The sequence below is a fragment of the Pteronotus mesoamericanus genome, unplaced genomic scaffold, assembly GCF_021234165.1.
Source record: "Pteronotus mesoamericanus isolate MK-2021 breed Mesoamerican mustached bat unplaced genomic scaffold, CSHL_Meso_final contig_20, whole genome shotgun sequence".
NCBI lineage: Eukaryota > Metazoa > Chordata > Mammalia > Chiroptera > Mormoopidae > Pteronotus > Pteronotus mesoamericanus.
This window is the reverse complement of record NW_026555085.1, coordinates 73,820,376-73,892,464: the sequence shown is the minus strand read 5'-3', so window position 1 is coordinate 73,892,464 and position 72,089 is coordinate 73,820,376. Positions and strand designations below refer to the sequence as shown.

At 37.7% G+C, this 72,089-nt stretch overlaps 1 protein-coding gene and 1 pseudogene across 1 annotated transcript; one reads left to right on the top strand and one right to left on the bottom strand.

Annotated features, from left to right (window-relative positions):
- Nucleotides 1-39,996: 39,996 nt before the first annotated feature.
- LOC129067196 (40S ribosomal protein SA-like) lies at nt 39,997-40,871 on the top strand (annotated as a pseudogene).
- Nucleotides 40,872-56,669: 15,798 nt separating this feature from the next.
- SMPDL3A (sphingomyelin phosphodiesterase acid like 3A) lies at nt 56,670-71,621 on the bottom strand. Its single transcript, XM_054569892.1, has 8 exons — nt 71,431-71,621; nt 66,991-67,204; nt 66,245-66,389; nt 61,967-62,063; nt 61,042-61,211; nt 60,393-60,573; nt 58,911-59,035; nt 56,670-57,251 (listed from the first exon to the last, which is right to left on the bottom strand). The coding sequence occupies exons 1-8, from the start codon at nt 71,540-71,542 to the stop codon at nt 56,931-56,933; spliced, it is 1,365 nt and encodes a 454-aa protein (XP_054425867.1). The 5' UTR covers nt 71,543-71,621; the 3' UTR covers nt 56,670-56,930.
- Nucleotides 71,622-72,089: the final 468 nt, after the last annotated feature.

Below are 72,089 nucleotides of genomic sequence, written 5' to 3'. Positions count from 1 at the left end.
GATCAAGATGGCAGCATAGGTAAACATGACTCATTTCCTTGCACAACCATATCAAAATTTAAAATATAGAACAACCGTCACTCAGAACAATCAGAAATTGAGTTGAATGGAAGTCTGACAACTGCAGAGTTAAAGAAACCACATCCATTCAGATTGGTAGAAGGAGTGGAGATTCAGAAAGGGCTGGTTCCATATCAGTGTGTAATGGATAGAAATTCAGGAGAGGTATCTGGGGAACGAGGAGTCCTAGCCCCATATAAGGCCTCCAAGCCCAGGGTTCCAGTGCAAGAAAGATAAGTCCCCATAACATCTGGCTACAAAAACCAGCAAGGGTTGAGTTGGTGGAAGAAATTTCTGGAGTCCCAAGAAGTTCCTCTTAAAGAACCCACACATGGGCTTACTTGGACTCACTTGATATGAACTCCAGCACAGGGGTAGCATCTTGAAAGACACCGGTGGCATACAGGGGGAAACTGAAGTGTTTGGCATCATGGTGAGAGCTGAAGTAAGCTTTCTCCTAGACAGAAATCAGGCTGAGACCATTGTCTCTTTTCAGAACCATCCCCCCACAGACCCACAGACCCAGCAAACTACTGCCATATCTGAGACTCCATCAACCTGGCTAACAATGTTTGCCTCACCATGAGATCCCCAGAGACTCCATCCAACCCAACTTAACAGCCTACCCATGCTGCATTTCCATAGGAATGGATGGTCTTGGCACATGCACAACTTCTTAAATCCTTTCAAACAAGCTGTAGCCAGCCACAGAGCCTCTAGCCCCTGCACCACTTGATAAGTAACCTCAGGCCTGGCACTAAAAGCAACCAGCCTAGGTTCACAGCATTGCTTCATCTGGAAATCTCCAAATCCAGAAAAATAGCAGCCATCTCAGATTGCTTTATATATCAGACAAGGTGGCGCTGGGAAGAACACAGGTGGGGCCTGACCTTGGTATGCACCACCAGGAAACCTCAGAGCCTGCACGTCCAGTGGACATCTACAGAACAAATCAAACTACTACCATCCAGCCCCAACACAGCTGATCCTTCACAAAGGACTGAGGTTCATTGCCAGTGGTCACAGCCAGTCCTCGCAGCTGACTGGCTTGGGTAAATTTCTTCCATTGACCTTCAAACAATAATCAAGCCCCAACTTCAAGAAGAGGGTGCACTCAGCCCACATGAAGAGCGCAAATTGGGTACCCAGTTTAGGTAATAGGGGAAGCTGTGCCACTGGACCCTACAGGACACTTACAACATTAGGCCATGCTACCAAGACAGGAAGTCATAGTTGTTCTATCTAACACATAGAAACAAACACAAGGAGATGGCCAAAATGAGGAGACAAATAAAATGGCACAAATGAAAGAACAGATCAAAACTCCAGAAAAACACCTAAACAAAGTGGAGATAAGCAATCCTTCAGATGTAATATTCAAAACACTGTTTTTAGCACTGTTTTAAACACTGTCAACAGCATATTAAAAGTCCAGTCAGAAATGAAGGATTCACAATTAAAATAAAGAACAATTTGCAGGCAAACAACAGTAGAGTGGATGAAGCTGAGAGTCAAATTAGTGATTTGGAACATAAGAAAGAAAAAACAACCAATCAGAACAACAAGAAGAAAAAAGAATCCAAAAAAAAAGAGGGTAGTATAAGCAGCCTCTGGAACAATTTCAATGGGTCCAACATTCATATCATATGGTGTCAGAAGAAGAGAAAGAGCAAGAAATTGGAAATCTGTTTGAAAAAAATAATGAAAGAAAATTTTCCTAACTTGGTGAAGGAAATATACACGCAAGTCCAGGAAGCACAGAGTCCCAAACAAGGTGGATACAAAGAGGCCAACTCCAAGACACATCATAATTAAAATGCCAAAGATTAAAGATAAATAGAGAATCTTAAAAGCAGAAAATAAAAACAATTTGTTACCTACGGAGGAATTCCATAAGACTGTCAGCTGATTTCTCAAAAGAAGCTTTGCAGGCTAGAAGGCATTGGCAAGAAATATTCAAAGTCATGAAAAACAGGGACCTACAGCCAAGATTGCTCTACCCAGCAAAGATATCATTTAGAATTGAAGGGCAGATAAAGAGCTTCTCAGACAAGAAAAAAACTAATGGAGTTCATCGTGACCAAACCATTAATATATGAAATGTTAAAGGGACTTATTTAAGAAAAGGAAGATCAAAACTATGAACAATAAAATGTCAATAAATGTATACCTACCAATAATTAAATATAAAAAACAAACTAAACAAACAAGAACAGAGACAGAATTATGGATAAGAGTGTTTTGATGGTTGCAAGATTGGAGGAAGGTGTGGAGGAATAGGCGAAGAGGTGAGAAGATTAAGAAGTATAATAAAGTAGTTACAGAATAGCTATGGGGATATAAAGCACAGTATAGGAAATTGTATAACCAAATAATCTACACATGACCCAAGGACGTAAGCAATGGTGTGGGGATTGCCTGAGGGAATGGGGGTGCTGGGTGGAGTGGGGTGAAAGGGGAAAATGAGGACAACTGTAATAGCATAATCAATAAAATACAATTTTGAAGAAATCAGAAAAAATTATCTAGGAAATAAGAAACAATTTAAAGAAACATATTTTAAATACATATAGAGCTCTAAACATAGAATTGTTCCTGAAAATGATAGATTTTCTGGAGAATACAGGGCTACCTTCCAGATGTATCACCAGCTCAGAGAGAGCTCTCTGCATTCCTCAAGGGGGATCAGGAGAACCCACCCCATTCTCCAGAGACCTAACACCAAATTTTCTCTGTTTTTCTGGAATGTAAATCCCTTTTTAATAAAAAATAGTTGACATATAACATTATATTAGTTTCAGGTGTACAACAGTGATTTGTCATTTATATACCTTATGAAGTGATCACCATGAATGGTCTAGTAACCATCTGTCACTGTACAAAAATATTAGAATATTATCATGTGTTCTTTGGATACTCTATTTCACATGCTGTTTTTTACATCCTCATGACTACTCTGTAACTACCAGTTTGTGCTTTTTAAATTCACTATTTATTTTTATGTATTTGTTTAATTTTTATTGAATTTATTGAGGTGACATTAGTTAATAAAATTATGCAGTTTTTAGGTGTGCAATTGCATCATCTGTATACTTTATTATGTGTTCACCACCTCAAGTCAAGTCTCCTTCCATCACCATTTATTCCCCCATACCCTCCTTCACCCTAGATAATTTTTAAAAATAATGATTGTCATTCAAATAGTCACCTTATGACTTCGTTCTGACTTTTAATAAATTATAAACAACTAATGGTCTCTCATACTCAAAAATCTAAAGAACCAAGCTAAAAACAAGTGAGATATAAAATATGCCAATAACATTTTTCCGTGATTAAACTCAACATCAATAATTCAGTTTTGGCCAAATATCATTCAGTATACAATATTAATGTTATTTGAATTCTCTGGCTTTGTATTTGATTTATACATGTTTTATTATTTTAGTTTATAGTTGTGTTAAAAGCAATAAGTATAAGAAATGTTTACCTGGTAATACACTTATATGTTTTTAAGTAATATTGTGATAAAGATTATAAAATAAACATGGGTAAATCAATTTTTAAAAAATATATGTATTCATTATGTGTGAAAATTCTGGATTTGTGCTTATAATTAATTAGAACATCAGCTTGATTTTTGATTGCTAGGTAAAGAAAACCAAGAGAATTCTTAGGGAACAGAGTACTTATGAGAACTTAAGGCTCATCTGAGCATGCTGCTCTGGAGAGAGATTCAGACCAGTTCACAGTCCTGAGCAGAGGAGCCCAGGGACCCAGTTAAATGATTAGGAAGAAGAAGAAAATATGAGAAAACATGAAATTTCCCATAGACTCAATCCCATATCTTTAAAGTTTTTTCTATTCCCTCTTCTTATAACGATGACAAGATTCCTAAATCCAGGAATCAGAAAAATAATAACAGGGCTTCTGTTAAAGATAGCAGTGTATGTAAACATGGCTCACCTCCTCATATATCCACATCAAAATTACAGCTAAGCTAGAGTAAAACCATCAGAACCATCAGAAATTGAGATGAATAGAAGTTCACAAATACAGAATTAAAGAAGAAACCAGACTGGTAGGAGGGGTGGAGCCATGGAATGCATTGGTCCCACACCCATGCATTGTAGATAAATATTGGAAAGGATATTTCAAGAGTGAAGAGTCCAAGTTGTACACCAAGCCCCCCAACCCAGGGTTCTGAAGAAGGAAGAAAAGTTACCCTAACTTCTAGCTGTAAAAACCAGCAGGGGACTTATCAAGATGGAGGCATAGGTAGACACACTTCACCTCTTTGTGCAACCACAGAGAGAATTATAACTAAACTTCAAAACAAGTAACACCCAGAACTGTCAGAAAATCGAACTGTAGGGACGTCTGACAACCAAGGATTTAAAGAAGCCACAATCATCCAGATGGGTAGGAGAGGCAGTGATGGGTGGAGAGACAAGGAGACATAGCATGGTGAGGAGAGGCAGCAGCGGCAGAATGGGTGGTCCTGCATTCCAGTGTGGTGGAAAAAAATTGGGAGGGCTACCTTGGGGGTGAATAATCCCAGCACTAGGCCAGACCACACAGTCCAGGGTTCCAGTGCCAAGAAGATAAATCCCCATTACTCCTGGCTGTAAAAACCAGTGGGGTTGGGACAGCAGAAGAAACTGCCAGATTTTAGAAGATTCCCTTTAAAGGGCCCACAGGGTCTTAGAATGTATGCAAACTCATCTACTCTGGGATTCAGCATGAGGGCAACAGCTGGAAGGGAGCCAGCCACATACAGGGAGTGGGTAAAGTGACCAGAAAAAGGGCAAGTGCTGGGCAAACCTCCAGAAGCCCTCTCCACACACAGAACCACAACACAGTGAAAGTGAAATGGGTTATCCCTCCTTGGCAATCAGGTAAGGCTCCACCCCAAACCATTTAAGATGCCTTTTCTATAATAAACCATGCTACTAAGGGAGTCAAAGCAGCTTTCCCTAATCTGTTTGTCTCCTGTACAAGGAGGCTACAAAATTGAGGCAACAAAGAAATATGACCTTAATAAAAGAACAGAACAAAACTCCAGAAAAAGAACTAAACAAAACAGAGGTAATCAACTAATTAGACACAGAGTTCAAAACATAGGTGATCAGGATATTCAATGAATTGATTGAGTATGGCAACAACATAAAAGGAAAAATGATGGTTACACTAAGTGAAATAAAGAAAAATCTACAGGGAAACAACAGTGAAGGGGAGGAAACATGGATTCAAGTTAATAATTTGGAACATAAGGAAGAAAAGCAAGAACAGCAAGAAGAAACAAGAATTCAAAAAAAAAAAAAAGAAAACAAAGATAGCATAAGAAGCCGCTGGGATATTTCCAAATGTACCATCTGAATCATAGCAAAGCCAAAAGGAGAAAAGAAGGAGCAAGAAATTGCAAACTTATTTGAAAAAATAATGAAAGAAAATTTCCTTAATTTGGTGAAGAAAATAGACATACAAGTCCAGGAAGCCCAGAGAGTCCCAAACAAATTGGACCCAAAGAGGACCACACCAAGACACATCATAATTAAAATGCCAAAGGTTAAAGATAAAGAGAGAATCTTGAAAAAAGCAGAGAGTAACCTACAAAGGAGTTCCCATAAGACTGTCAGGGAATTTCTCACAAGAAACTTTGCAGGCTAGAAGGGACTGGCAAGAAGTATTCAAATGATGAAAAGCAAGGACCTACAACCTAGATTACTCTATGCAGCAAAGCTATCACTTAGAATAGGAAGGCAGACAAAATGCTTCCCAGACAATGTAAAACTAAAGAAAGTCATCATCGCCAAGCCATTATTACATGAAATGTTAAAGAGATTTATTTAAGAAACAGGAAAAGATCAAAACTATGAACACTAAAATAGCAACAAATTTACAACTATTAATTACTGAATCTAAAAAAAACCCAAAAAAACAAACAAACAAAAAAAAAACAACAAGCAAACAACCAGACCAGGAACAGAATCAGAGTTATGGAGGTCATTTGGAGGGTTATCTGCTGGGTGGGGGAAGAGGGAGAATAGGGCAAAAGGTGTAGGGATTAAGAAGCTTAATTGGTAGGTACAAAATAGACAAGGGGATGTTAAGAATATAACAGTGTAGGAAATGGAGAAGCCAAAGAACTTCTATGCATGACCCATGTACATGAACTAAGAGAGGGGGATTGTTGGAGGGAATAGGGGTACTGGGTGGAGGGGGAAAAAGAGGAAAAATTGGGACAACTGTAATAGCATAATCAATAAAGTATATTTAAAAAAAAAACAAACAGTGGGGATTTAGACAGAAACTGCTAGAGTCTTAGGCAGTTCCTCTTGAAGGTCCTGCACCCAGTCTTACTTGGACTCTGAGCTCCAGCATGGGAGAAGCAACTTAAAAGGCTTCAGAGACATATTGGGGAGAACTGAATTGTCTGGCATCAGGGCAAGAAGTGGGGAACAGCTTTCTCTTAGACAAAAGTGCTGGCAGAGGACATTGTCCTTTTCTGAGTCCTCCACTGACAGAGCCAGCAGGCAGGCACTATATCTGAGACTCCAATCAACCTAGCTCACACTGCTTGCCCCACCATGGTGATTGTACAAGGCTCCATCCCACCCAACTTTCCAATCCACCCTGAATGTTTCCAGGTGCTTTTCCATACAAATGGCTTGTCTTGGCTCATGCTTCATATTTTTCTAAATTCTCTCAAACAAACAACACTTTGCCTCAGTGTGCCACGTCCTTATTGCTAAGTGGCTCCAGGCTGGGCACTAGCAACAAAGCACATGACCTTGGTTCACAGATTGGACTTGCTTGGGCACCTCAAAGCCCAGCACAGGTAACAGCCAAATGCAGATTGCTTTGTAGCTTATTTGGGTAGCCCCAGACAGAACACAGGAGTGGCTAACCTTGGCCTGCACCTCTCAGGAAGCCTCAGAGCCTATGCACCCAGTCGACGGTCACAGACCACATTGGAGCACCACCACCCAACCACCTCTACAAGAAACACAGTCGAGGGGTGGACTCAGCAGGCACCAGAGACCTGCTGAAGTAAGTCCTGCTCTGTGGAGTGGACCCCTGTACAGCTGCTCCTTCTAGTGGTTGGAGGCTGGAGGCAGGTGGTCAGTGGGCACTGCCAGTCCTTGTAGCTGATCAGCCTAGGTAAATCCCTCCCATAGGAGACTGTCCCACTGGACCTATAAGACTCTTACTACATTAGGCTGCTCTACCAAGCCAGGGAGTAATCACAGTTCTACCTAATACATGGGAAAAAATCATAAAATGAGGAGATAGAGAGCCATGGTCCAAATGAAGGAATGGAGCAAAACTCCAGAGAGAAAACTAAACAAAATGGAGACAAACAGTTTCTTAGAAGCATAATTCAAAACACTGGTTATAAGGATGCTCAGTGAACTTAGAACTTCATTAAAAAGGAAGCCATAGAAAAGAACCAGTCAAAAATGTAGGATACACTAACCAAAATGAACAATTTACAGAGAATCAACAATAGAAGGGATGGAGTCAATAATCAAATTGGTGATTTAGAATATAAGGAAGCACAGAACAAGAAGAAAAAGAACCCCCAAAATGAGGAGAGCATAAGGAGCCTCTGGGACAACTTGAAGTGTACCAACATTCACATCGTGGGTGTGCTGCAAGAAGAGAGCAAAAAATTGGAAACCTATTTGAAAAAATGACCAAAAATTTCCCTAACATGGTGAAGAAAGTAGACATACAAGTCTAAGAAGTGTAGAGATTCCCAAACAAGATGAACCCAAAGAGACCCACATTAAGACACATCATAATTAAAATGCAAAGATTAAAGACAGAGAGAATCTTAAAAGCAGCACGAGAAAAGCAGTTAATTAACTATAAGGGACCTCCCATAAGCCTGTCAGTTGATTTCTCAACATAAACTTTGCAGGCTAGAAGAGACTGACAAGAAATATTCAAAGTGATGAAAAGCAAGGACCTATACCAAGAGTACTCCACCCTGCAAAGTTATCATTTAGAATCAAAGGACAGATAGTTTCCCAGACAAGAAAAAGCAAAGGAGTTCATCATCACCAAACAATTATTATATGAAAGGTTAAAGGGTCTTCTTTAAGAAGATTGAAATTATGAACAATAAAATGATAATAAATACATATCTATCAATAATTGAATCTAAAAAACAAAACAGAAAAACATGAAACAATCACAGATACAGGAAATGTTTTGATGATTGCCAGATGGGAGGGGGCTTATGGGGGATGGGTGGAAAAGGTGTAGGGATTAAGAAGTACAAATTGGTTGTTACAGAATACTCCTGGCAGGTGAGGTAGAACATAGGGCCTATAGTAGCAGAGAGCATATACGCATGACCCATGAACATGGACGGTAATATGGGAATGGCCTGAGGGAGTGGGAGGGGTGTGGGTAGAGGGAGACAAAGGGGAGAAATTGGGACAACTGTACTAGCATAAACAATAAAATATAATTTAAATTTTTAAAATAAATAAATAAATAAACCAGAAGAGGAAAGAGAGAAAAGAAAAAAAAAATCATGACATACTTAAATGCTAAATATGTTTTCACAACATAAAAGTGAAAAAAAGAAATTATCCAGACTGTGATTTTTTTATAGAAAAATGTTTTATGGGTTCCTAAACTACTAATTTATACATAAACTTGTGGAAAGTACCACATTAGTGAGTTGGAGACTAACTACAATGCTTCACTTTTGTCCTTTTATGTCTCAGTTGTCTTAATAGTTAATATATATGTGCATATATTATATAACATATATAATTAATGCATACTAAATAATATGTACAATCCTGTAGGTACTATTGAAAAGGCAAAATTCTCAAAAATTTCTGCAGAGTTCGTTTGTACATAAAAGGATAGCACTATCTATCTCCTGCTAATCCACACACTCCAAGAGGCATAAAAGCAACATGTTATCCAGGCAATGGGAATGAATAAAAATTGTTACCCAGATAATTCCTGGGGAATGGAGGGAGCCACCTTTGCTCCACATTGTGACAATTATCTAAATTATTGTTCCATTCAGTATTTTACCTTGGGAGTAAGGTTTTGGACTCAGAAACCTCTAAGGTTACCCGAGCTCTACCTTCAGACTCAGAAACCATGGCAACCACCCACCAGAGTAAAGACAACTTCCTATGCCACTGTGTATTTTCTAGGTCTTTATAGCTGAAACTTGAATCACTGCTGTACAATCAGCCAATCCCACACAGGCTGCAGTGAGCTCGTGGCCCTTTATTGATATGACTGGCATCATTAGTTTTTGGATAAATGTGCACATAAGGAAACATTGTGGAGAGAGGAGATTAACTTTATGCTGTTCTGTTTTGCTATCATCATTATGTGACAAACTTTGGTAGCTCTCTCTATTTTATTATTTTAATTAAATTCTCAGGAGGCAGAGAAAAATGAGAAAATGTAACGTCCTGAACATAAAAACAGATGCTCTTATTTTTTCTCAATATGATGTTTATATTTTTCTCATAAAGGAATATCCCAAAGATCATCTGTCTCATGGGCAGTAAGTAAAATAAAGAATATGCTTCAGGATGTGCTGTGTGTATAGGTGGTGGAGGAGTGTGGTAAAAAGCTAGAATTTTATTAAATCAAATACCATTGAAATGTGGAAATCAGCTTTATTATTTTGTTTGTCCACATCCTTTAAAGTGTTATTAAATAAACTATACTAATTAGCATCTAAGTCTTTCATGTAAAGCACCTAAAAATATTGAAAGACTAGAATGCAATAATTTAAAGAACAGATTCAGGAGTCAGCCTACCTCAGTCTTCTGCCCCATACCAGCTGTGCAACCTCGGACAGGCTGCTTATTGTCTCTACTGTGCCTCAGTTTCACCATCTCTAAAACAGGGGTAAAAATAGTTTCTATTTCTTTGGACACTGATGATAAGTAAATGATTCAATATATACTCATAAATACCTAGAATTTCGTGTTTCATTAATGTTAGCTATTATCATAATTATCATGATCATTCTTTCACTATTATTGAACTATTTGACATAAAATTGGATTTCAAATATAAAACAAATAACAAAAATGTAAATAAATACTAGAGGAAAAGAAATAGATACCCAATTGCTTCAAGGGATCAAAAAATAAAATTGCCTTTGTAACTAGAAAGTGCCTTAGAGATCATTCCGTGCAAATGCTGTATTCATCGTACAGCTGCAGGCACCAGATGCAGCAGGAGCAGTCGCTAACCCAGGGTCCTGGAGCTGGTTTGGGTTATAGAGGCATGTTGGAAGAAGTCACTGACTCAAATTCCCAAATTCCTGGTTCATTTCTACCCCATTACACTAAATCTCTTTATAATTCTTAGACTATCGGTGAACTGTAATTAAACACAGCTTTTAGAAGACATAACTTGCAAAATTAAGAAATCTAATGAAAAAGGCCTTCCAGTTATTAAATTTGTTTGTGTGCATGCCTAAGTGTAAGTGTGCACATGTGTGTATCTTATGTGCTTTAATAGCTGATAATGACAAAATACCTTCTTATCTTGATAATGGTGTATTATATGTTTCAAAGTTATCAGTAGGTACTTTCCAGACACTAAGAGATTGGCTTTGAAATCAGATTGACCAATACTCAAGTCTCAAATCTTGACTTTTCATTTTAATGGTTGTGATCCAGTTTTTTTTATTTGTAAAATCAGGGTAATAATAATAACTCCCTCATGGCTTTGCTTTGAGGGTAAAATGAGGTAAAAGAGATGTAGTCCTTAAAGCACCTGACAGCAAACAGTAAATATTAGCTATAATCATTATTGATGCAGAAGACTTTTCTGCAACACAAATCTGTTACTAAATGATTTCTTACTGCTTTGCCATTATTTCTATGCTCAGAGTTTTTCATTACTCTGAGTACAGTGGGGCCACGTTAAGAAATACTGGACCTCCTAGAGACCTGTTCAGTCCTAAACTTCTCCACACCCACAAAGTCTGCATCAATAGCAGAGTGTCTTTGTTGGTTGCATAAAGAATCATCCAGGGAACTTTTAATTTCCAAGCCCTCCTGCCAATTAAATTGGAATCTCTGAGGTGGGACCCAGGCATCAGTAGTTTGTAAAGCTCTCTGGGTTTCCAATGTGCAGTCAAGGATGAAAACTGCTATATGATATTAAGTATTATTACAGGTTGTTTGCATAGCAGGACAGAACATAAATGTACTCAGATAGATGAAAAGCAAAACTCTTTCTCACTTACTGCTCCAAATGAGAGAAGGCTGCCAAGCAGAGCCACAAGGGGGTTGTCCTGGATGACAGGGTAATAGCAAGCTGGGACTGTATAAAGTTTATATATGGCAAGTGAGAGAAAATAATTCCTCACTTTGACATTTTTGAGGGATCAAGATTGATAACTTGATATATTTTAAAAATAAAGTTGATTTGTGTTGGGAACCATCTTTCTTGGTTTCAGGGACTGTAGCCTCGCCAACAGGTAAAAGGATCCCAAGGCCAGGGCTGAGAAAGGAGGCCTTGGGAAAATAGGCCACTGAGGAGACAAAACCTGTCCCCCTGGCAAGGGCACAGCCCCTGCCTGCTTCACATCACCCTATTTGGCCCTGCAGGATGGCTGGTTATTCAATGATGGGTAAGACCCCTTGACGGCAGAGGCAACCTAAGACAGGCACAGTTGTATAGGGGCCATCAGGGGGACACAGAGAAAGAGCAAAAGACCCTCACCCCTCAGCTTTGTCATGGCCAGAGTCCTCATTCTATATGAAAGAAATCTCCTTATCTCTTGGCTGCTCTGCTCCACCTGTCTGACAGGGTCAGTGAAACAATACTAAAGGCAGGTACAGCCCTAAACTGGATCAAGCAGTTCCCTGGGGGCAATTAGGCCTGGAAAAGGAATGCATTAAATCCTATGAAACTTACTTTGCTAAGAATGCCCTCGAGTTAACAAGTACTGATGTTTGGGGTCTGAGCAGAGAATGAGATCAGTTTCCCAGGTTTCAGGGTTGAATGGGCACCATCCTTCCTACCAGACCCTGACCTGAGGCAAATCTCTGTGTTCCTTCAACTGTTATCTATGATCTCCGTCTGTTTTCTGTAAACAAATGCTTTTGACATTGATTGATAAAATTTGCATGCCTGCTGTATAACCCCTGCCCATATTGTTCTCAATAAAAGCCACTTCCAAGAGAAGGTCTCTGGGCATTCTCCACTAGAGGGAATTGCCACCCCCTTTTCCTGGCAGACCGAGAGTGCCTGGAACAACTTATTTACTCATCCACAGTGGCTGGGGGGACTCTGCAGCATGGGGTACGCCCCTCAGATTGACTGTTTGGTTAGTTTATTTTATTAAATAGATTTGCTCTATATTCAGCATATCATAAAAGCCTTTTAAAAATACCATGATGCTGCTCTCAGAATTAAGGGTGGAATATGAAATAAAAAGCTTTCAAATCAAATATAAATGTTGAGTAGGCACAGTAGATAGAATTTCAAGATGGCCCTAAGATTCCGAGCCCCTGGTACATACTTCTCCCAGTTATTCAATCAAACATTAATCTAAATACTGCTATGAAAGGATTTTATAGATATAATTAAGATGACAAGTCAGTCAACGTTGAGATCAGGACATTATCAGATGGGCCTGATCTAATAACATGAATCCTTCAAAAACAGAGCATTTTCTTTGGCAAGTGGCAGAGGAAGAAGTCAAAGATTCAAACACAACAGAAATTGACCAGCATACCATCCTGGGCTAGAAGATAGGACCATACAGTGAGGAAAGCAGGTGACATTTGGGAGCTCAGAGCAGTCTCTGGCTGACAGCCAGCATGAAAATGGGGATCTCAATCCTATAGCTAAAAAAACCTGAATTTTGAAAATGTTTAAAAACAAGTTTGGAATAAGATTTCTCCTCAGGGCCTTCAGGTGAGTCAGCATCTTGGTCTCATCTTGCTCTACCCTGAGTAGAGAGTTAGCCATGCCACACCAGCCTTCTAACCTGCACAACCATGAGTTAATACAGGTGCTGCTTTAAGCCACTGAGTTTAGAAATTCATTACACAACACTCGAAAACTAATACAAGGGGCTGTTCTGTCCTGTATTATTCTTTCATTCAATTTCTTCTCTTTTCTCTGTACACCTGTCTCAGAGAGGCCTTCTTTTTGTCATATTAATTGAAAGTACAAAATTTTATTTATTAGTAAATTTATTTTCAAGATGCCAGGAGTGATCTCTAAAAAGGCAGTAGGACTTCCATAAGTGAACACATATCTCCTTGGTAACCACCATGCCAGCTCCCACCACTTCCCAACTTGGAAGCCAGAGAGATTACAAGAGGTACGCATATGATTCCAAATCATTAAAAACTTATCCAAAGTAACCCAGTAAACAATAGAACTTGGACTTAAATATCAAACTAAATTTAAAGCCAACTCTCTCCCTAAATAATTGTTTAACTTTGTATAGATTTCTTTTTCTAGATCTATAACAGTGATTCTCAACTTGGCTGCACATTAGAATCACCTGTGAACTTAAAAAAAAGTTCTGTTGGTCAAATAACTCCCAAACACATTAATCAGAACAGCTGGGGGTATGCTCAGACATTAGTAATTTTAATATTCCCAGGTGATTCCAATGTGCAACCAAGTTGAAAACTACCAGTGATAAAAGAAAACTCAGGTTATATGACATTAAAAGCCTCTTTTAGTTCTAACAGCCTATGAATTTATGTTTAATAAACATAAATATAAATTAACAAGCAAATAATTTAATGATGCTGAAAAAAGGGGTCAATTAAGGCTACAGTTTACTATAGCTGCTTCTGTACTTAGTGAGTTGGCATCATTTCAATCCAGAGGATACACCCACTTTATGATTTTAGCAACCATCTTAATAGGACATGTTGGATGTAAATATTAATCTTCTGTGTATATGATTTTGAGGAGGATAGAATACGTAACAATAAGGAGAAGAAGTAACTGTGCTAGTTGTGTACTGGGAATGGGATAGGGGGAGAGAAAAGAGAAGGTAAAAAAATTATGTATGTATTTTAAAATAGAGACAGAGAGAAAAAGAGAGAGAGACAGAGAGGCTGGAAAGGAAAAAAATGGCTAGTCACATGTCCCTGATAGTGAACCAAAGGACGTTACAATGCTAATTGTAGTAATAGCTTCTCAACTTTACAAACCTTTCATAAATTTGACTGTTATGTAAAAAGCTTTGTGGGTCCTGATAAGTGGCTCCCTTGTTTGGAGTGTTGTCCTGTATACTAAAAGCTGTGAGTTCAATTCCCAGTCAAGGCACATACCTAAATTGCAGATTTAATCCCCAGTTAGGGCACACATGGAAGCAAAGAGTCTAAGTTTCTCTCTCATTTCAATGCTTTTTTTCTCTCTTTCTCTCCCACGCCCCCTCTTTAAAATCAATAAATATGTTCTCGGGTGAGGATTAAAACTAAAACTCTTGTGGGAATAGGAGTGTTTTAGGGAAATCAAGAAAAAATAGGGGGAATGCAGAATGGTGCCCACACTGTGGAAAACAGTATGGAATTTCCTCAAAAAATTAAAAATGGAACTACCTTTTGACCCAGTGATTCCACTGCTGGAAATATACCCTAAGAATCCTGAAACACCAATTCAAAAGAATTTATGCACCCCTATATTCACAGTGGCACTATTTATGATAGCCAAGATCTGGAAATAACCTAAGTGCCCATCAACAAGTGAGTGGATCAAAAACTGTGGTACATTTACACAATGGAATACTACACAGCAGAAAGAAAGAAGGAATTCCTGCATTTTGCAACAACATGGATGGAACTGGAGACTATTTTGTTAAGTGAAATAAGCCAGTCAGTGAAAGCCAAATACCATATGATCCCATTTATAAGAGGAATCTAGTGAACAAAATGAACTAATGAGCAAAGTGAGAGGCGTAGAATCATGGAATAGGTTGACAGCAGTACGAGGTGAGGAGGAAGGTGGGGACTGTTTGAAAGAAGGTGAAGGGATTAGTCCAAGAACATATATGAAGGACCCATGGGCATAGATAACAGGGTGAGGATCGACTATGGAAATGGGGGATGGGCTGGAGGGAGAGGGGCAAAGGGGGAAAATTGGGACAGCTGTAGCAGTATGAATAAGAAACGTTTTTTAAATGGTGGTTTTCCTTAGCTTAGTAGGCACAAGGCAAAGAGCAATAAACAGCTCTCTGAAAGGAAGTGCTATTGAAATTAAGGTTTTTGCAGAAAACAAAATTGGACCAAAAAGTCACCATGAAAAGTTACATTCCTTGGAATTTCTGGAATTCTTGAGGGGGTCATTAGCACTGCCACTGAATATGGGTTCAGGGGCTTAGAATTGATGCCAACCCTCTTGGTACTTTCGTTTCCTAATCTGTAAAATGGATTCAATGATGGGATCCACTTCATAGGGTTTTTGAAGAGGAAATGATTAAATAGTTATAGATGACTGAAAATAATGTTTGGCACATGGTATTGTTATATGAATGTTTATTAAACAAAAAATAAACAAGCACAACAGCTCCCTTCTGATTTTTCTTCCCATTTCTTGGTGCAATAAAGCTGTGAAAAGAAGATATTGAGCTGAGATTGACCTCACTTTTCTTTCTCTCAAGCACTGATCTAGCTAAATAATTTATAGATATGTATCATTCAATGTATGGATTGTGACCTCTAAACCCCAAAGCTACCGTTTTCAACTTTATTAAAGACTTCAGCTCTTTTCATTGCATTGTCTTGTATAGTTACCTTTAACTCTGTCTTTAGAAGTGGAAAGCTGCATTAGACATAACTAATATTAAGACAAATAGCTCTACATGATATATCCCTGGCCTAGATGTTTTCAGTCTATTTAGTGTTCAGATGTTTTAGTGTGAGCAGTAACCACTCTTTCTCATACAGCCAGGCTTTTTCTAGTGTGGGGTAGATTAAGCTGTTAACGGAGAAGTTTAAACTGGTCCCACATTTCTGGAGCTATAGGCACTCAGTTAAGCAGAATCTGCCCCAAGTCCAAAAGACCCTGTACATTTCTCAGCTGTGACACTCAGTAGTAACGGAGGAGTGAGAAAGACAAGTCCAGTTAATACACTAGTGTGTCTATGAGTGACTCCTGAGGCTGCTGCACTGCATTTAGAAGGAGACTATTTACATATATTCGTTGCCAAAAACAACACTATTGATGTCCCTTTTGGTCATAACCGATCCCAGGAAGAAAGATAAGTTATGTCACTTTTGAAATGGTCATATCCTTTCATGTACATGATGAAATAAAGTAAAAGCATAACTATTTCCATGAGCTCTGGAACATATTGTGTCTTGTATGCACCAGGCCCCATATTGTAAAGAATAAAATTACTATAGTAGCTAGTTTTAGGAACAAAGGCTGTGCATTTTTGCAGGGTTTCTTTCTGTCTTGGTACAAAGGTTAAATTCTAAATTGCATCATTTAAAAATTTTCCAGAAATTCTTGAATGGTGTTTGGCCTGCTTGCTATCTCTTAAATTCTCCTATCCCAATATCCTCCTGTTCTCATCCATGTTGTTCTGCTTTAAAAGTCACAACAAACTTACTATTAATGCCTTTCATTCAGTTCATGTGAGGTTGCACCGGCCCTAGGCGCGCGCCCTTCTCCTGGCCTCTTAGTGCGCCCTGCTGGGCTCCCTAGGGAATGCGACCTGCTCTTAGACCCGCTTCTTGCGTACACTCACAGGTGAGACACAGCATCTAATGCTATGATCCCCAAAATATTTTCCTCCTTTTCCTTGGTTCACAGACTGAACCAAGATCCAGCTAATAACAGTTTAGACATCACCATTTTCTGCAAAAGCTTGCTCTCTCTCAATGCAATAGACTGAACATTTGTGTCCCCGCCTCCAAATTCAAATGTCAAAGGCTAACTCCTAGTGTGATTGTGTTTGCAAGTGGAGCCTTTGTAAAGGGAAATGGAGTCCTTCTGAAAGAACATCTGTAGGAAAGACAGGAAAAGAGAGGAAAAGTCTATCTTTCTTGGCCATGTGAGCACACAGTGAGAAGCTGGCTATTTACAAATCAAGATGTGGGTCTTCAGCAGGGGCAGATCTGCTGGCACTTGGATCTTGGACTTCCAGCTCCAGAATCATGAGAAATAAATGTTCATTGTTTAAGCCACCCAGTCTATGGTAATTCTGCAATAGCAGCCTGAATTAAGACACTAGTTTAGTTAAATGGGTATCAAGGGGTTGAAAACAATTTCTGAATGTTAAAGTCATTCTTGTTTATCTGGTAGTGCACAAACATGTATGCTTAAAGTATGCCTGTGGCACTGTAAGAGCAATGACAGGAATTGCAACCCCACCAGTGAACTCCACAGTGACTGGTGGGCGTGAGGCCCTACTCTTTATCTCCTCTAACTCAAGGAGTGGGATGCCCCTACTTGCCCCTTTCACCTGAGACCCCAAAGTAATCTCTTTGAAATTGATAGTCTTCATCATACTCCATCCACTTTTCAGCTGCTATTAAATTTGGTCTTTTGATACCTCTTTCCTACTTCTCCTGCCTCCCCAATTTTTAATCCCCAACCCAGTTCACCGTGAGTTTCCTTTATTTATTGAATAGCTGCTCAGAGAACCTGGAATAATTTATTTTCTCCTTATGTTCATGCTGCAGGTTGGCTAAATTCCTAAAGATCTTCACTATCATTTAATATTAAAATTTGTCATACAGTGAAGAGTTGTAAGACAAGAGTTTACTTAGCACAGATGGTGCCATGTTCTGTGCTAAGTTTTATCAATAAGGCTATATGTGTAGATATATATGTGTATATATATACATATACATATACATATATATAAACCTTACACCATTGTAGATACTGCAGAGGACTCAAGCAAGTGTGTAGCAGTAGGTTCTCAAAAATATATAACTCCAGGGAATGGGCAAAAGAAACTGATATTTATTGAGTTCCTAATACATTATCTTCACAATAAACCTACAAAATAGCTGTTACTCCCATTTTGCAAATAAGAAACCTCAGGTCAAAAAGATTAGAAAACTTGCTCAATATCCCAAGGTGAGAGTAAACAGAATTATGATTTAAAGTACTTAACACCATAGTAATTCTCATACCATACTGGAAGACTAAGAGAAGTACTCAATTCACCATAACATAGCAGGAAACAGATGAGTGACATGTAAATGATTTGTGTATTTAAGAGGGGGAGGAATTCCATCTGGTAAGTGGAAAGACTTCAAAAGAAGGATTCTAGTTAATAAAGTACTTGGAGAAAGGATTTCAACAAGCCTATCTGGTGTGAAACCGGTATGTAAAAGAAGTCTTAGGACAAACAAGTGACTTTAGCATGATCACAAGATAAACACATAAACATCCATGTCATTTCAATATACTAACAATGTATGTTTGAAAAAATTTTTAAACAATACCATTTACAATAGCTCCTCTAAAAATGAAATAGGTATAAATCTAACAATAGTTCCCAGGTTTGTATGCTGAAAACAGCAAAATTCTGATAAAATAAATCATAGGAGAGCTAAATAAATGGAGAGATATGCCATGTTCAAGAATCTGAAGAGTCATCATAGTAAAGATGACAATTCTCCCCAAATTTATCTCTAGATTTAATGTACACCAATAAAAATCCTACTAGGGCTTTTTGTGTAGAGACAAGATAATTCTAAAATTTATATGAAAAGGCTTAAGAACTAGAATAGCTGACATAATTTTGAAAAAGAATAATAAATGTGGTGAAATTACTCAACTAGATTTTAAGACTTACTATAAAATTACAATGACTGGATAATGTGGAAGTGTCAATAGAGAGAAAGACACACAGACCAGTAGAACAGAACAGAGCACCCAGAAGTTGGCCCATACCAATATGTCCAATAAATTTTGGACAAGGGTACAAAGACAATTTGATGAAGGAAGGATGTTCTTCTAATAGTGATGGCACAATTGAACATCTGTACTAAAAAAAAATGACCTAAACCTCAATCTTATACAAAAATTAACCTAAAATGTATCATATATAAATATAAAATACAAAATTTTTAGAAAATAGAAAATCTCTATAATCTAGGATTAGGCATAGAATTCTTAGACATGACACCCAAAAAAAATCTATAAAAGAAAAAAATAAATTGGAGTTCATCAAAATAAAAAAAATGTTTATTCTTTAAAGTCAAAAACACTGTCAAAAAATGAAGAACACAAGCTTCAGACTAGGGAAAATACGTTCAAATTAAATATTCAACAAAGGACCTATATCCAGAATATATAAAAAGTCTCTAAACTCAACAGTAGCCCAGAATCAACCCAATTAGAAGGTGGATAAAAAGAATTGAATAGACACTGCACGCAAAAGGATCTATATGTGGCAAAAAAGAAAAAAAGCCTGTAGGTAGATGTACAAATTATTAGCCTTTAGGAAAATGCAAATTAAAGACATATCAATATAGCACTAAACACCTCTCAAAATAGCTAAAATTAAAAATACTGACAATACCAAGTGCTGGCAAGGATGTGGAACAAGAGAAACGCATTGCAAAAGACACAGAGAAAAAGAAATACATTGTTAGTGAGAATGCAAAATGGTATAGCCACTCTAGAAAAGAGCTTGTCAGTTCCCGTGAAGTTAAACACACACTTACCCCATGACCCAGCAATCCAGTTTATGGGTTGTTATGGACCAAATGTGTCCACAATCATATGTTAAATACTAACCCCCAATGTGGTGGGTAGTAGGAGATGGTGACTTTGGGAAATAATCAGGTGTTGACAGTGGAGCTCTGATGCATGAGATTAATGCTTGCACATAAGAGACCCCAGAAAGCTCCATACCTCTCTCTCTGCCAAGAAGGATACAGTGAAAAGTCATCAGCCTGCCTGCCATCTGGAAAGGTCTTCACCAGGTCCCAGCCATGCTGGCACACTGCCCTCAGACTTCCAGCCTTCAGAACTGTGAAAAATAAATGTCGTTTGTTTATAAGTCACCCTTTCTATGGTGTCTTGTTATAGCAGCCCAGACTAAGATGTTTGTATTCACCTTAGAGGAATGAAAATTTGTTCTCTTAAAAACCTATACCTGAATATTTATAGTGGTTCTCTTCATAATCGCCAAAAACTAGAAATAAGCTAAATGTCCTTCATGGGTGAATAAATAAACAAACCATGGTACATCAGACCATTGAATATTACTCAGCAATAATAAGAAATAAACTATCAAGCAGCAGCTCATATGAATCTCAAAGACATTATGCTGAGTGTAAAAAATAAAAAAAAAAAAAAAAACCCAGGCCCAAATGTAATGTGCATATGATTCCCTTTATATGGTATTTTCAAAATGACAAAACTATACTGATGAAGAATATATTAGAGGTTGCCAGAGGTTATAGGTAAGGTTAGGGTGTGACTTCATAGGGATAGCATTGGGGCATTTTGGGGGTGATAAAATGTCTTTGCATTCTGATTCTGGTGTGATTTTATACATCTAAACACACGTTACCATTCATAGAATTGTATGCCAAAAAAGTCAATTTTTATATGATAATTTCAACGTAAAATTAAATAACAATGGCAATGATGAGGGGAGACTGTGAGTTGTCCTATTTTAGGTGGGGAGTAAGATAAATACAGGAGACGAATGGAATATAGGGTAGGATGAAGCATTAGTGTCAGGTTCAAACTCTCAGAATAGAACACTCTTTCGGCCTTCATTGTTCCAGGGCTGCCTGATTTTCTTCTCTCTGTTAATATTTCTTCCTCCCTTTCTCCCTTCACCCTGGAAACAGATATAGAGCAATCCCTGGGTCCCTTCCTTTCTCTAAAAATGCTGTACTGACAGGAATTTATACTTGGTCTGCCCCTGTACAAGGGAAAGTGAGAAACATGTCCAGCAAAGAAATACTAACTGGTAGCTCAAGGCCTGAATGAACACGGGACATGCTTGGTGACAGAAAGTGCTTTGACAAACGCATGAGAGGAGTGGGAATTAAAACTGAAGTAGGTTGTGGTGAAAGTGGAGGGGGTTGTTTCTGAAGGATGGAGGAGTGCGTAGTTAATTTTGTAGGTATGTTTCTTAGAAATGCTTTAGAAAGATGTGTCTGTTTTATAGGATGTAGTAGAATGTAGAGAAAGAGAACAAGAAAGAGAGAGGAAACAATAGCCTAATTCTGCAGCAGTTGGTTCATAGTCATGGCCATGAATGCAGAAAAAGGAAAATAGCAGATAAGTAGGAATTCATGCACAAAAAGCACAGGACTTAGCAACTTGTTTGAAATACGTTAAGGAAGAGGGAGATGAGGTGAGACTGAGCATCCAAAGATGTCACTTGTAATATGCAAGAAATGATAGCTTAGGGGAATTTTTGGAAAGATGAGGGAAAATCACTTTGTCCTTGCTAAGACCCAAATTGATGCATTTATACACAAGGAACAGAAGGTTCAGAACACCAAGAGACGGATTCACTCTGAAGAGTTTTCCAACAGTGACCATTTATTTTTTTACTGAAGACAACATTAGGTAATGATCGTAATTACCCAGACTTGTTCCCCAGCCCCTTGCTGGGGAAGCCTCTCTCCTGACCCTTTTTATAGGTTCAGCACCAGTGGGAAAGCCCGCCCCTCACCCACCACCACCACAGTCCAGTTATTTTTCTCTGTTTCTCCTTTCTTTAGGGATTTAATTTTTTTTTCATTTATACCCAAGATGATCGACATAGATGATGTCTAATTATACGTTTCCCTTCTCGTTTGGGGCACTGAGCAACAGACATCCTCTACTTTCTAATAGAGACGAATTAACACACAAAGTGCAGAACAATCTGGAAGGGCTAAAGCATGCCTCATTCTTTCCTTCCCTACCCCTGTTGAAACTTACAGAGGAGGCCCAGCCTGCTGGGTATGTCTCCTTAAAAACAGTTTATCAAGTCCTTTCATTCTCAAATGTAGGGAGCTCTCTCATCTAGCACACTGCTCCAATACAATCCTCCCAGCCACTTCTAGAGACTGTCCAAGGGCACACAGCATATAAGTGCTTGGTATTTCTCTATCAATCACAATTCAGCTTGTAAGGGTTTTATAATTTTTTACTGCATTCACATCTTATACCAGAAGAGCAGCTTTATGCTAATTTTAAAGATGGAAAAGCTAGTGTTCAGATGGGTTATGAGCTTAGTCATAGAAGTAGTAAATGGCAGAGACTGGACTCAAACATTCTGGTTTTTAATCTTATTTTGTCTTCCTTTTCCTGATTTAATCAAGATATTTTTAATGTATAAATGCTCCTGGTCTTTGCTTTATTTGAAATGAAGTTAAGGAAGGACCAAGATGTTAACCAGCACTAAGGAACTGATCCAGATTCACCATCACAGTGTTTTCTCTTAGGCCCAGGTGAGCTGTTGTTTCTACAGGTTAAATTAGTATACTCTGAACTTTCCTTTCCATTTGCAAAGTACACTGGTGGTTTACAAACAAGAAGCATTCTTTATAAAGGGATATCTAGTACAACCTCTGCACAATTCAGCAACAGACTACCAGATGTATTGATTGTCTAGGGTTTCTTTTAATTATATTTTATTGTTTATGCTATTACAGTTGTCACAGTTTTTCCTCATTTGCCCCCTTTGACCCAGCCCACTTGACTCCCTCAGGCAATCCCCACACTGTTGTCTATATCGATGGGTCATGCATATACGAGGTCCATCCAGAAAAAGTCCAGCCATTGTTAATGTAACAGGAACAGTTGGTGTGACATCAGTGTAACCTGGCAGCCAAGGAGAGTGGATTGGAATGTGCATGCATGAACAACGATGACTTCAGTGTGCTAGTCAGTGGGGGCAGTAGACGCCATTCAGTGAGCAAGTGTACTGTGCAGCTGTCACAGTCAAAGTGTGACTGAGCAAGTAAAGCAATGAATCTGCATCAAATTTTGCATTAACCTTGAACATTCCTCTGCGGAAACTATTCAGATGATTCAGAAGGCTTTCCGGGTTGATGCAATGAGTGCAGCACAAGTGAAAGTGTGGTACAAATGCTTCAAAGATGGTGAAGAATTTGCTGAAAATGGTCTATGTTCTGGAAAACCTGAAAAAGGCAGAACATCTGAGACTGTTGTACAGGGTGGAATCAACAAAGATAGGTGACTGACTGTGTGAGAACTAGAAGCTGATCTGGGGATTCCAAAAACTATTGGGTCCAAGATTTTGATGCAGGACCTTGGACATGAAATGTGTTGTGGCAAAATTTTTTCCATGGCACCTTCTACCAGAGCAGAAGGAACATCCTGCTGCAGTTGCTAATGACTTGATTCAAATCATTACCAATGAACGAACCCAAAGTAGGTCCCACGGTGCCTACTTTGAAGAGAACTGAGGTGTCATTGTTCTATGTACAATGTTTCTTGTATTTTGTATCTTCTTCAATGTCTCTACTTTTCATGGTACATGGCTAGATATTTTCTGGACAGAACTCGTATGTTCTTTGGCTACTCTATTTACCTATGCTGTGCTTTACATCCCCATGACTATTTTGTAACTACCAATTTGTACTTCTTAATCCCTCATCTTTTTCGCCCTCTCCCCAATACCCCTCCCATCTGGCAACCATCAAAATATTCTTTGTACCTATAATTTTGTTTCTATTCTGCTCATTTATTTTGGTTTTTTGATAGATATCAATTGTTGATAGATACGTATTTATTGCCATTTTATTGTTCATAGAGTTGACCTTCTTTTTCTTTCTTAAAAAAATATCCTTTAACATTTCATATAATGCTGGTTTAGGTGGTGATGAACTCTTTTAGCTTTTTCTTTTCCGGGAAGCTTGTTATCTGTCCTTTGATTCTAAATGACAGATTTGCTAGGTAGAGTAACCTTGGTTATACGTCCTTGCTTTCCATCACATTAAATATTTCTTGCCAATCCCCTCTAGCTTGCAACGTTTCTTTTAAGAAATCAAAAGATAATCTTATAGGAGCTTCTTTGAAGGTAAATAACTGCTTTTCCCTTGCTGCTTTTAAGATTTTCTTTTTGTCTTTAACCTTTAGCATTTTAATTATGATGCATGTTGGTGTGGGCCTCTTTGGGTTCTTTTTGTTTTGGACTCTCTATGTCCTGGACTTGTATGTCTATTTCCTTCACCAAGTTAGGGACATTTCCTGCCATTATTTTTCTAAATAGGTTTCCAATTTCTTGCTTTCTCTTCTCCTTCCAGCAATCCCATGATCTAATGCTGGTACACCTGAATTTGTCCCAGAGACTCTTTACACTGTCCTAATTTTTTTGGATTCTTTTTTCTTCTTACTGTTCTGACTGGTTGTTTTTTGCTTCCTCATATATTCAAATCACTTATTTGATTCTCAGTTTCATGCACTCTACTGTTGATTCCTTACAACTGTTCCTTATTTCAACTGGTGTACCCTTCATTTCTGACTGAATCTTTTTTATGATGTTGAGGCTCTCACTAAGTTCATTGAGCATCCTTATAACCAGTGTTTTAAACACTGCATCTAGTAAATTGCTTGTCTCCATTTTCATTAGTTCTTTCTCTGGAGTTTTGTTCTGTTCTTTCCTTTAGGTCTTGTTTCTTGGTCTCCTCATTTTGGCAGCCTCCTGTTTTTGTTTCTATGTATTAAGTAGAGCTGCTACATCTCCCAGGCTTGGTAACATGACCTAATGTAGTAGATGTCTTGTAGAGTCTAATGGAACTGCCTCCCCTATTACTCAAACTGGGTTTTCAAGATGTGCTCACCATGCCGGCTATGTACACTCTCCTATTGTAATGGAGCATTGATTGCTGTTGCCACATCTAAGGTTAGCCATCACCTGTGTTCTGCCCAGGGCTACCCACCATAAGCTACAATGCAATCTGAAGATGGCTGCTACCTGTGCTAGGCTTGGAGGTGTCCAGGTAAGGCCAACCTGTAAACCAAGGCTGGCTGCTGCTAGCACCAGTCCTGGGGCTACTAGTGAGAGGTACAGGGCTCACTGAAGCCACTGCTGCTTGTTTGAGGGAATTAGGAAAATCTGAATCAGGGCCAAGACAAGACATTTGTATGGAAAAGATACAGGAAACAGCTTGGGTGGACCCAAAAGTTGGATGGCATAGGTCCTCAGGGAATCAGCAAGGAGGACAAACATGTGAGCCAGGTTGATAGAGTCTCAGATTTGGTGCCCATCCGCTGGCTCTGTGACTCTGTTGGGGGAGGGTTCAGAAAAGGAACAATGGCCTCTGCCAGTACTTCTGTCAGGGAGAAAGCTGTCCTCCAGGTCTCATCCTGATGCCAGACAATTCAGTTTCTCCCCGTATGTCTCTGATGTCTTCCAATCTGCTGCCCCTATGCTGAAGCTCAGAGGGAGTGAGTCCATGTAAGTCTGTGTGTGGGCCCTTTAAGAGGAACTGCCTGAGACTCCAGCAGTTTCTGTCTTCCACAGCCTCAATTCCTGCTGGTTTTTAAAGACAGAAGTTATAGGGACTTTTCTTTCTGGCAGTGGCTCCCCAGGCTGGGGGTCCTGGTGTGGAGCTGGGACCCCTTATTCCTGAAATATTCTTCCCAATATTTATCCTCCACACATGGGTGTAGAACTATGTTGTTCCGCAACTTCTCCCCTCCTATCAGTTTCAATGTAGTTACTTCTTTAACTCCATAGTTGTACAACTTCCATTCAGCTAGATTTCTGACATTTCTGAGGTCATTCTGTCGCTCAGTTGTAATTTTGATGTGGTTATGTGAGGTGAGCCATTTTACCTATGCTGCTATCATGACCAGGAGTACCCTAGGTTTTTTCTAAATTATCTTAAGTTCAAAAAATTTTTAAAAATATGTATAACTGTTTTACACATGACAATTTAAAATACAAAAAAGCAGAATTTATTTTCTAAGTCACACTAATCTATTGTACTTTTTTTTATTTAATAAACATTTTTGCTAATGTTTAAAGTACATCAAAAACCCAAATCATAAGTCTATAGCTCAATGAATTTTTACAAAATGAACACATTCATGAAAAAAGCACTGAGATCGAACCCTGACTAGTGTGGCTCAATTTTTGGGGTGTCCTCCCTCAAAGTGAAAGGTCAGAGCACGTGCCTGGGTTGCAGGTTTGGTCTCTCTCCCATTGAGACACATATGAAAGACAAATGATCGATGTTCCTCTCTCACGTTGATGTTTCTCTCCCTCTCTTTATTCTCTTCCTTCTCTAAAAATAAATGAATAAAATCTTAAAAAATAAAAAGAACTGAGGGCGAGAAACATTGTTCCTAGGAACTCAAAAGACTTCTCATGTCCTTTCAAGGGACTAACTACCTCCCAGGTATAACAGGTGCAACTATTCTACTTTCTAATGCCATAGAATAGTTTTGTTAGTGCACCTTTAAATAAAAACAATTCTGCCATTTTATATTAGTCCTGTTATTACCCATTTGGCATTAAATCAAATACACAACAATTAGAGATATTTGGTTTCCCTAAGGTATTCTCCAGAGAATCTGTTTTTCTGAAAGTATTTGATTTTGAATTATCAAGATCTGAAAGTACCAGATTTTAATAGACGGCTTTTCATCATAAGGTCCTAAGATGGAAAAGTATCGATGCTGAAAGAAGTCACTATGTCAGGTGAGCAAGAGCATTGTTACTGCAACATGAAATACAGCACAGCATCAGCATAAATTCAGAATGCACTTTCTTCATGTGCAACACTTTGTTATTTTATTATTACCAAGAAGAAATATAACTTTGCCTTTAGTCATGTTCAAATCTTCTGAGAGAGAAATATTAAATGTATAAACAGATGAGGAATAAACTTTAGCATTGTAATATATTATAAATATCTTTGAGGCATAAAATCTATAATAAATAGGTAGAAGCTTGCATTTTATATTTAAAGAGTGCCTGGTAATACTTCATTCTGGCTGAGCAATGTATAGATTTGGAAGTTGTTTTCCTTACTCTTCATTCAAACACTTCATCAATTTTTATGTTTTTAAAAAATTGGATGATGAGTTCATCAGAGGTTTCATTTAAAGTTTCATTTTCTTTAAAATTTGGATGATGAATTAATCATATTTCCTTATTACCAATTTTTATTTTTTTTCCAAGGCAGAGAATGGGAGAAATAAACTAATTTATAAATCTAGTATTCCCTGCATTATAAACCATCATTATCCCTTGATAGTTTCTTCCATGAACCATGGACCCTGATAAGCGTAGTATGAGAAAAGGAGAAAAGAAATATTATTGTACATATTTATTGAGCAAGTGGGTGGCTAGGTACTTTATTTATAGATTGTCACCTAATAAAATATAGCCCTGCTTCCTATGAACTTAAAGTTCAAAATTAAATTTTATCAATCTTTTCTTCTTTGGGAAATCCATAGGCAACCACATGAACATTTGCGAGAGAAAGGAAGGGAACAGCCACGTGGACAGTTCTGAGTGGTGGGTATTACGAAGGCTTTCATCAATGAACCTGCTTTCTCCTTTGTTTATACGTGGTCCTATCTGCTCCTGAATAATTAAATCATAGTGCTTCTAACAAAATAATAAAACAGTCTTGGAAAGACCTAAATCATCAAGATAGAGAAAGTAACCACCATTTATAGCAGCTCCAACCTCAACTTCTCCCTAAATCCTACTTCAAGCAGATATATGTGCTGGTTTCTCTGACTGGTAAAAAGCATACAGCTTCACTTTCTTTCAAAGCTTTCACTCAAGTAAGGAAAACAAAAGGTGGGGCTTCAAATTGTTAATTTGATACTGTACAGAAATAGGGTTAGTAGAAGAATAAAGAAGAAGGAAAGGATATTATTAAGTAGAGTAATTGCTAATTGTTAAAAAGACCTGAATGCCAAAGTTTTAACATTTTAATTCAGGAAAATAAGAAGATTGTCAGGCCTATTTTTAAAACAAATTTCCTATCTGAAAGGCCTGGGCAGAGAGGAAGAACACAAAGAAAACATCCATAGGATAAAAGTGAAGTTTCATAAGAGTGATAGTCCAAGCTGAGGTAGGGGCAGAATTTGAGATAATCCCTTGAATTTGTAGTGATGGCAGTTTTTGCTTTGATCCAGACTTATTATCCCGAGAGCTTAAATTCACTACTGAAAAGCAGTTGTTCTCAGTGTGTGGTCTCTGGACCAGCAATATCAGCACAACCTGGAAACTTGCTAAAAATGAAAATTCTCAGGCTGCACCCCAAAACCATTGAATTAGAAATTCTGGGGGTACAACCTAGACTTCCCAGGGTTCTGGTGCAAGCTAAACTTTAAGAACCACTGGTCAAAGCAGAGGTCAGCAAACGTTTTCTGTAAAAAGACAGAGATTAAATGTTTTAGATTTCAAAGTCCATACTACCCCTGCTATACCTACTCAAAAAGCAGCTGTAGCCAGTATGTGAAATGACGGGCATAGTGGTTTTCCAAAAAACTTTGTTTGCAGAAACGAGTAATGGCTGGATTTAGCCCAAGGGCCATTGCTGAGTCCTCTACAGAAAACTGGTGGGAGGAGCAGCGGCTTAGCTCACCACTTCCCCCGCCTCACCTTGACTCTTTTGTTGGTCCTGACACCTAGTGATGAGTCCGGATGGCACCAAAGCACCTCTCAATGTGCTTCCACTTGAGAAAGGTGCACAAAAAGTACTCAAGCTTTTTAGCTATTACTGTTAAGGCACAGAAAGGAAAGCAGTAGAAAGGGGTGAACACAAAGACACCAGTTAGTCAGTAAAATTCCAGGGCTAAGAAAGAGTGGCCTTAAGACTAATGTATAAACTCCATAACTGTCATGTATGCAATTCTTTGCATCACTTTTCTAACAGAAATGTTCCCTATGATCCTGTTTGCTATCTTCAGGAAACAGAAAAATAATTTAAAAAGGAGCATGACATCCTCATTCACTTAAAAAAATGCATATGTTAGGCTGACCACAATGAGGTTGAACACAGTCTCCACACATACATCTTACTGGACCATTCAATAAGTCTCAGATGAAAATGAGTACCTTCTCTCCAAAGCAACGACTCTCAAATTCTATCAAATATCAGAATACCTGGAGGGTTTCTTGAAGCAGATTGCTGGGTCCTGCCCCAGAGTTCCTTATTCAGTGGGCTGCCTGAGATGCCCATCGCTAACTAAAACTCCCCAGGTGATGCTGATGATGCTGGTACAAGAACCACATGTTAAGAACCACTGCTCCGAACCATGTTCTCCCTTCTGTGTTCCCAAGCTTAGCTGGCAAAATGATCACTTTACATATCTAGGCTCCTAAGCAAATACATGGGTCATTTTTGACTCATCCCTATCTCTCACCCTCACATGAAATATCTGCCAGGTCTAATCAAGTTTGCTCCTTCAGTATTTTGGAAACCTAGCTCCTCTTTACCATCCTCATTTTCAATGACTTAGTTTAGACCACTGTCCCCATACTTTTCACATATATTCCACATAAAAACTAACAACATCTATAAGGCTACTGAGGTAAGCAGCTATAATTGTAGGTTGCTGGGGACGATAAATAGGCCAGGGGACTTCTCAAACCATCCTCAGGAAGGAAGGATCCATCTCCCTGCACAGCTCTTCCCACTCAGTCAGTGGGGAGACCTTATTTTAGGTCCTTATAATCATGTCTTGAATATTTTTGTAACTGTCTAGGCATTCTACCAAATTGGAGATTTAGCCCTTCAAACACACCTTCTACTAGCCAAAGTGATTTTTTACATTATAAGTTAACCAAATGCTTTAAGACCAAATACTTACTATCTCTCCTTGAAGCTTACAAAATGAACATCAAGCTAATTTAGCTTTGCATACACTGTGTTTCAGTCATAATTCCAAAAGGATATAGATGTCATACTCCAAATAGGATAATTAAAAAAATATTTATAAAGGTGAGGATGTAGAGCAATGATCCTCAATCAGCAGCAATTTTACTCCAGGGAACATTGGATAAAGTATGTTGATGTTATCAAGGTTAGAGGGAAGGGGGTTTGGAAAATACTACTGGCATCTGGTAGGTAGAGGCCAGGGATGTTGCTTAACATCCTACAATGCACAGGACAGGTCTGTACAACAAAGAATTAAATAACCCAAAGCATCAATAGCACTAGGGCTAAGAAACCCTGACACGGAGTAAGTTCTCATTAAATGTTTGCCATGCTGAACTAGACCTAAACTGCAACACAATTCCCTAGTGCGACTAATTGTTTGAATCAACTGAAGAGGTTGACTATCACCTATGGTAGGTGATCTGTGTAGAATAATGGGCCCCCCATCTCATGTTGGGCTCTGATATCTTGTGTAAGTCCACCTTTTGGGAAAGGGCTGATGTGCTCCACTGAGTAGCTCTTACGTGGATGAGGGTTCCCAACTTTCCTGCAATACTTTGAAACCCAGTGTGTCAACATACGGCTCCAAGGAAAATCCTCAAAAGTAGCCTGAGGTATGTATTCAAGGTGGAAAATAAAAAAGTTACATTAAGGCATTCATGAAATACTCACTGAGAGCTTCCTATATTCCCAGCATTATTCAAACCAAGCGGGAAGATACGACTCAATGTAACTGAAAGAAGGTTTAGTTCTGATGTTACAGGTAAATCTTTTCTTAGCTTTTAAGTTAGAGAATGAGATTTGTTTTTTTACAGTGTCCCTTATACAAGAAAGAAGTGAGGTCCCAGTGATAAGCCCTACAAGATAGAAAGGAGAGAGAAACGACTTCCGTAGCCTGTTGACGCCACACTCCATTATGTCAATGAAACCAGCTACAGCTTTGCCTAAGTAAATGTTCTGTTTCCAACCAGGTTTAGAGATATATGCTTATGAATTGTTTCTCAGAAATAATTAACTAATATTTACCTCAATGAAAGAACAATAGTTGGTAATCTGTATTGTATCATTTGTGTTGCACTTGCCCCAAGTATATTGATTTTTTATGCTAAGCAGGTGGAGTAAACACATGGTACAGTGGCCTCTATTCTTTCTCCTGATTGCACAGCAGAGCTAACCAATCAATGAGGGCACTCTTCCCTCCACCCCCAACCCTGGGCATGGTCTCAGATTCCTTTTGCAAATAACACTCCAGGAGTTTACTATTAATAGGAATTGACACTTCAGGTAAAACTCACTTGTGCTTCCTTGGCAAAGATGTTGAACCTGGGTAGGCCGTATTAACATATAATAAGTATGTAGCTGGAAAGAGTAGCTTAATAACACTCTTATCATTTTATTTAGTTTGTATCTTCCTTAGTAGAAACCTGATAAGATAGAATGTGGAACAATTTAGTTCTGAGCCAAAAGTGGGGATAAATTATGCAAGGCAAGAGGTAACAAGTTTATATCATAAATGTTATCTTCAATCGGAATCTCTTTCCTGAACTTTGAACTCATATATCTAATTGCCTACTTGATATCTTCACTTGCATGTTCAACAGACGCATCTCAAAAGTTAAAACGCCCTAGGGACCACTTCTTCCTCTCCAGATGAAATAACAGGGACTGGATATAACCACCCACCACCAGCAGCCCAACATTACACAATTAACAAGCCAGACAAAACATGTGAAACAATAGTTTTCAGACATTGGACAGCAGTGGATATAGACAGTGATTCTCAAGAGAAGAGAAAGGCAAAAGTTGAGCCCTGCAGTGGTTCTGGTCTGCTGCCTGGAAAGAGCTTCCAGGCCATTAGGGCAAGGAAAAGGAACCCAAAGAGAACCCAGTGTCTTGCGGAACTGGGAAGACAAAGATCTGAGTTCAGGGAGTCCAAGGCAGCTAGGATGTGTGAAGCAGATCCCAGAGAGGAGGGAGCTACACAGAGATTTGAATTCTTGTCCGAATAGCTATTTGAGAGTAGGTGAAAGGAAACTACCTGAGACTAGAGAAAGCAACAGGAAAACAATTCTAATTAAAAAAAGGACACATAGAGTTGGGAATACTTAATAGTTCCACCACCTGGTAATACATGAAGCGTTAGATAAAATCCTCAGAAAAGTATATCACCTTAATGTAGGGGATAAATTAGTTTTTGACTATAGGGTGCTCTGGACTCACACTAACAAACTGTAAAGCAGATCTCAAAAGGATCAAACTGACCTAAGGCCACTTAACTGTACACAGAACAATGTCCACACTATTTAAATGAATACAACAAAATCTTGTACCCAATAATATAAAAGTCATAATGTCTGTCTTCAGATTTAAAAAACAGGCATCAACGGAGCAAGCTATATGAACCATCACCAGGAGAAAAGTTAATCAGTAACAACATAATTTACAGAAATGGTGAAATTAGCAAACAATAAATCTCAAACACTATTATGTTTACAGGTCTTATACCCAGGAGGTGAAAGAAAACACGAACATTATGAGGGGAGAAGGGAAAGATACAAGAAGAGTCAAATGTAATTTGTAGAGGAGTATAATATCGAAAATGAAAAGCGTGGAAGGGATTAACCACAGATCAGTGAACTTGAAGGTGTTGAAGTGAACTTAAAGCAATAGAAAATATCCAAAATGAGGAACAGAAAGAAAGAGACTTTTTAAAAAACACACGTCAGTGACCTGTTAGATCTAGCAATCTAACATCGTAGAAATGGAGACCCAGAAAGGGGAAGTGAGAGAAAAAGTAGTTGAAGAAATAATGACCAATAATGCTTTAAATTCTATAAAAACTATAAGCCTACATATTCAGGAAGCTCAAAGAACCCCCAAACAAAGGAAACACTAAGGAAGTCACAAAAAAACACATCAAAATCAAATTGCTGAAAACTGGTGATTAAAAAACAAAGGTGTAAGAGTAGCTAGAAAATAAAGGTATAACAAATTCAGAAAGTAAAGTCCAGGATAACTACAGAATTGTCAGAAACTATGAAAGCCAGAAAACAACGAAGCAACCAAATGAATTAGGAAGAAAGGTAAAGACTGTTAACCTAGGATTCTATATCCACTAAAAATATCTTTTAAGAATGAAAGTGAAACAGTTTCAGACAAAACAATAAACAAAACCAAAAACTGAAGGGATTAATCACCAAACGGTGTATATTAAATGTTAAAGGAAGTCTTTCTGATAGAAGAAAAATTACGCTAGACAGATCCTAACTTGGTCCTATGTAAGAACATGAAAAGCACCATATGTGGTAAATATGTACATAAATATAAAAATTATAATGCCCCAAACTGAGGCATTTTTTCCTGATTTTTTTCTCAAAATCTGCTTCTTGCTCAGCCTTTCCTTATCTCTTTTAACAGCAACTCCATCCTTCCATCTGAAGGTCAAAAATTTTCCGATCCACATTGACTTGTCTTTTTTGCTCCCATGCTACAGCAGGTCATCAGCAACTCCTCATGGTTCTAACTTCAGAAGATGGTCGAGGTCTTACCTCTGTATCCATCTCCTAGGTGCTCGCCCCCATCTTTTTGCCTCAGCCTTCTAACCAGCCTCTTGGCTTCTACTGCTATAGTTATTCACAATGCAGCAGTCACAGTAATCATGTAAAAATATATGATACTTCATATCATACCTGTACTCACGAAGCTCCAGAGGTTCCCAACCTTACCCAGAAAAAAGCCAAAATCTTGCTATGGCCAACAGGCCCCACAAGGCCTTCCTCCCTCCGTCTTTGCACCTCTCTCTCCTGTCTCCTGTGCTCCCCGATCGCTCAGCCCAGCGTGCACTGACCTCTTCAGATCAGGAGGCACGCTCGCCCTTCAGCATTTTTGCACTTTATCTGCCTGGACCACTTCTCTCCAGACACTAAGGTGGTTTATTCCCTTACTTGCTCAAGTCTTTTCTCAAATGTCACGTATTCACTGAGGCCCTGAACATGCTATTTAAAGTTGGAACTTTCTGCCCACACACTCCTTCCTACCTCCTACCCTGATTTATAATATTCATGGTCCTCGCGTATTATATAATGTGTTTACTATCTTGTCTCTCTCGACTAATACTTACATTATGTGAGGGAAGGAATACTGTCTTTTGTTTTTACTGCTGAAACTCCAGTGTCCAGAGCCACGGCAGGCACTTAGTAGACCTCAATATGTATTTGTGGAATGAATGGAGCAGGAGGTGCTTGACGAAGTCCTGCAGCTGTAGTACATCCCTATTGTCACCAGAGGGCAGCACAAGAGCACTAAGTTTTAATAATGGAACTTGAAACTCAGGTGCGCGCAAAGGAGATGAGAGATATTTCAAACCCAGGTCAAACCTAGTTAGACAAATCTAGGAGATTTTTCACACCCAGTGGAGCCTGAATAGAAAGGGAAATTAGGGGTAGTTGAATCAACCGCCCTTTCGCTACGTGTGGTTTGAGTGTCACTTCACTCTCTGGGCCTCAGTTTGCTCATTGTAAGTCAAAGGTTAGCACTAGATTTTTTTTTTTTTTTTTAACTCTGATTCACTTCTGACCCTTACATTCCATGATTCTAAATCAAACAGGTCCCCCACTCACCTACCACATTTTTAATTTCATATTCAGGCTAGAAGGTAGGGCAATGCATTTCCCATAAAATTGTATTCGAGCCACTGGGATTCATTCAACTACCTACAAGTTCAGTAAAAAGACCCTTTGTGTAAAGTTAGACTATATTAATGAGTGAGCTTGACTCTATTTATTCCCACATCTATTTCTTTTTTAATGAGACAGAGTAATACTTCTGGAAAGGAAAAAAAGTTGGCACAATGCTGGAGACCCAGGTCTGTAAGATCATGTCAATTAAATGCTGTGGTTTCCTTCCTTGTTTTTGCTTTGGGGGAGAAACTAATGTACAGCAACTTGAGACATGGCCTACCAGAAAAGAGACCCACTTAAATGTATCCATCTAAGGAAATAACTAAATTTATTTTCTTAATAATGGAAGAGTTTAATATTTTCTGAAAGAAGAGGGATTTCTAAAATTAATCAGTGGAGGGCAGTAAAGAGTTGCATATGGCTAGTCAACAGAGCATTCAATGAATAATTGTTTTTAAGCTAATTTATTTTTGTTTTACTGCCCCATAATAAAATTCACTCACTATTTTTTGTTGGTTTGGAAACATTAAAATGTTATCAAAGGGTTTATGGAGATTAGTTCAGTCATTGAGTTAGCATAGCACCTCAGAATAAAATTTTTAAAATATTCCCCAAATTGCACAGTATCATTGACTATAAAGCTTACTGCCATATGCAAGACAAATCGTTTTTTCATGGTTAAATATTTAAGCGACTTTAATGAAAGTCATCCTTTTTCTGGGATTAAATGCATTAATATCTGTTTTAGGCTAATTTCTTTTTCAGTCCTGACTTTTGACTTATTTCAGAATGTCTAACCCACATTCACGTCTCACAGAATTTTATTTTCTCACTAAAAAAAAAAACAAAAAAAAAACAGGATGTGGAAAGCCACAGGCACATTTCTTAGTACTGGCTATTATTTTAAAGCAGACTCAATCTAAGAACTTGGTTTCTTTGACCCTAATTCTTTTGATGTAAGTGGGTATCTCTCATTGGAAAGAAACAAAGAAAAAATTACCCATGCCATTTACTTGAAGAGCCGTAAATGAACACATCTGATTATCTAATTAATTATTCTAATTAAAGGTTTCAGACAGAATAGAAGGTCAGTATATCTGGGATGAATCAAGCCATCCAAGCTAGATCCTGGTTACATTCTCATAATATCTAGTAATTTCTTTAGCACCATTTATTAAAACTGTAATTATGTAATGATTTGGTTTTTGTCCCCTCTATCTTCGCCACCTAGAACTGTGCCACACCCCCGGCTCCTATCAAATCTCTCCCCATTTAAGGCGGTATCTCTGGCAACACATGCAATGCCTGTTCATACAATAGGGACTCAGTAAATATTTGTGAGTAAATAAATAAATTCTTCTAGATTATAAGCTCCAAGGACAAGAATGGTCCTGCAGTTCCCTTCAAATCCATAGTATTTAGCACATAGCTTGGTAGAATGTGTAAATCTAATAAATGTTTCTTGCATAAAGAATTGTCTAACTTATTTATTCTCTCTACAGAATACCACAGTGAACAAAACAAATTTCATGCTCTCATGAAAACATTGTAGTAGGAGATAGGAGAACAGGGATAACAGACATATACCCATGAATAATTAAATAATTGAAGCATCAGACAGTGACATCATACTTACACTCTTAGAGCAGGTTAAGAAACCCCACTTTGGTAACTGACAGGTGAGAGCAGAGCTAAAGGCACCCTTCTCTGAAAAGCACAGAAGAGTCCCCCAGGCAAGGAATAGCTTGTGCAAAGGCCCTTTGCAGAACTTCGGCAAGTTCAAAAGTTCAGTGAAGCCGCCAGCAGGAATCACTGAAGGGAGGAGGCATGGCCATCCGTCCCTGCCATCTCTGCAGTGGAAACTGAAGAAAAGTGACTTAAAAAGTATGGTACAAGGAATGCAGTAACAGAATAATCATCTAATAACAAACATAAAGGAATCCTGTCCTAAGTGCTCAAAGGTAGGGTGTTCAATACTCTTAACATTTGCTTCTGCAGCACTATATGACAAATCCCTCCTAAAAGCTTAGGGAAATATTATGTTTATGATAGTTTACTGAACTATCAGGATGCAAAATTGCTTAGACAGAAGAAGTGCAACCAAGCAAGGACTACTCAGAAAATAAGACAATGTTTATGCTCATTCATTAAAGCATTATTTGACAAATATTTAGCGTCTTCTAGTGTTGGACATCATTCATAGTGCCGGAGTTACAACCATGAACAAAGCAGAAGAAAACACCTGTCCTCACGGAGCTTTATATATATTCCTGAAAGAGAGCTGGCCAGAAAATAAAAATTACACAAAGGATGGGGACATTTCAGCTGTGACAAGTGCTACAAATGAAAAATGCCACGAGAAACTTGGATGTTTGGATGCCTTCCCAGGCCACCTTCACAAATAATCTGTCAGCCAACCAATACAGCAAACATTAACAGAGATTTCATTTAGGCAGCCCAATGCTGGAACAATTTTTTTTTCCTGCATTTTCTTAATTTTCTTGCAATGATAATGTTCCTTGATTTATGCCATCAAATTAACAAAATGTATTAAGTAATACATTAAAGATAAAGTCAGAGACATCCTCTGCCAATGGAAAAAAGACAGGTATAAAGTAATATTATAAGTGAGTTCTATTAAATATGACAAAAATTTGAGGTCAGTGATTTGCTGCATCTGCTTCATAACTGGAACAAGCTTTCCCAGAAACTAATCTCTCTTCCCAGAAGTATAAGAAAGCATAATTTATTTTTTTCAACACAGATGCTTCCTTCTATGATTTATAAAGAGGGTATCACCAGAGATACTATCGTTAATCCTGTGTGATCAAAGACACAGTTCTGCCATTCTGTTGTAGATAAGCAGGAACAAGTGCTTTCAGGAGTCTGACCCACATGCTACGGAGATATTAGGGGACCTCAGCAGAATGAAGCTTCTTATTTTGAAAACCTTTTTGATCAAATGTTCAAACTCAGAGTTAAAACACTGCTGACTGTCCCAAAATCAACTGTGGAAACGGGCCATCAATTGTGATGCCAATTACGTCAGCAGGACACTGGGCAGATTGTTGCTCCCTGCATCTGAGGAAGAGGAACTTCAGTGTTCCAGTCCTCAGACGACAGCATGTGAGCCACGGGACCCGTGTGCCACGTGACTCGAATACGCCTCCCAACCAGTACATGACATTGATGAGGAAAAACACAAGTGAAGGAATGAGGACCAGCTCACCATTTATTTAAGACATACCACCTGTTGAAAACAATGTACTACAAGGTCTGAAGGGAGACTATCCAGAACCTTAAGTAGACAGGGAGAAATGCTCTACTTAAGTTAATCAAAACCAAAACAGACAGAAGTGTTATTTTCTTTGTCTCTGTTAATGCACACACATGTTTCTAGATAAAAATTAATATAACCCCAAAAATTAATATAACCACTAGAAAAATGGGGAGGGAGAACCAAAGGAGTCAATAAAGCACCAAAACAGATAAAGTTGATACAATGGACCCAACTCTCACTAAACTGTAAATTATTTTTGCCTCAATCATCTGTCTCTCTTTACTTCCCTCCTCCTATTTTAGAAACTCAATTTTTTTAAAAAAATTGTTATGGTGAATAGTATTCAGCAATTCTCAAGGATAAACAGGCCTCTCTTGCTATCTATTTTCCCAGGCTTTCTCTTTTTGCCTTGAAAGACAAAAAAAAAAAAAAAAAAAAAAAGGACAGGCAACAAGGGGAGACTGTTTGGCATTGCCTGGCTTCCCATCATGCGATGCTGATGTAACAGTCTGGGGGCGCACCGACTGGCTGCCTGCAAACTGCTCATGCTCTCTTCACACACGGAGCAGCAATCAGCTTACAACTAAATCACATCTGAGCACAAGCTGTTGCCACAAAGGCAGCCTAAGAGGCAGCATTCAAAAGCTGACAAAGCTGCCCCTAAAGCATGAAAGAAAAGAAGCCCCTGAGGCTGCTGAGGGAAGAGGCTTCCAACATTCACACCAGCTCTGCTAGGGCTTTGTCCAGGCTACGGAGGGCGGAGGGCGAATGACTATCAGAACACCCTCTGAAGTCCACGCTCAGAAAAAGTACATGTTTAACATCAGGAGTGAGAAGAAAGAGCCGAGTTATAGAATAAACAAATAAATAAGAAGATGGAGGAAAACAATAAGAAGAAAAATGCAATGTTACCCAGAACTGATATTTATTACCTCTTAGGCTTCCAGTGAACACCACTAATTATTCACAGGCAGAAATTTTGCGAATTGCATATACTTTGCCCGTCGTTTATTTTCTAATGTATGCAAGAGAGTCGTTTCTTGAAGGTACAAATGTTTTTTGTTGGAAACACTTTAAAAAATTATAACACTGACCAAAGGTCATTAAATAGTATCTAAAACATAGTTTAAGTATAATAAATCTTTCTGGGCCGAGATAGCTGGTTGATATTCCAGATTATTTATAATCATATTCCTGGTGATCTCAGAAATGGGTTGTAACAGAAGAAATGTACCAGCTCCGACTTAAAATTGGCCCTGAGATCTGAAGTACTTCTCCTTACAGGAAAGTGCAGGGTGTCTTATCTACTAATGTTATCTACACATTGTCTGCTATTCCCCGCTATGCATCATTCTATGCATTTAACACTCACCAAGCAGTGCACATATTGCTTGGCTGTATTTACCTCTTTGTCATCATCTTTTTCTTTTGCAAAGACTTCGATAATACCAAGTTACATCTTTGGTGATAGAGAAGTTCATAGAGACATTTGCTAAGATCCATATATAGAAACTTGCTTAATTCCAGATTGATAACATGCACATGTCAACTTCCTTCTAACTGAGCTAAACAAAATAATGAAAACATTAAGCCTACTAAAAACTGAATGCAAAAAAAAAATTGAATGTGAGATATACAAGGTTTTAGAATTAAACATGAAATGAGAAAGAAAACTAAGAGATTAGTTCACATGTATGCATAATTTGTCCCATTTATTTCATAATGCTAATTTACAGTGATATAGTGCTTACTTTTTGCCTGATAATTATTCTAAGCACTTACTGAGAATTACCTCATTTAACACATAAACTAGTTTTGTGATATAAATTCTATTAGTAATCATATTTTAGAGTTATTGAGACTGAGGCCCAGAAACTTGCCGAAGCCATCCAACTAGTCCTCATTAAGGGTTAGATTTGAACTCCAGTGGTCCGGATCCAGAGGATGAGCTCTTGACCTCACTGCAACATAACCTTGATGTTAAATTATATTTAAAATTTATTTTCTCAGCCCTTTCAAAGAGTATGACACCTATTTTTTTTTTAATTAAAAATAAATGTCAGCATTTCGGTGCTACCCAGAGAGGAGTCCATATGGTGGTGTTCTCAGTTCCCACATAACTGAAAGGAAAACTTTCACAATGTCCGGAGCCCTTCATGTCCTGCAAATGAAGCAGGAGGATGCCTTCCAATTCCTCACAGAGAGAACCCACTTAGGTGGCAATCTTGGAAGACAACCTTGACTTCCAAGTGGGGCAGTACATGTGCAAAAGGAAACGTGACAGCATCTGCATCATAAATCTGAAGAGAACCTGGGAGAAGCTTCTGCTGGCAGCGTGTGCCATTGTTGCCATCGAAACCCCAATGCTGTCAGCGTCATATCGTCCAGGGAGCTGTGCTGACGTTTGCAGCTGCCACTGGACCCACTCCCATTGCCGAGCACTTCACTCCTGGAACTTCACTAACCGGATCTGGGCAGCACCCCCGGGAACCAGGACTTCTGGATGTTACTGATCCCGGGACTGACCACCAGCCTCTCATGGAGGTGTCTTAGGTTAACCTCCCCACCATTGCTCTGTGTCACACAGACTTCTCTGAGTTTTGTGGACACTGCCAACCCTGTCAACCACAAGGGGGCTACTCAGGTGGGTCTGATGTGGTGGATGCTGGCCCCCAGAAGGACTACTCCTGTGTGGCACTATCTCCCATGAATATCCATGGGCGGTCCTGCCTGATCTCTGCTTGTACAGAGATCTTGAAGAGATTGAGAAGGAAGAGCCATCTGCTGCTGAAAAGGCCATGACTAAGGAAGGATTTCAGGGTGAATGGACTGCTGCAGCTCCTGAGTGCATAGATGCTCGGCCTGAGGTCACAGCCCAGTCTGAAGAAGGTGCAGGTGCCCTCTATGCCTATTTAGCAGCTTCCTACTGAAGACTCAGCTGACACTGAAGATGGGTCTGCAGCCCCCGCCCCTCAAGCCACTGAGTGGGTAGGAGCAACCACTGAAGGGTCTTAAGTTGTTCTTCTACAGTCTTAACAGAATGGAAATACGGTTGATGGAAAATAAATAGTTTCTAAAAAATAAAATAAAATAAATGTCAGTTAATTAATTTTCAAAAATAAATATGAGCATTATGCAGATCCAACTGCTGTATGAGCTTAGCCAGCATGCAATTCCAGCTACCTAGGAAGTAAAACCATAAGAAACGTGCTTAATAAGGAAGGGATTAGAACAAAAGGAGTTTGCTATGTGTCTTAGTTAGTTTGAACTGCTCTAACAAAAACTCCACATGCTGGGTAGCCTAAACCACAAATATTTATTTCTCAGAGTCCTGGAAGCTTGAAATGTCCAAAATCAAGGTGCCAGAAGATCCAGTGTCTAGTGAGAGCATTCTTCTTGGTTTGTAGATAACCATCTTCTTATACTTTCACATAACAGAGAACAGAGAAAGCAAACTCTCCCACCTCTTCTTATAAAAGCACTAATCCCACTCATGAGGGCTTCACCTTCATGGCTTAATTGTCTCTCATAGTCTTCACCTATTAATGTCACCACGTTGGGAATTAGGATTCCAACACATGAATTTTGAGGAGACATAAACACTCAGTCCATAACACTCCGTGATTCAAATATAGGACAATATCGGGTCCCAGCATCTTAATGCACGCTTCTCCACCAAGGGTGGAACTAAGCCTTGTGCTGACCTGATTCCAGAGGCTTTTTAAGAGCTGGCTTTGAAGAGTCAAAATTATCCGTTGGTATTTGGATTGGGATATTTCACACACTAACCTTTCTAAAAATAAGCACATTATCTCCATATGTGTCACATTTTCATTTGGAGGCCAGCATACAACCTAAGAAGGCAGAGTACATATTTAGGTCTAGAGTGTCAACAAAGAGGACTTGGAGGGCAAACAAATTAAGAACATACCAGAGTATAGTTTCAAGTAATGTGGACTAGGACTTTAATGTTGTGAACTAGATAAGTAACCTCAAAAATTGATTATATTTTAATTGAAACTATGTGAAATTACTTTAAAAGCATGTAGCTATTTGTTGATACACCAAGAAAAATAATAATAATCTTAATAATGCTATTATGTTGGTGGTGAAATGGTGCCAGGTGTAAAACCTCAGTTCAGCAACCTCAGTATTTGAGTTCTGGTTAAGAAAGAATTCAGAGTCAAGACTCAAACTGTAAGAGAAAGCTTAGTTAAAAAGTCAGAGGTAAAAGAACTGAGCTGTACAAGAAGTAGGCTCAGGAAATTAGTTACAGAGACAAAAAGAAGGGCCCTTGGAGCTTAAGAGATAGATATGTGCCTTGAAAGGCGAAAGAAGGTGGAAAGGCTATTATGAGAAGTAGAAGCTGAATCTATGTAGTGATCACCTCTATTCCATAGTTGTGTGTACAACGCTGCAGTAGGACTGAATGTTTAACAAAGAATTTAGACACTGTTCATTTGAGAAAAAGAGGGTAGAGACAGAGGGTGGTTCAGGATTTAGAGCCTATAATCCTTCCATTACGTAATCTAATATAATCACCAGGTGCAGCTAGTCTTCTTATGTATGTATGAAATTGAGATGGAGAGACACTATGTAAAACATGCTCAAGTTTAATCCAGAGTAACCTTGCTTGTTAACTTTTTTTAAAAGTTACCACTAAATATAGAAAGTGATTCATTCAAAGAAATGCATAAGAAAACATTGTCATTGATCTCATGGTTGAAGTCCTTAAAAAGGACAATTATTTTCGTAAAGCATGTACTCTGCTTTGCTAATGAGGGTGTAAATTGGAATATAAAATCTGATGTGGAGAGAAATTTGTATCAACAGCCTTAAAATTTTTTGTGTCATTTGATCCAGTGATTCCATTTCTAGAAGTTGTACTATGAAAATAATCAAAAATACACTCAACAATTGATGTGTAAGAATATCCCTCATAGCATTATTTATAATGACAAAGCATTGGAAACAAACTAGGTTTATAAAATAAGGTGAATGATTAAATTATTGATTATATTATTCATTTAACTGCTGTGTCAATGATTACCCCTGTTTTAGAGGACATTCATTACCCAACTCCCTGAAGAGATTGTGCCAATTATACTCCCTTAGCTCTGTGCTAAGTGGACTGTACTCAGCTTAGTGACCTGGCCCTCACCCTGGTGCCCTAAGGCTGCTGCCTTGTCACATTCCTCCGGTTTCCTAGAGTGACTCAGATCTGCATATTTCCTCAAAACATCATGCTGCAAAATCCCCAATCTCTCTCGTTTGCCCCCCGCCCCCACATACCTCAGGAAGGAGCAAGGTAGCAAATTTCTCAGTCCTGAATCTGAAAGTTGCTTGTACTGAGGGACCCAGGCAAGGAGGTGAGGCCTATCATTTGAAATCCATGCAGTATTTGGCTACTTCAGACCTATACGTGCAACGGCGGGGTAGTTTTCGGGGAAAACTGAATGTGTGAGGCAGAACCTGCACCAAGGAGATGGGGGGTGGGGGGGGACAAGACTGTGTCCAGAGAGATGCAAAGCAGCTGCTTGAAGCTCTGTTAATTTTAATAGTCCATCTCTATTCTTCTTAATAATCTATCAATATACTGAAAGCAAAGAATTAGAAAGCAGCTGACTTACAAAAGGATTTGTTATGCAGTCATTAGAGGTATTCACTTTCTCGACATTGTTTTTTTGTATGTTTGTTTTTAGAGAGGGGGGCAAGAAGGGAGAAAGAGAGGGAGAGGAACATTGATGTGAGAGAGAAACATCAGTTGGTTGCCTCCCTTATGTGCTCCTATCAGGGACCAAACCTGCAACCTAGGCATGTGCCCTGACTAGGAATCCAACCAGCAACCTTTTGCTTTGTGCAATGATGCCCAACCAACTGAACCACGCCAGTCAGGGCAGTAATATTTTTAAGTGTTCCTTTATTTTGTCTCAAGGAAATTTTTGTACAGTAGCGTCATGAGCCATAAAAATATCTTGGATGGATGAGTAGAAAACTTTCTTTTGTAAAGTAGGAATAAGGTGGTTATGAATGGGGCTGTAGAATGGGGAAAAATGGCTTGATGCTTTTATCATAGTTGCTTCCCTCAACAGATAAGTTTTAGAAAGAGTGCACCTGGAGTCTTTGTCAGCATTATCTGGGAGTGTGAGTATACCTCCTTGAAGCATTGAAGTTGCTGTGATCCCATGTTTCTAATGATAGAGTTTAAGTCTGGGAATTTCATGAAGTCCTTCCATCCATATGCAGAAAAACAACCAAAAGCAATGCTAAACATGCAAAGTAAAATGAAACCATTCCTTGGGGTTGGGGGCAAGGCCCCAACTTCTTTTCTTTTTTTTTTTTTTTTTTTTGGAAGAGTTTTTGAAGATTTTATTTACTTATTTTTAGAGAGAGGGAAAGTGAGAGGGGGAGAGAGAGGGAGAAAAACACTGATGTGTGAGAAAAACAACTGATTTGCTGTCTCTCATAAGTCCCAGACCAAGGAACCTGGCCTACAACCCACGCATGTGCCCTGACCGGGAATTGAACCAGAGGCCTTTTGGTTTATGGGATGACACCCAACCCACTGAGCCACACCAGTCAGGGGAGGTCCCAACTTCTTATTACAAATTACAAAGGTATTTTCACAATTACTCCTACACCAAAGTGCTTCATTTGCAACAAAAGCCAGATTTTCAAACCTCTCCTCCAAACCACTATTTAATTATAAATTAAAAATGCTTCAAAGAGAAATACAATCAAAGGAAAACATGTTTGCAAAATTTTGATAGTAAAAAACACACAGTGGAGCTGATTAAGTCTGCCTTAAAAACCTGCATCAAAAAGCAGGTATGACAAAAATTCCTTGTTGCTAAATTACTACTGTTCTGGCAGAGGTAATGACTTAACAGCAGCAAGAAGCACCAGGAAATAATGAAAATCCCCTGTCACTGACATTATGAAAATAATCTTTGCAATAGTGCTGGATAAGTTCTTTTATTATAACCTACCAGTTTTTAATCAGTAAAAACTTTGAAATTTTTGAAATATCAATTTGTGTATTTGATCGATTTTACATAACATTAAGTAACCACAACCACATACACAAAAGAAAGCTTTGTGTTGTCCTCTGCCTAAGACTTCAAAGGAAAGCATGAGAGAAGTAGTGGCCTTTTCCCAGGAAAATGTGGCTTATGGTCACATAGCTTCCAGCTACTCAGTGCTGAATTAATATATGAAAGAAAGAAAAGTTTTTTTTCAGGGCCATTTAAATAGAAGGATGAGAGCGCCTTAAAGAGATGATCAAATGGAAAGAAGCCATGCTAAAAAAGATTATGCATTTTAAAGGCTCCAAAAGAAACTGAAAATGGCTGTGGGAAAGTAAGAGTGATTTATAAAGATCTTGAACTTGGCCTTTAGAGAGAATGAATATATTCTACCCTGTGCTTACAGCATCTAATCCCCATCACCTCCACAAGAAAGCCTGTAATGAAAGCCAATTACCTCACAACATGCCACTAGAAAGAATGATCCAGCTACTTTCAATTGCTTATTGAGTTACAAGGGGTTACCATGGTTCAGGCAGCCTCATCACAAGCAATGCTAAACATGCGGAGTGTGAATGGAGATTACATAAAGGTACCAGGGATGGTGCTATAGGACGTCCAATGGTTCCTTGTTATATAGCAACAAAACAGCCTGCCCAAATGGTGAGTATAGCAAGAGAGAGAGGAAGTTCAAAAAAGCATAATTAAGTTGCATTGTATATAAAATTTCATAAACCACCTAAAGCTATTAAGACATAGTTTATGACACTTAAGTAAAAAGGCATTTTAGAATGTAAGAAGAGTGTGAATAAAACACTGCCTGAGCCACCCGCTGTAAGAAATACAACCATTGTTGTTTGTTTCCTTTGGGTTTCAGCTTGGAAGTTTTCTTGAATTCACTTTTTCACATTTTACCTTTTAACATTTTATTTCATATGCGTGTGTTTGTCTTTGTATCGATACATGTGTATATGCTAGTTTTCCTCCTGAACTAAATGACAGTTAGTTGCAAATAGCATGCCCTCTACCCCTAAACACTTCACGTGTATTCCAAGAGCAAAGACTTTTCTTACATAACCAGAAACAATTGTTAAATTCAGGAGGCTTTCTGTTAATGCAATATTAAACAACATGCAGCTTATTTTCAATGTTAATTATCTTAATAATATCCTTTAAGGAAATTTTCTCCAGTCAAGGACTTTGCATCACATTTACTTGTCAAGTCTCTCTTTTGTCTCCTTTAATCTAAAGTAATTCCTTACTCTTTCTTTTTCTTTGTTGCTATTAACCTTTTTGAAGATTATTGGCCATTCACTTTTGTAGAATGTCCCTCAAAGTATCTAATATTTCCTTAAGTGTATGTTTATTTTATATATTTTAGGCAGGAGTAGTGTATCATCAGTGCATCATAACAGGAAGCTCAGGTGTTTCTTAGTAATATTAACTATAAAAACATGCTTAAGGTGGCATCTGTCAGGTTTCTTTACTATAAAGTTACTGTTTTAATTTTTGTAATTAATTTGTTATCTCTAGGAAGATACTTTCAGATAATGTAATATACTGTTCCTTGTCAAACTTTCCTCCAAGTTTTAGCATCCACTGATGATATTGCTTAAAATTATTATTACATGGTGGTTGAAAAATCATTTCAGTATCTTTTGAAAAAGTTACATTATTAGAAATAAAAAAGGTATTTCAATTTTATCATTCTTATTTTTATGTCTTTAGATATATGGAGAGATAGATACAATACCTGTGCGATTTGGTCAATATGCAATTTAATTGATTACTTAAGGCATACAGAAACATTTCTTTCCTACTCATGTTTTGAGTAAAAAGCTTTCCCTCTCATGAGAATCCTTAATGTTTGCATAAATGCTTGTGTGTGCAGCAGTTATTATATGCATTGTTTCTTAAGAAAGTTCTGCAGCATACTATGTAGGATATATTGGTGCGTTTTTTTTCAATGCACTTATTATTGTTTTCATGCAGTTGTAGTATTTTTACCCTTGTAGAAAAAAAAGGATGGTGGATGCATGTCCAAGAGATGGATACTCTTTTAGTATCAGTTGCTCTGGGAGCCCAAAAACAGTGCAGAAACTTGAAAACCGTTTCATAAACTGAACTAATCAAGTACATAGAAACGAAGCTTGTATCTTGCATAAAGTGGATGCTGAATAGACCATGTTAAATCGATAACTGACTGAACTCCATTAAATATATAATGAGTTGTTAAAAATAAGATAAAAGAAAACTTTCTAGCAACATATTTAAAGTAATAATGTATTTAATATGTAAAAATCAAAATTGAAAAAAATCTTCTATACTTGAAAAGTTACATTTTAATTATTCTAAAGTAATAGGAAAAAAGGGTAAACCCTTTCTTCCACCATTCTTAAATTATGTCTTGATCAGGAAAAAAAAATACAAAACAGAAGTTACAATTTATTGATAATAGAAGCAGGTCAAGACAATATGATGTAGCCTTAGTGTTGCTTGTATTGTTTTCAACTCACCCATAACTGTAACCCCAGTGTATAAAAGAGCACCTAACTTGTAGGTGAAATTCCAGAAACATTTGTTGAAAGAATAAATTCCATAAATACTTGATGAAAGAATAAAATTTCTAAGTCCTTATGAGTTTCATTAGGAGGCATGTAGTGTCAGATGAGTGTTGATTCTGAGCCCTCAAAACAGGCAGATTCCGACAGGACAAAGAGGCAAAGAGGCAATTGTGTTTACTAAATAAACACAACTTTTTTCAATACTGATAGGCAATCTTGGAAAAATTCATTGTCTATCTCAATTGTGAAACTTGTAGCTAAAATTGCTTTGGTAGAAGAGTTTATTATCTGTTGCCCTGTGAACCTGATGAATTATACATCGATGTGGAAAGAGCTGAAAACTGCAAACTTGACTAGTATAATGGAAATATTGCTGAACTTGAAGTCAGAGGCTTGGGTTTGAGTTACAGCTTCTTTACTTAATTAGGTTAAGTGAATATCCCTTGGGCAGGTTACTTAATCTTTCTGAGCCAACTCTGCCTGTACATAATGTGGTAGATAAGATAAAATGTTTTACAAATATTAAAGTACTAAAGGAATTATTATTTTGAAAGTCCATGTAAGAAATCCATGTACATATTGTACAGTTTTATTTAACAATTTTAATTTTCCTAATGGACAGTGTATGGATATGAGAAAAGATTGAATTAATAATTACCTTTAACATTGAAGTTCATTAGACTTGCCTAAAGTGTTTTAGGTTGAACTTAGTGTTGAATGACATCTATTTAGAAGTTCATCAGCCTGTTGAACTTAGTGTTAAATGACACCTGTTTAAAGTTCATCAGCCTGCTGAAGTTAAGGTTAAATGACATCTGTCTAGAAGTTCATCAGTCTGTCGCTCCATGAACTCACAGAATACAATCAAAAGGTACAATAATAATTTAAGTTCCACAAAGCCAGAGGTATTTTTTTCCTGCATCCCTACTGTGTAAAAGAGCGCCTAGCATGTACGTGAAATTCCACAAACATTTGTTGAAAGAATAAATTCCATAAATACTTGAAAGAATAAAATGTGTAAGTCCTAGACCAGGAAGACTAGGCATCATCCTATTGTCAGAATCTGACAAGAATTTGAATGGATAACCAGATGGGAAGAACAATTACTAATCTCTGCATAATACACAATCAAGCAATGCAAATCTGATGGCTTGAAAGAAGAGAAACTTTTGTCCTAAACCCACTGTCTTTCACTGGCTCAGGAGCACATAGCACTTACCAACCAGAAAGTAAAGCATACACCTCTCTCCAGCCAGAGTGCAAAAATCTGATTACTGGTTTCCCTCATCCTCCATCAATCTATCTCATCTTATTAAAAATTAGACTAAAACTCCCATAAAATAAATAGGCAAAAAATAGGAAGGAGAAATGTTGATAACACTCTGGGAGATGTAGACCTCATAAATAAAAGTATATGTACATATGGAGGTAAAATGAGCCCAGATAGTACTGCCTGTGGAAACTTATGAGTTTTTCCATAATTTTGATGACTTAGCATTTCAGTCAACCAAACAGCAGAGATAAAATAATATATCAGCCTAAGTCAAGCAAAACCCCATGCACTATTTGTCTGGCATACACTTAGATTAGCCTAGGAGCTAAGCAGCAATTCATCACCCAGGTTTAGATCTAAAGGCCTATTGACTAAAACTAATGTTACACTTTCAGTGACTTACTCTAGAATATCCCATCCAAAATACTGTGTAACATATGTGCTAGTTAGTTTAAGCTTCAGCTCCAGGAGCATTCTATTGAGCACACGAAAGTCTGTGTGCTCAAAAGATCAACTAACTTAATGCAAACAAGACTCGGGAGTGGTCAGTATGATATGAGTTGTAATCATAAAGCTGTTACTCTTTGCTAATTAGCACACAATCTCAAAAATGGATTTTTAATGGTGGAAATAATAGTCTGAGGACAGTCATAATGAATGTTGAACTCTCAAAGGTAAAATTAAAGATATGCAAAGTGTGTAGACTAGCTAAAATGGCATGGATAGACAGATGAGTGAATATATAGACAGACAGATAGACAGGCAGACATGGACATATATGCATTTTTTAAAAGATATTTATTCTTCCTAACATGCAAGATAGAAGAGCCCAAAAGACTAGCAGCGTTACCTGGAAGGGTGATGACTTAGATTAAATCCCTACCTCCTTTGGCTCCGTAGGTGAACGTCTAAGGGCATTGAGTAGTGCACTCTCAGGGCCGTATTGGAACCTGAACTTAGCAAAGAAAAAAAAAAAAGTTGTGCTAAAATGCCCTCCTATATTTTGAACTAAATAGAGTTAATAAAATTTCTATAATCAACAACACAGCCTTATATAAAGCCCTGCATTACCCACCGTGTTGCCCAGTGGAACCAGATGCCATTGTTAACCCACATAAACTGTTGCGGCAGGGGGTTAATAATCAGCCGCATGGAAATTGCTTTTGCACAGTAATACAGAAAAATAAAACAAACAAATGACAGTTTGTCTCTTAAAATTTTGACATTTTCTTTATGATAAATTATTTTGCATTTATTTTAATTTTTTGTCTGGGTTGCTAAGTTTTTTGGTACCCCCTCCTCAAATCTTGCACCAGAGAACAGTACCTCACTGGCCTGATTTTGAGCATGTCAGGACTTAACACTGTTGAAATAGCTTGTGTCTAGGATTTTTGTATTTGACTCCAGCAAACCTTTCACTCAAGGTAGTGCTCGAAGCCCCTCAATGGATGGAAAATGATCTTCTAGACTTATAAAATGAAGTGTGAAATACTTGTTTTGTTTTTATTTTATTGTTTTATGTGTTACCTTACTAATAAGTGTGTTGTTAATAAGTGTCTTCATGTGTGGTATAATGTAGCTCAAACCTCCTTTCATTTTAACCTGACACCCAAGAATTTCCAGAGGACAACCATTATCTGCCAAAAAGAAACCCAGAGAGCAGGTTAACTTAGGTCAGTTCACAACACTCAAGGAGACAATGAATGGGGTTAAGAGTATATTTAATTTTATTTACATGTATTTTTGTACCACTTACTATGGGCCCAACATTATTTTCATGCTTTATGAAAACTCACAACCACCTTCTGTCTGAAGTATTATTAACATCTCTGTTTTACAAATGAGAAAACTCTCTTCTTTCCCTTGGTAAAATACAGAACTAGGTCTATCTCATTTGAAATGCATGACAGAAAAAATCCACCATGGATATTTACAAAACTAACACTGCAAAAGGAAAGAAAATAATGAGTCTTCAGACACAGAGGTCTATATTTCTGAAATAATTCTTCACAAGAACCAAAAAATAAATCTAGAAACCATGTTAAAATCCTTAATTGAATGCAAAAATAAGAACTCATAACTAAAAAAGATCAAGCAAAATGAGACAGCAAATCAATAAGATTTATCTACTACAATAATTTTTTTGGTAAAGGGAGAAGGTTTTATTTTTTTAATTAAATGTAAATCCTCTTAAAGTCTTCATTAAAAATGCTTCTCCTCTCTTAGTACAAATCCACTCGGTAATCAGTGCACTGATTGGCATAAAAATATATGTAGTTCGGAAAAATGTCTTCAAAGACTGGCATTGTATTCTGTCCATTCTCAAAGTTTGTGATATGAGTTCTGAGTGTATATAATTTCTGGATTGAGATCTTCTTAACCTGCTAGCCTGTTTTTCCCAACTTTATTGAGATATACCGGTAACTGACATATGACATTGTGTAAAATGGTGTACATGTTGATTTGAACCACATATGTTGCAATACAATTACCACCTTAGCATTAGCTAACATGTCCATCATATCACATATTTACCATTTGTTTTTTGTGGTTAGTACAATAATTTTTAATTAACCACTTCCCTTTTGTTTCATGTTTCAATTACATTTGTATCCCCATACCTAGCACAGGCCCCGCACATAATAGGCATTAAGAAAATGTTTGACAAATAAATGTACAGATCTTCTCTTCTCTTTCCATAACATAATTATTGAACATATGAGTAACTTAAATAAACACACTGTGGCATCTAAACTAAGGAGCTCCCTATTGAATCTTTGGTGGCCTATTATTCTTAACTGAAGATGATGAGTAGCTTCTTAAATGTACTTTTACCGAAAAGGTCATGTTTGAAATGAAAATGAAAGATTTTAGTTTTTCCTGGTGTGGCAAATATATCCATTAAAATATCATAATAAGTAGATGATATTATAAAATTTTAAGTGATTTTTTTCAAATAATTTATATATATATATATATTTTAAACTTAATGTTACCAACCCTTCCCAAAGGGTTTTAAGAAACCACATATATTTCAGCTAAAGCCTCCAGCTAGATTTTTAGAGAAAAGGTGGTTAATGGATTTTCAGGTAAACAGAAACTACCCTGGACTGCTGCTATGGTGTTTGACATCACTTGGCAGCAAATGTGCCAGATTAATGGGAAAGAAGGCAAATAAATTTTTGAGAAAGTGTATTCACTGGGACCTGTCTGCCTGCCTGATCCTAGCTCAAGCATTAAAACACTCTTGGATTAGCAAATCTGTACCCAGACCTCTTACCATTGACAAGGTATAAGGAAAACATGTAGTAGATTCTGCAAATGCTCTCCAGGGATTGGGTTCCAACTGCCTCCAGTTGTGGGAATAGCCAATAAACCTAAAGGTAACTTCATGTCAGAAACCAATGGCAGTATGTGCATCCCTGTGCAGTGCATTGCCAACTGATTACCTAATGCACAGTGACAGGCTCAGAGACACACATGTATGTATTTTTTATTTTTTTTTAAATAACACAAAACATTTTTATATAACTGTAAAAAGAACACTTCAAGGGCTAATTACCAAACCAGCTTGTATTGGCCATCCTGGGATGTATATTAAATAACTTTTTATACATTATAAAAAATGCTCTATGTAACTCTTGTCATTGTCCCAAGCACAATTCCATTGCTACCTGAGTGATCTGAGAATAAATGCTTTTCAAACACGTGCATAAAAAAGGACTTTAAGTATCCTACAGACACTTGGATAATGATCATTGAAATAATAAAATCTGCCTGACAGACTAATTGGAATATCATTTTTTATATTGTAATAACCATTTCCATGTTTATGTAAATACATGGTTTTAGACAAAGCAGTCATTTTCATACATTTTTATCATTTTCCTCAAATATTGGAGACTTTTGCAGACATCTTTGTAATATAGTTATTGGTTTTCCTGACACTTGTTTTATGACATGATAGGCATAGTTCCCACTAATTATTTTATTTTCTGGAGACGGAGTCCATTGTAACAACGATGACTTTGTTAAATTTATTTTAATTGTTGTATCTACTTTAATTTTGTATGGTGGGCAATCAGTGTTCCTGAAAAGACATATACACACACACACTAGTATGTGTGCTAAAATGAGCTCCACAAGGACCTTTGTTCATTACTGTATCCCTAGCACCTAGAAATGCCTGGAAGATAAAAGGAACCCCATAACATTAGTGGAGAGAATTGTGACATTCAAAACCTAATGGTCATGGCTTTATTTTTGTATAAACTGAATGTTCCCCAGAGCAACATTGAAAAGTGTGAGGTTGTTTTCCTTAACTTCATCCTCATTTTCTGTACTCATCCATTTCCTTGTCAAATCCACTCTGCTCCCTTTGGGCCTCTAATATGGTTAAAAGAGCATTACTATTCATAACTTTTACATAATGCTGACTAAGTCCAAAAACTTAGCTGTGAACTTTACATTTTCATTTAATTCCCACAACAATGTTATTAATTAGGTGATGTTATAACTCATTTAATAGATGATGCAAACTGAATTACAGGGTAAGTGCCTTGACTGTACCAGGAATGAGTAAAGGAGCTGGAATCAGACCTCAAAGGCCTCTAAGTAGAAGCCGTGACCTTATCACCTACTTAGCCCTCCTGACTACTACTATGTGAGAGGACCTACTACGCTTCTTTTCTTATGTCTCTAAACCTCACTTCCCTTTTCAGGAACAAATCCTCCTGCTGCTGCTTCCAAAATATGTCACTAAATGGACTACGTCTCCCCACTGCCACCACCTCAGCCCACCTACAGTGCTCTCTGTTATACCGCTTCAAACCCTCCAACGCCTCCATGCTTCCACTAGGAAGCACTCTCCATAGAGGAGCCGAAATATCCAACTTTCAAAGCTGGATCTCTATGTCCCCTTACAAAACGTGAATGTGTTATATTTAATATATAAAAATATATGAAGAAAGGTAGAGAAAACATCTATATAGCCACTGACTATATTAGAAAGTAACACTCTACTAATACATTTAAATCCCCTTTTTCTCTCTCCCTTATTAACTTTCACATTCACTATCCTCTAACACTCTCATATTTGATATTTATTTTATGAGCACATGTCTTTTTTTGCCCACCACATGTATCTCAAATTTGGTCTACTACATATGTATCTTCTTCATATATCTCTATTTCTGCATTTTTAAAATTTAATATAAATGATATCACATTGTATTTGTCATTGGGCAACATATTTTTTACTCATTATTATGCTTGTGGCATTTATTCATCCTGATTTTCACTTCTGTATAATATTTCACATTCTGAATATATAATTTTGAGAATGTGTTCTTAGGTATAGTCCTAAAACTAAAGTGCTAAGCAAAAGAGAATTTCATCTTCAACTTATATTGTAGAATTGACCCAACGTAGTTATTTGCAATGATTCAGTTCTTCTGGAAGGTGTAAGTGGCTCTAACAGTCAGAGGAAGGTGAGGACTATCATCTTCTCTCCAACTTTACCTGATGATATTAACAATGAAAGCAAGTCTCAGAGCTTATATTTAGCAAGCAGTCATATTACTTACACTGTTAGCTGGAGTTCCATCTTTCTTCTTTCAGCATAAAGTTCAGTGTAAAGAAGAATCGCTCAAGGCAGATGTGACAATATTTTTTTTGACTTGGAGTTATTTTTTTAATTATATTTTTTAATTACAGTTCATATTGCATAAATTTTGTATTAGTTTCAGGTGTACAACATGGTAATTCAACAATCATACACTTCACAAAGTGCACCCCCAGCCTATTTCTGGTACCCACCTGGCATCACACATAGCTATTTACTATTGCCGGTATTTCTATGCTGTACTTTACATCCCCATGACTGTTTTGTAACTACCATTCTGTACTTCTTACTCCTTTCACCTTTTTAACCCAGTCCCCCAAACCCTCTCCCCTCTGGCAATTATCATCAACCTGTTCTCTGGATCTATGAGTCTGTTTCAATTTTGTTTATTTTGTTCTTTAGATTCCATATACAAGTGAAATCACAGTATTTGTCATTCTCTGACTGACTTATTCAGATGTGATATTTGATAGGCAAGATTCAGCTTATCTTCTAAGAGTCTAGATTAACAGAATTTTCTCAGTGGTCCAGACATAAGGCCGGATGGTGTCCTAGGACTACGCACCACTAGGGGGGCTGCTGAAATTACTAAGAAGGTTTGTCTCCCATTATTCAAGACGAGAGCTGGCTCTTCAATTGATTATTAGTATAATAAATGAAAAAATTCATTTGTATAGGTATTTCCTAGTATATATAAGCAAGTATGTTTTATCCCTAAATCTGTCTCCCCACTTGAATCAGTGGTTCCTATTATGGACTCTTGCCCATTTCCCTTACTTTTACTCTCCTTCCTTCATATCAATGTGTAGCTAAATGTTGCAACAAAACTGGTTTGAAAGCATCAATTTAAATGATCTAAACAAGGTGTATTTTATAAATTTGCCAAAGCGCTACTAATAAATAGAGGCAAATCAAGACAAATTTTACTGTGGACATAATAACATTTTTTTTCTATAATTACATATAGTCTGAAGTAAAACACAATAAATAATTTTAACAGTTCTTACTACAGAATTGAAAAAATGCATTTAACTACGTATAATGTACCTAAATGTTACTTAAACTTTAAGACCATTTATTTGTATTTTAAGATAAAAGAAAATACAAAAAAGTAGCATTAAAAAAATTATTGTAGAATAATGTGGGAAAGGCCCTAAATGTTCAATACCCCAAATCCCCAGAAGATGCAGAAACTCCCTCAATAATCCTGCAAGCCCAAGCTTGTTCACTTACAGTGCTGGGACTCCTTGTCTAGGTCAGGTCATGTCATCTTTGGCTTGCTTTCACCAATTTTCCTCATATGGCACAAGCCTGTTTTCTTCAAACACTTGCCCATTAAGTATAAGAATGTATAAATACGTGATGCAGTCGTTTGATAATACCGACTTTAAATATAATTGCAGCTAGGAAGATTTCTAAATAAGATGATTATTTTATAACAATAAATCTGTTTCAGCATTCTTACGTCCAAATCATTCTAATTTATTTTTAAACCTAAAAAATTTTAAAATGTTTACCTAATGAATAGTCATAGCTTCTTGGATAAAATGTTTTTATTTTATAACATTCATATTCTCACCCCTCCAGAAATTAAGATAACTTGGTTTCATTATGATGAGATCTTATATCTACAAGTCATTTTTTATATTGAGTCAAACGAATCAAAAGGGTAATGAGTTCCACTCTCTTATTGATTGACCTGAGGCTGCTGTTTGTATGTCTTCTCCAGCAAACCAATGTATTGGGGCTACAACCATCTCTTCCCCTAAATCTCTCAGCCTTGTCTCTTTTCTTCTACTTCAATTCTCCCACTTAGGCTGGAAACAAACAACAGCTTGAGAGAAGTTGTTGAGAAGCAAACAACCATGGGAGAACCCTAAAAACAAACCCATGAAGTGAAAGTTCATTTTTATCCTCCCTCAGAATATTGTGACAAAGAAAATGCCACCACGGCATCCCAGCATGCTTCTTTGAGAAATAGTCACAACTTTCACTTCATTTCAACAATTATTTACCAAGTTTTTGAAACCGGACCAGGACCTTTGGCCTTGTGCTAGTACCACAGTTACTGTAAGAACAACTTGTGATGTTCTCTCCTTAAAAGTTAGCACTACTAAAATGTGAAGACAGATAACACCTGTCTGGTGACGTGTCATAGAGTCTGGCCCTAACGAGACAATGGTGTTTTCCCCAAAGAAGATGGTGCATGTCAGTAGCGTTAACCTCAGTTTACACATGACGTTTAAATATATTAAGAATCAGTCATCATACTTAGGAAGAAACCATTTGCTTTAATGTAAAAATGACAATTTCAACAAGAGTATAAATTACATATAATTATATATACTGGAAGACAGAAAAATTTACATCCAGACATCATTCTAGTAATGGGCAGTTTAAATATATTCAATGTAATAAAAATTTAGAATATTAAAAATATCTACATTTGGACATCATAAAAAGGAAAACAAAGAAAGGAATTCTGTTTGCCCACTCAGTAACTCACAAAGACTTAAGGGAACGATTTCCACAAACTGATCTCAGAAACAGAACAATGTTACATTTCCTATGAACAAAAGTTGTGCAGTACTATAGACTGTGCCTTATATAATAATATTGTTTGAGGCAATCTTCATAGGTATCATGATCAAGGCCCATAATTGCACATATTTGAAAGGCCTTACATTTCTCATTGCAAATTGCACTGCTGTCATAACTCACAAAGAAGTAATTATAGTATTTTATAAACTTCTTACTGTCTGGGGTTGCAAATTCTTTCGCTAATCCATACAAACTTTTTGGCTGCAAATCTTCAATGTCATAAGTCTGGGTCAAGATATACTCCAGCATCCAGTTGGATTCTCCCTTTAGATTAGCATCTGTCAGGTTCAAGTAATACTGCAAAATATCCTACAGTCAAAAACAGCAAGAAAGCCTGGTTCATTTTGGGGCCCTTAAAGTATTGTACAGCAAGAAGAGTCCTTACTAGGATTGGTGTGACGTTCTTAACTTAAAGTTGTAGGCATTAAAAAAGGTGAGAATTGGTTTGTTCTTTTGTTGTTTTTTTTTTAAAAAGCAGTCCCAATAGAAGATCTACATTACCTTTTTTGTTTTAAAAATAATGAAAGAATATAACATAAAATAATCTAAATTATAGAGAGATGTACAAAATAAAAAGCCTTCGATTCACAAACCCCAGGAGTAACCAACGCTAATAGTGTTGTACATATCAGTGGTGTACTGGAGGCAGCTTGTAATACCCAGATCACAAGAGCCTACTGTCAGATTTTCAGGAATCTTGTGAGTTAGTTGATATTGGCAGCTATCAACTTTGGCATCTTGAAATTGGCCATGATGGGAGTATTTACACTGTGGGATTCGGCAAACACTAAAATCAAAGTGCTTTATTTCCCCCAGTGAACAGATTGTTAAACATTTACCAGCACTCTGGTGTATGTGTGTTGCTCTAGACTTTGTGGACAAAATAAATATTTAGAATATATATACCTATTTTCTATTTTTTGGTTTAAAAAAATGAAGTCATATTATGCAAACTGTTTTGTACTTTTAAAAATTACTGAGTGCTTTATCAGGGACATGATTCTATGTCAGTATATGTATATATGCATGTGCATATCTAAGGTTCACATCCAAAAATAAGCAACTAAGAGTTGTAAAACAACTCCTTTGAACTAGTTTATCTGTCGATTGTTTTATTTCCTCATTTAATCTAATGTTTATGGATTAAATTAGATTTCCCCTGCCCTACCTCTTTCATAAAAACCGGCTCTACGAAATAAAAGTTACCTCTTATAAAATTTACCTAGAAAAAAAGAGGCAGTGACATCAATAGACACTTTAATAAGTTCTTTTCCATTTATAATTGTTGAAAGGGGTACCACCCATAAGCTAAAAACCCAGTCTTTCAATGTTACGTTTATCTAAAGCAGAGTCATTTACAATCTCCAGAGAATTTTTACCACAAAAATAAATGTTCAACTCATTTTCTTTACAAAAAAAATTTGCCAACAATACTGAGAACTTACTATGGGCCAAGAATTTTTCTCAGTGATTTATATGTATTTGTTTAATCCTCACAGCAACTCAGTGAAGTGAGTTATATTTTAATCCCCATTTTACAGAGGAATAGACTCCGACAGAGATGTTAGGTAATACGGCCCATGAGAAAGTATGGGTTCCAAACCTATACATACCTTCACAGCTATGTTCTAAGGAAGAGAAATTAATAACAAATATGGCTTAGTGAAAAGTTTCAACAGGTATACAAGTCCACAGAAAGGACACTACCTGATGAAAACTTCATCTAATTAAATATGAAGTCTTTAGAAGAGAACTTTTAGAAAAACAGCCCCCCCAAGGCTGACCTCATATGCCCATACCTGGAAAGGGCTGACACTCCAAATATATATTAAAAAAGGAAAGACATCACAAGATTTTAAGCCTAATACAGAACTCACATAGCTATGCTGAAAACATTCAACTATACTAAATGAAAACTACAAAGACATGCATAAGCATAGGGTTAATTCTGAAATTGTATCAACTTACCAATAATTTATAATCATGAGGATCATACTGAAATAGTCTGACACCAGGGTAGTTGGTCTGTTTTTGTAAAGCACCCTTCACTGGGGTAATAGCAGGAGCCACAAACAAAGAATTCATTGGGTTTCCTGGACAGAACATGTGCACATAGAAATATATTTTTTTTTAGAAATTGAGTTTAATTTATTAAAAATATGAACAAGTTCCAGATTAAGAGATTAACAGACATAATAGCCAAGGATATATGATCCTTGATGGATCCTGACTTGAAACAACTGCAAAAAGACACTTTTTGAGAAAATAGGGACATTTTTATTATGGATTAGTATTAGATGATAGAAAAGAATTATCACTTATTTTGTTAGATAAATTAATGGTATGATTATGTAAATTACTCTTGTACTTTAGCAATGCAGACAGAAGCATGTAGGGCTAAAACATCTGATGTTAAGATTCACTTTCAGCTACTTCAGGGAAAAGAAAACTAAAAAATGGATAGGTAAAATGTGGCAAAATCTTAATAGAGTTAAATATAAATGATGGTATATGGGTTTTTTAAATCATTGTCTCTGCTTTTTATATATTTGAAAATTTTCATAATAAAAAGTTCAAGTTGTTACAAGGATACGCAATAAAAACGCAAAACTAGTTTGTTCTGTACCTCTACCACAGATGATATTCCAATAATTACACAATAAAAATTTGATTAAAGTGTCACCAGGTTTTATACATATCATAGAACTAAATTTCTTTCTGAGTTAAAGAGCTATACAATTCTGAAAAACGATCATTTTTACCAAGCTCACTCATTCTAGATGAAAGAGGTAAAGCTTTTCAAAAATGTTACCCAATTACTGAAAAAAAAAAATACATATTGATTTTTCTCTTGGCTGACTACTGTAAAATCAGCAGTCTTGTTTTGTTAACTCTTAGTTTTCTGCCCTCATGCAGGAGTAATTTTTTAAAATAATCATTGCTTTGTTTGATGCTAGAGTTTCTTCTACTTTTTTCTTTTAAAGATGAGTAGATGACAATGTTGATAAGCACTTAAAAATAAGAGCTCATTATGTTTTACTTTAAGCCAAGAGTAAATTGTGCTTTGCTTTTTAAATTAGTAGAACTAAAACAAGTCATCTCGAAAGAAGCTTGAGTCTAGCAGGTAAATATCAAGCAGTAATATTTCTGTAAACTTCAGGATGTAAAAGAAAATCTGAGTGAGCTGAAGGATTCAGGGAATTTTGTGTTGTGCTGATGACAATCAAATGGCAGTGGTCCTGTGGAGCAAATAGGAAGAAACCCAACTGCAAGCCTGACTACGGCTTGTTCACTCACCACACCACTACAGAAGGCAGTTAAGTAAAACCTGGTGCTGGCAGGTTGATTTAATGAAACATTTGGTTCACTAAATCAGTAAAAACTACCAGAGGTCTGCTGCTATGCTCTAGCATCTTGGATTGGGGAGATACAAACAAAATGTCACATTACCTTTTTTATCTGAAAGAACCATAATGCTGTCTCTGTGAGTGTGTCCATAAAATTGTCCTGCAATGATATTGCTGTATCTTCTAAAAATATCTATCAGTTTCTCATTATAGTATTCTCTCATGGCTGTAGTGCTCATTGAATAGGGCAGATACCCCACTGGAACATGTGCTATGATGTACACCTGGGGACAGAAACACAGGAGGACAGAGGAGAATCTTTCTGCACATTTGTCATAACATGTGTTATGACAAAACGGCACTGAGATACTTAAAAGTATATTGACTAAAATTTAGATAGCAAATATACCATCTTTCCTATTTATTACCAAGATGAAATTAGAAAAATATTAATTTCACTATATTTGCACTTGTCTCATTTAAATTACACTGTTGATATTATATAACTGTGACATTGGTCACAATTTTTTCAATATCAGCCTTTTTTAAAACAACTGATGTCAATCAATCCTCAAAACATAAAAGCAAAACAAAATAAATCAAATAACAGAAATAAATCATAATGTTTCATATGAAAACATCTGAAAATTGTAATACTTTTATTACTTTCCAAACCCCCACCCTCAAGTTCAATGAATACACAAATTTAGCCCTCTGTTTATCCCCTGATGATTTCGGTCTATGAAATCTACCTTCTCCTTATTTTGCTGAGAGATATTCAGTGTATTTTCTAGCCATTCTAATTGATTTGCTGGGTCACTCCTATTCAGGGTCACAATATCTGGGCCATAGTACAAGTTTGTGTTTAGACTGATGATCCTCAGGTTCAGGTTAGTTGAAACTTTCTGTGAATAAAAGCCACCTATAAAAACAAATTTAAACACATTTTAGAAAAACACACACAGGTATGCAGTCACTGTGAATGAAAATTCTTAATTAAGGTTTACAAGCCAGTCAAGATGGTTATACTCATTTCTCATTGTTTAGTTCATGCATACATAGGCAGTTGTTAGATAAGAATCAGGTTTAACAAACATTTACTGAAAACCTACCATGTGCCAGGTCCAAGGCTGGCACTTTCATACACAGAGGTAACAAGAGTTGTTTCTAATATTCAGATGAAAATAAAATTAAACATATTGACGCTAGGCAATGGCACTGAATTTTGTAACAGAAAAGTTACTGTATGAACTCCTATTTTTGTACGATTGGAGAAGATGAGAATTTTGTGAAATACAAAATCCAAAGAATGAGAACACACAAGGATCTTGCCAGAGCCGACTGAAGAAATGGCAGACAAAGCAGAGCTGCTACAATCTCCATGGAGGTAAGGCTTAAAGGGATAACCACACTGATACCAGCAAACCAGTGGTGGCAGAACACCCGGGAGCCTGCTGTCAGAGCTGGCCACCGAGAAGGCCTTTCTGTGTTTGCCCTGGGCCCCCTCGCCGTCCATGCCTCTCTCCTCTCAGCCTTCCAACATGACTAATGGCCTCCAGAAAATCTGGGTACAGAGGCTCTCCAGAAGTGGCACACCCAAGCAAACATTAAAGATCAAGTCTAAACAACATGAATAACAATAGAGGCAAAAGAGGAATGAGTATACCTTTCCCTTACCTTTCCTTAAAGTCTGAATAGCTTCTTCATCTAGCCATGGTTTCCAGAGGTTTGCTACCGCATTGTATACCTTGCTGGTGAACGAAGGCAGCTGATCCTGGCCACAAATAATATAATTCGCCATTGAAACTCTAAAGAATTGAACATTGCTTGAGTGCTTACTACTACGTTAAGCATTTGAAAATGCAAAGAGGAATACTAGATGGATTTAATCATCAAGAAATCTATAACTTAGTTGGTGAGACAGGGACAAAATATAATCAATCACCTGTAAGACAAGGCACTGGGTGCCACTGCAGAGGTTCTGGGAGTGTAGAAGAAAGAACAACCAAGTCTGGTCCAAAGAGTCAGTGGGGAGAGAGAAGGGAGCATTTGATCCAGGCCTTGAATAATCATTCATCAAGTTGAGAGAAAAAGCGACCAAACAGAGAAGAACAAATATCTAAAGATTTCACTTATATGTGGAACTTAAAAACAAAACAAATGAACAAAGCAAAACAGAAACAGATCCACAGGCATAGAGAACTGACGGTCGCCACAGAGGAAGGACAAAGGATGTGAAAGGGAAGAAGAGGTACAAGTTTCCAGTTATAAAAGCAGTAAGTTCACAGAAATGTACAGCATAGGGAATATGGTCAATAATATCATAATAGCCTAGTACAGTGTCAGATGATTACTAGACTTATCATGGTGACCACTTTGTTAGGTATATAAATGTCACATCACCATCATACATCCCAAAATAATATGTTGTATACTGACAATATTTTCTTAAAAAGGCAAAAAACAATCATTGACACAAAGACAGTGCCATACACTTGTACAGAGAAGAGAATTCATTTTAGTGTGACCAGGGTATAGAATGGATGTGAAAGTGTGCTCATTAAAGAGACACAGAGGCAGCTTTGGGCCTGACCATGCAGGGCTTAGTGTGCCCTAAGGAAGGAGCGGAGAAAATGAGATCAAATCCTCTGACGTGCTAACACTAGTATAAAGCTTCTTAACTTCTTAAAGATTTATAACAACAAAAGTTTGATTTGAAGAAGTCTCTTATGTCAACCTACATTTTATCAACATGCTTTTGATTTTTAATAGTGTACTAGGTGTATAAAACATTACTTTTATTGCTATAAAGTATTTTATCATCTTATTTTATCATATTACAATAAAGTATGGTGATATAAGCTCTAGGAAAGTAAAAAACAAAACTTTAAAAACGTAGATACCAAATAAAAGCCCAGAAATCATTTGTAAAATTGGATAATTGCTCCTATTTTTTCTTTTAAAAAGTTATAATGAAAAACTGATGCCATTTGATTCACTATCATTATTTCCTTCTGTATTAGTCATAGAGACCTATTTCTTAAAGGAGTTTCCCTGTCAGCATTAATTAAAATGCTTAGTTATTTTTCAAGATGACATCCAAGTCACATTAGTTCCTAATGCATATGCCTAATACATGACGAAAGTATAAATATATTCAGAGCAAGTAATAACCAAATGACTTGTTTTAACTGGAATTATCCAAAGCAGATTTTCAGCTTCTCTCAAAGATCAGAGTCATCTGTCTGAAAATTATACAATGGCTTAGGCCAGTCTATATTCTGATTAAAAATTGGTCATCATCATCACCATCATCAAAAACCATGAAGGCTTAGCCATTTGTTTACTTTGAGAGGGAAGCCAAAATACTGATACGGTCATGTGGAATCTGCAGTTATATATATATATATAAAACTCGAGACTTTTCTCTTTAAGTATGTGGAATATCAGCACCAGAAAGGTTAGGTGATTTAACCAAGGAGAACCGGTCAGTCACAGAGCTGCGTCTAAACCCCAGGTCTTTGCACCATCACACTTACATCCAATTATCTATTGCGCCATGCTGTCATTTCTGTCCTTTTGGGCTGGGACATGACCACCGCCAAGAAATGAGGTATACAGTGGGACCCACCCAAAAGTTTCGTGGCACCCGCCTTACCAGTTTAGGGGTAAATGAGGACCCTGGCCCAGACTGCTTTCTTGGGTGGCAACTGGAAGGAATCCCTGGACTGCCCACACTAATATCAACTTCTGATGAAATGGGTGGGGACGTGCATCTGTACATGCATACTTATGGAGCTATGTTTAGGGGCAAGTTTATGGGTCTTTAATGGGAATAACACTTGCCATTTTTATTTGTCACTAACATTCACCAGAATTCAACCTTAGAGATCAATCTCTAGTAAAATTTTTGTGGGCTTTTCATGTTACATTTGACATTCCTGAAATGTAACATGTGTGGTGGAAGGATGGGAGTGGAATAATAGAAAGATTTTCAGATATAAAGTCATAAGGTAGAAAGAGAATAAAATTAATTAAGGTATATAGGCTGTGCAACGTACCTTAGTTGTATATATAATAGGATATATTTAGAAGTTGTATAGTACCTACATTTTTTAATTATTAAAAGATGTGATATCATGATTTCATAAAAGGAAGACAGAGATCAAAGTAAAGAGAAAAAATTCCTAAAAAGAGTTAGGAAAAATGGACCATATGTCACAGCTTAATGCTATAACCCCCACTACTCTACTTACTGAGGGCTTACTATGTGCCAGGTAGGAAGCTATGCCTTTTTCATACAGTGTCTCTAATTCTCGCAAAAACTGTACAAAGAGGACATTATTGCTCTTATTTACAAATGAGTGACCTGTGCATCAGGGACGTTAAGTGAAATATCCAAGTTGGTCAAGCTATTAGAAGCAAGGCAGGATAAGAATTTAAATTCTAGTAAATGTGATTCTAAATCCCACTCTTCCACTGTACCAGTCTTTCTGTCACCTAAAGAACATCAAAACAATGGGTATACCTGCTGGCTCCTGGAGACTGTTCATCCCCAAGCCTCTGCACTGTGTGGTCTAACATCTCAATGGTAACAAAAGTTGACCACTGATTGAAAGGCCAACTCAAGAAGACTCGCACGTTGTTCATCTGAAGACTGGAGGCCAGTGCCAAGAGGTCACTTGAAACTTAAGCTCATCCTAAAGCACAACTTTTCAAAATCACTGTATTCAAGTTAGATGAACTAATATAATCAAAACCCTCCTGAAGCATCCTTTTTACATGAGATGGAAAACACATTCTAAGTAAAAATAAAAATGTAGAGAAAGAGAAGCATGAAAGTAAACACCGTATTCCAGAGACGTTGAATATGTCAGTCCAGCAAGAGCAAAGGAATGTGAAAGGATGTTGGTCTAACTGCACACAAAAGATCCAGGAGGTGGGCTCTGCCCATGAGTGATTGAACAATCAACTTGACATTTCTAGGCCTCAGTTTTCTCATCTACAAAATGAAGAGTAGATCTAGACGATGGTCAGCATAGTCCTACAATGGGCAAATTAATAAACAGTTTAGGCTTATGAGTAATACAGTCTCTGTCACAACTATTCTACTCTGCCATTGGTGCAAAAGAAGCCATAGGCAATAAAGAAAAAATAGCAACAGCTGTGTTTCAATAAGACGTTATTTACAAAAACAAGTGGCAGGCCAGTTAGGACAACAGGCTGTAGTCTGCCAACCTCTGAATTAAACAATAATTTTTGAGATTTCTTGAATCTGCACATATCTAAGATTCTATACTACTACAACAAGACCCTGAAACTAAGGCTGGTATCCAGCTGTTATGCACCAGCTGCTTAACAAACAGCTGCTCTGATAAGCTGAAACTCGGCCGTATCAGGCAGTAAATATTCTGAATACAGTCTCTGCTTTGAATCACATATTAATTACTCAATAAACCAATTAGACTTAAATGTTAACCTCCCTCTTTTGTTCTTTAAGATAGTTGCTATGTTTTTTAAAGTTTTCAATCACAATCTCTCTAAAGTTAGGGTGTGGAGAGCTTTGTATGCCTAATTGAAATTCTGAAAAATGTATACATTTGTCAACACCAACTTACCTTGTTAACTTTATCATGGAAATGCAAATAAATAACAAAATTACTCAAAAGAAAGGAGAAATTAGGAGGGAGTACAAAGGAAAACAAAAATAGTCCACAGATTAGATAATGTGCTTCCAAAAACTGAGTCTGGACATAACGTTGTATGACTTATTAAGAGTCACTTTTAAGTCCTCAAAAGACTCGTCTTGCCTTCGTGGATGGTTGACATTAAGAACACGCTCTGCCTCGATGAGCCTCACTCCCATGCCCTACGTCAGCTAGTCATTGTCATAATTTTGACACTACTGATGGGAAAAATCATTTAAGCACTTCTGGAAGGTGAGGTCAAATTTACCTGTGGCCAATAATCATGATTACCCAGTGCAGGGAAAACCTGGAGGTTTGGAAAGAGACTTTGGATAGTGGTTGTCATATTAGCAATCACTGTGATGACTGTGTCCGTTGAAAGTTCATGGACTGGAACATGAGGTGGACTATCCCTGAAAGTGAAAAAGAATCACAGAGGACAAAATCAGTTTCTATCAAAAGTCACTAGACTTATATGTGATGCCTTTCTGTGTACTATCATTCAGACCTCCACCATAAAACAACAGATATAGTTAAGTGAATTGATAAACTACCCTTCATTTACCTTTTTTTCCCACAAAGAATCTTATTTTAAAAATTTGTGTAATAAAAAAAAACAACTAGAAATCTCATTCTATTTTATTGCCTGACTTGATTTATGAGAGATAAAAATCTTTAGTAAATTAAAAGCACAGATTCCAGTGCCCAAATGCCTGGATTCAAATCCCTGCTTTGCCACTTAATAAGTTGTGTGTACTTGGGCGAGTTACTTAGACGCTCAGTGCCTTCATTTCCTCATCTTTAAAATAGGGATAATAGTAATTATTGTGGTATATACCAAAATTCTGAAACTTTTCTTATCTCTAATGATGTTGATTAATTTGATCTAGTATTTTTTTAAACCCAAATAATTTTTAAAACATAATTAATCTTATGGAATTCATTATTCTAATGAAGCTTAAGACACTATAGATAAATATTGAGTAACTCACGGTACTCAACGTAATGACTTACCCTGTCCATATCATGAAAGACACTTCTTGTCCTGAATTTTTAATAAAATCAAACGCTGACAAGATAAGGTGATATGGAGAATCACACATAACATCTCCAAAAGGGCCAGGATTGGAAGCATTTGTGCCTTTGGATGAAGCACACACTTTTGTGTGGTCCTCTGTGATGTGGTAAGTAGGGTCCAAGTGTAAGTCAGTCACATGCCAAAACTGTCCTGTTGATTAGAGCATAAAGGGTGTTAAATCTACTTCTTTTTTTGGTATCCCTATACAAATACTTACAGTAGGACAGCAGATAGTTGCACCTCACTGAGATGGAGGAAAGCCTTAGTAATTTACGTTCATGGAGGCCCTGAGGCTTAATACAATTCTTCTCTGAGAAGATGAGAAGATGAGAATTCCAAGGAAGAATACACTAGAATTTACTACTTAAATGTATCAAAACTGAAGAGCTCTGTGACAGCATGACCACCTAACAAGACTATATAAAAAATACAAGTTGTTTAATGAAATGTATGGAGACATCCTTCTGGAAGGTCAATAATATTATATTTTGTTTTAAAAGCGTGTCTCCTTTTTTCCAGAATTTAAGGTTTTATAATTTATTATTAAATTTATTACATGCTTCTTGTAGAAAAATTGATGTAGAAATATGATTTGGTTTGTTAGGGTTACACAGTGAATAGATTGCAGAGCCAGAAACTAAACCTCCTATGTTCTTTAAAACCTTGCCTCTCAACATTAATGGGGAAAAAAAAACTTTAATACTAGCTTTAAGCCAAAAACTGTAAATGCCAGAAGTTCTTAAAAGCATTTTAATAGAAGATTATCTTCTATTATATACTTGTACAGCAGAAGCATGGGACAAACAAGTAAAATGCAAACTTTAATCTATACAAAGATAAAAAATGCTAAGTATGTTTGTAAGCAAACACTAGAATAAACCCCAAAGCTGAGGTAATAAAGTAAAATATCGAAAACTGTTCATTTGTTAAGAGAGAGAAAGTAAGTTAGATTTGGGTTGTTTCTTCACAACATTGTTGTGATTTTATAATTCATTTAAGTTCCCAGCTAAGAAGGGGTAAACAAAAGATCCAGAAGTAGACATAAAATAGATATTATGGTCAATTGCTTGGTGTTCAGTCTTCATTTGAAAACATTTGCTGAGAGTGATTTATTTTATTCTATAATGCAGAAAATATTCCAACTTTTATTTCCAGCTTAGATATATTTTATCCAACATACAAATAGAGTTAGTATTTGGCTCACAATCATCCTGGAAGCTGTCCTTCCTTGGCATATAAATATGTAGTGCACCTCATTTTTGTGTAAACATGTATTTTATTATTTGTAAAATGTTAAGTGTAGTAAACAATACACAGAACAGCACAGTGTCGCGGTTAAGAGTGGAGACTCCAGAGTCAAACAGCCTGATTTTGAATCCAAGCTCAATTTACTAATCTAGTTGTTGCAATCTTGCCACAACCCTACTATCACCCTACTATGTGAGGGTCAAGTGACTTAGTAGAAGCAAGGCTCTTAGAAGGTGCCTGGCATCTCGTAAACTCAATGTTAGTTGTACTGCTATTATTTAATAACCCAAGCTTGAATTTGAGATTAAACTTCATTTCCAAGGAAGAGCTAAAATTTTACTGAGTACTTACTATAAATGTAGTACTGCTTTTTTATGCCTTACATATATTAACTCATCCTTATGTCCATTTTACAAATAAAGAACTTCAGCACGCAGAGATCAAGTCCAAGTCACATATATCAAACACAAAAGCGCCAAGATGGGGATAAAAGAAACCTGACTCCAGAAGCCACTTTGCTCTTAACCACTGTACACACTGCCTCTCTGTGTGTGCTCACCTTCCCACATCCTTCTGTCTCATTCGCCTTGTGTAAAGTAGATACTGACAACACCTACAGGAGATACCATGATGATTAAGGAGCATGAGATTATAAATATATTAACTTTTTGTAAAGCAAAACTGGAAACTCATTAAGGATGCATCCCTTTGATATAATTTTGTACCTAGATTTATATATCCCTAGCTTCTAGAATATGTCTGACCTATAGTAGGCTCTCAACAGACATTCTTCAATTAGGCAAAGGCAGATTTCAGAATTTCCTCAAGATCGCATGGTGACTAATCAATGAAAGCTAAACTGGAACCAGACTTGCAGTCCAGTTTCTTTCCACTACATTGCATTTGCCAGACAGATAAGCGAGGAGTAATTACTTAGAGGCACTGAAGGACGTCTTTAGATAGTAGCCAAGAATGGAGCTCTGACAGGTTCTTAACCTGGAATTCATGAATAATGAACCTCACACCTCCAATAAAATTGTATACAAAATGCTGTGTGTGTGTGTGTGTGTGTGTGTGTGTGTGTGTGTGTGTCTCCGTCCAAGACCACAGACCTGGCGTGTGACAGAGCCCACACTCTCACGTAGATTCTCTGGTTAACAATTCAAAGTTCTCTTCACCACACCACAATTACTTCCTTGTTGTGCAGATAATTTTTAAAAAGATTTCCACAAATGTGTATATATATATATATATATGCATGTTATCAACATAGCTAGGGAAATGCTCAGAATTATACAAAAAAAAAGCTTATTTATCTTAAAATGTTTTAATTTACCCTAAAGAGCTTAGTAAACCATAATTCAGATGTCTGAAAATATGGCTGTTTAAAATAGGTGTCTTTTGTTTGTTTATTTCAACCAATAGTCCAGCAGGTCCCGATCCACTAAGCTTAAGAATTGGGGCTAAACACACTCTGGTGACGTTTCCCTGAGCTTTTGTCCTCTGACCACCAGAACTTTACAGGACAGGAAACTGGGACTGGGAATTTGCACAGGCATGCGTGCGCATACACACACACACAACAAATGAGCAGAGGCCAGTCCAGGTGGGTGCTGTAACGAAATCCAAGCATTTTGGGTTGGGAGGAGGGAGGTTACATCAAGTGCAAAAGTATAATAATATATCCAGTGGGAAACTGCTGAGTCAACATGTAAGCAGCTTTTTCTCTTCCCCTTCCTTAGTGACTCAACCTTGTCACTTTCCTACCAAAACACAGAGGTGAGAGTGGAGAGTCACTACAATGAAGCCTTAGGCAATCAGATTCTTAAAAGCAAGTGGTGAACTTGTCATTGGTTGATCTCATGCAGCCAGGACATTTTATATCCAAACCCTAAAAAGCCACCTAATTCATAAAAGCAGGAGCCAGCACATATAAGTGTTTTGGAACAACTTCTTGTTATGACTGGAGGTTGGGAAACCAGATTTACAGTTCTTGTTTTCAAGTGCTTGACAGCTGAGTCATAAAGACGGCTTTCAAAAGGAGGGATTTCTCGAAGAGCATTTCCAAAATCACGTGAGAGAGCAAGAGCTACAGAAATGTTTCCGGACTCAGCATTGCGCTGAGTTTCAGAGACAGCTATGCACTAAAGATAGGACAGCACCCCACCTAACTTCCCCCTTTAAATAACAGAGCAATTATTTTTAAAGAGTTTGGGAGGTGTGGGTACCTTGATCTTTGAAACTGAAGGCTCAGGTGGTATTGTAAAATCTCTCATCCAACATTTATCTATTCCGGACCAGTGGTTCTCAAACTCCAGCGCCTATGAGAACCACCTGGAGAGTTTATTAAACAGATTGTTGGGCCCCAATTTTCGGAGTTTTCGGATTCGATAGGCCAGAGTTGGAGTCGAAAACTTGCACCTCTAACCTCTAACGAGTTTACCCGATGTTGATGCTGCTGGTTCCAGGCCACACTTTGAGAACCACCACTGGAACAGGCACTGTGTTAAGCTTTGAGAACCAATGACGTTGGTCCCGCAGGGAGCCTAGCATCCAGGTAAAGGGAAAAGCAGGCCTCCATGAGTTCTAAAGTAGACTAAGGGGTGGGTGGCATCCAGGCTGTGACCGTACTCTACATTGGGGAGTGGGAAGAAAAGGCCACCAAAGTCGGGGAGCAGGACAGAAGATACCCTGAGTCCCAGTGTACACCCCTGCGGTGCGGCAGAAAGCCTGCAGCTCCCCTTCAGCTCTGAGCTCATTCAAGGCCCTGCGGGACATCCAATTCCCAGCTTTTTTTATGGAGGCTTGCAGCTTTTCCTTCCTTCCCTCCCTGGACACACGAAGTAAACCACTGCGTGGGAGCTGGGTCCAGCTGCCGCGCACCCGCTCGGCAAGGCGCCGCCGGCACGGGTACTTCTCCCGGTGCAGCCGCGACCTGCCCCCCGCGGGGGGGCTTGGCTCTCTGGTCCCTAGCTCTCCCCGTGCTCGGCGCGTTCCAGCCCCGGCTCGCAGGCGTCCCGCTGGAGTCGCTCTGCCTGTCCCGAGCACTTTTCCTGACTTTGAGCGGCCGTTTCCGCCCCAGCGCTCCCAGGCAGCTCGCGGGAGGGAAGGGGTCACAGGTGACTCACCCACCGCCGGAGCGGGGCTCTCGTCGCTGCCCGGCGCCAGGGGCAGTCCGAGTCCGGGCTGGCTCCGACAGAACACCAACAGGCAGCCGAAGAGCGCGTCCAGCAGCGCCATCGCGGGCTGGGGCCACAGCCCTGGGAGACTGGAGCTGTCCTGCGGCCTCAGTCGGACCGTCAGGCCCCGGGGCTGGGGAGGAGGTAGAAGACTGGGATGGTGTAAACGCCCAGCGGTCACGTGCGAGGCCAGTGTGCGGCAACTCGGTTAGCCTGACCTTCCGCAGCTAATGATTACTTAACTTGCCTTTTTGCTTCTTAGCGTCGTGATTTGCCTGGGAAGGAATGTGTTTGACCCAGCCCTAGGGAGACCATCTTTGCTGAATGCCACCAAGCCCTAAACCTGAAGGTCTTCACAGAAGTGACACAGTGAACCTTGAAGTATCCTGATTTAGAGGAGGTCAGCACGGTGCATCTCTGAGTGTGGGGTCTGACCTAGCAGCATCAGCACTACCTGGAAACTCTAGTTAGAAATGAAAATTCCCAGGCTCCAGGCCAACTGAATCAGAGTCTCTGGGGTTGGAGCCCAGTAGTGTGTGTTTTTATAAGCCTTCAGGGTGCTGCTAAAATAATGGTGATGTTTCAGTACCACTTCTCAATGCACTAGA

Coding starts and splice junctions, on each gene's coding strand:
- SMPDL3A (XM_054569892.1), bottom strand. CDS start 71,542: ATGGCGCTGCTGGACGCGCTCTTCGGCTGCCTGTTGGTGTTCTGTCGG. Junction 67,205..71,430: donor GAGCCCCGCTCCGGCGGTGG/GTGAGTCACCTG, acceptor TCTAATCAACAG/GACAGTTTTGGCATGTGACT. Junction 57,252..58,910: donor CTCATGATTATAAATTATTG/GTAAGTTGATAC, acceptor TTTTGACTGTAG/GATATTTTGCAGTATTACTT.